The following is a 63,391-nucleotide window of genomic DNA, read 5'->3' as shown; positions in this document are numbered from 1 at the left end:
CTATAATTCTAAGTTATTTCCCTCCCTTTGTGTGTTTTGTAGGCCAATAGAGCAAGAGAGCATAATCCATGCAATTCAAGCATGTTAAGGCCTAATTTGGATGAATGGATGAAGAGCTTAAAGACAAACTCATTTTGGCTACAGCCCCCTCCCAGTCCAGTTCCGTAGGTCACATTGCAATATTTGTTTCAGCAACCTACACAGCTCGGATGAGGCCTCATTCTTCATGAAAGTTGTTCCAATAGGTGTGTACTATAACATATCCAAAATTCAGCCCCATTGGATAAATATGGAGTCTGTTACCTAGCAAACACAGAGCCATGCTCAGGATGGATTTTTTCAGCGCGCAAAATGAGTTAGCAATTTGTTTTGGCCTTAACTTCCTCCTCCGACCTTGGATTGGCCCAAATGATATAAGGCTGGAAAGAAGACATTCTGAACTTCAATTTTGAGTGCTTAAAGTCCTAATTGGATTAATAGAAGCCCAAGTTGTAAGCCCTTGAAGTTGCTGGTCATGCTGACCTCAGCATGTGCTGGTTGGATGCTTGGTCATGGTGAGCTAGGTATGAGCTATCATTTCTGGTTGGAAGCTTGGTCATGGTGACATGAAGATGAGCTAGGGCTGCTGGTGGGATCTATTGGTGAAGTGCATCAACCAATTCAAGATTTTCTAACACAAGTGCATCACCCAATTTAGATTTTCTAATACAAGTGCATCAACCATTTCAGATTTTATAAAACAAGTGTTGTATGCATTAGCCATATTGAATTCAGATTTTCACTTCCCCTAGGCCTATAAATAGGGAAGTTCTCTAAGCTTGTAAACACACCCCAAGGGGGGGAGCTCTCAAACACTTCTCTAGAGCTCCCTTCCCTTCTCTCCCTCAAATTCTCTTAGTTTTGCTTTCTAGTTCTCAATTCTAGCTTTCTTTAATGTTTTCTTAGTTGTAATTTATTTTTCTTGTAATGTACATTCTTTCTTAAGTATTCAAGTTTAATTAGTTTCCAAGTTTCAATTATGGTTTTTGTTCTTATTCATTATGCTTATAAGTTAATATGCTAGTTTGAATGATTGATCACCATTTAGGCTTGCATGTTAGCTATCTTGGTTTGAATTAAGAGTATACACCATGCTTTAATTCGAATTGAACTATGAATAGGAAGAGTATGTATGGACATTCGACAACAGGGATTAGATACATGCTTGGTTGTTTAAATTGTTCTTCTATGCTTAATGGGTTCCTAATGCTTAATTTTAGGTTAGACAACAAATGATCAAATTAGAGAATTAGGAACACAAGGTTATGACCACACACCATGGCTTAATAATACTTTAGCTAGAATCAATCCATTAATCTAAATTGAACTTGGGAACTTATTTGCTTGAGTTACTTATTTCTTTCTTCCTTGTTTTATGTTCTTTGTTTTTGTTTCTATTTTGTGTAGGGAAACTAAATTGGATCATTCAATCACCAATCCTCGTGGGATCGACCTCGCACTTACATACGCTATACTACCGAACGGCTCGTGCACTTGCGAGTATCACAAGTTGAGGATGCAACTGAATCCATTTTGGTGCAGTTGTATCTACACAACAAATGGCGCCAAAAACTTGTTGTGAATTTTAGACAACCTGAAAAATGGAGATTATAAAGATTAGTCTAAACACAAATTATACTCGCAAGTGCACAAGGTCAATCGTAATATAGCATGGCAAATACGAGGTCATTCCCACGAGGATTGAGTTCAACTTCCAATTAGTCTAACCTAATTTCCTTTACAAAATACTTTAACTACTCTAATTATATAAACAAGAAATTAAACACGTAGCATACTCACGTAAACACAAAAGGGGTTTTTGAAAGAATGATTTAATTAACAACGAAATTAAAAGACAAAATAAGTAGAAAGTAACGAAACACAAGGATGAGAAATTCAAATTGATAAAAGCACTAGGACAATGAATTCACCACTAGTAATCCGATCTAGCCTCTTACTCACCTACCTATTTACTAACCATTTGATGTCGCCGCTTAGTTTTCCTTTTTCATGAATTACCTATGGTATTTAGGCTAACTCGTATATTCCTACATGCAATTCGCCTATGGTATTTAGGTCAAATATCAACACATAGAAACTCGTTAAGATCAATGAAAACCTCGCACAAGCATGTAAACCCTAGGAGTATGGTATTTACCCTAGACGAATTACAAATCCTAATCACATGAAGCAAGCCTCAAATTAAGTATGGTATTTACTCTAATTTGCATCCGATTACTCAATTAAAAGTCTAGATGGTGATCAAGCATCAAGATAATCAACCAAGTTATTAAGCATAGTGATTAAGAATCCAACATCAAACGGCAATCAATAGATAGGTAAAATAAGAAAACTAGATTATCATACTAGGGCTACATCATGCCCTAGCAAAAGAAAATTAGTTACACATAATCTTAGAATTCGACATAAACAAAAACATAAGGAAAAACAATCAAACTTAGCCAATTCCGGTACTCTTCCGACGTCTCCAATTTCTCCTAGTCTTCCCTTTCCTTAAGGAGTTGTTTCTCATGCTTAAATAGGACACCCCACGTCTATTCCTACCCTAGCTGGGCTTTTACAGTAGCCCAACAATAAAGAAAAACCTAATTAAAACATAAATCCAAAATGGGTAAGTACTTGACTCCTCTTCCTACTTGGACTGGGATAACATGTCAGTTACTTTGCTTGCACGTTTGGGGTTGTTCCTCCTCCAAGAAAAATCGGGAAAAATATGTAAATTGTAGACTTTTGTCTTATCTTTCCATCCATATATCGCACGCCTTGAGGAAAAATCAGGAAAGTCTTCAAATGGTCATTCTTCCACAGCAGCACAGTTTTGACGGGATTGCATCTTATGCTGACTTAACTTCAAAGACTGCTCTCATTGGCTGCTCCGAAAATTCTAGAAAAATTCCACAATCATCTTCAAGATCTTAGCTTTCATCTCCAATTGGTCTTGTGCTAAAACTTCACCAAAAAGTCGTATTTTCGTTGAAAACAAATTACTTGCTCTGGAAAGCTGAAAATTGAGAAAATAAAGTAATAAGTCCTTTTTAAACCAAATTCTCCTACAAAAACTAAGTATAAAGAGTACATAAATATGTAATTTTATGGACTTATCACCCACTTTCGAAGGCAAGTCCCTTCCTTTTCCACAGAAGAAAGCAAAGATTGTAGTCCCATATGAAAATTCTGAGAGCTGCAATTCATCTTTGTGGAGCCCAATTTAGAGAGACACAGTAGCAGAAGAAAAGAGTGTTTTGACCAACTGGTTTCGATTTGTGGTGACGCCATGGCTGACCGACTTTTCGTACCATTTTGGCATTGATTATTGGGAAATAGCGGTATATACCCCCAATTTTATAATCTTAACTAAAAATACCACTCCCCCCCCAATATTTGTACAACTATCACCTATAAATATAAAATTATTGTCCACTTATTGCTGAATTTTCACAACTTCAGAAATTTTGGTCTCTCTTAGGTCACTCAGCTCTCTCTCTCTTGGCTCTCTCTGTCTCTAGCGTAACTCTGTGTCTCTCTCTTTGCTCTCTTTCTCATAGCGCAGCTCTTTCTCTCTCTAGCTTCGTTATGTCTCTTTCTCCCCCTATTTGGTCTCTTGCTCTCTGTTTGGAATCGCGAACCCCTCCCTTTAGGTATGTCTTCTGAATAGCTGCTTGCAACCTTGAAGCTCTAGTGGATTGCCGACCTTGAAAAGGTAGTGTTGATGGTTATTTTTTTAATATCAGTGGGATTATGTGAAATGGGTTATATTTTGATTGTTTGGGTTTGTGTTAAATTCGTTTTGGTTTTAATTGCTTTGGGTTAGGTTTTGTTGAATATTCATGCTCATTCATCTGGGTTTGTACCAATTGCATTTAGATTGGTCTGGATATGTGAATCTTGAAACTTGGGATTTTCCATTTGATGTAGTAGATCTGTATAGTGTGATTCTGATGAATTCTGGTTCACTGCTGTGTTAGTGGTACTGCTGTTGTGTTCGTGTTATTTTGCTATCGTATTGCTGTTACGTTGCTGTTATATTGCCATTATATTGCTGTTATATTGCTGTGATATTGCCATTGTATTCACTGGCGGATCCACAGAGGCGCAAGGAGGTGCAGCTGCACCTCCCCTCGCCGGAAACTTCCTTGGGGATGCTGGAATTTGCCCCTTCGCTAGTGCCCACCAATTGTTCGACTAAATGCCTCAAAGACGTTGTATTGTTTGCTGCTGTGTGAGACCCTGAATATTTACCTTATATTGTTGGGCTCGATCTCACGAGCATGTAGGAGAAAACGGTTCATCAATCGGAGCTACACAACCAAAGTTATGAATTTTCGAAGTTTTTCTTGAATATTTGAAGTTAAGTTGCAGAGGCACAGTTTAAGGAAGAAGAAGACTCTGCGTCAGCGCTTCTGATTTTGATTCTTTTTTAAATGGCCCAATAGCAAGCCAGCACATGTCTATTTCTAATTGGCCTAGCTTAAAAATTCATTAAATACTCATATGTGTGCCAAAAAATTCACCGAAAATTACCCCAAACTTCTAATCATGTGTACCTTTATTTCATGACCTCCAATTTACATGTGCTTTTGGTTAGATTAATTGGTAAATTTTGGTTAGATTAATTGGTATTAACTTTTGTTAGATTAATTATGTAATTGACATGGATTTGTTCATATTTGATATGAATTTTGGTAAACTCACTGTGTCAATGACAAGGATTTTGTTCATATTAATTGATATCCATATAGACTATAATCAATTAGTTGTAGACGTAAAACTTTTATTTGTTTTAATTATGAGTGACATTTTGCACCCCCCCTGAAAAATTCCTGGATCCGCCACTGATTGTATTGCCTGGTTATTGTGGGCAATTATCTGACCGAAGTCTTGAGAAGGTTGGCTTGAACATGAGGCACATGATCTGAAAGTTAAGTCATGATTGTTGATTACGTGTGCCCTCATGTGATCAAAGAGACAAAAGCCACCCCATTTGATCTGAGGGATAAAAATCTTACCCCCCCCCCCCCCCCCCCAACCAAAAAATAAATAAAAATCTGTCTTAGTTATGAATAAGTTTGTAATGGTGTTAGGCGGACTTGACTAGTTATGAGTAGTCAGTAATGGTTACATGCATCTCAGACTCTCTATTTCTTTACTAAGCCAATGTCCCAAAAGCATATTGATCACCGTATTAATTTCTTATGACCACATTCTCCAAAGGATCTTATGAGTGCTTTCAATTTGTCAACAATGGCAAAAAATGGCCTACGTTGCACCAAGTCCTTGTTGGCTGTACTTATGACAAATATTTTTGATTCATGGTTTTTGAGGGGACGATTATCTTATGGTTGGTTACAATGGGATTCCATTCAAAATTATAAAGTTTTTTAATATTTCATTTTTTACTTATTCTTTGGTTTTCCTTTTGTATGTTTGTCTCTTGAATGATATCAAGAGGTTGCATGTTGATTGATGGCGGTTAGTTGGGAACAGTGGGTTCTAAAATTAACCTCATTGTTTGTATTTTTCTTCTTCTTCTTATTAGATCATGGAGAAATATCTATTTTGATTTGAAATTCTGCATTTTTGAAATATATTGCGTTGGTGTTACTTGTGTACCTTATCTGTTAATATTAGCGTGATAACAAATTGTCTTATGCCACAGAAATCAGCTGGAGGAGTTTTGCTGCCCAAATCAGCCGTTAAATTTGAGCGGTATCTTATGGGAGTAGTATGCCTACTGTTTCTGTCTCGTTATGATTAATTGTTTTTTGAAGTAACAAGTTGAATATCATGATATTCTAACGAGCGTTGTTATTCTCAGATTCTTTCTGTTGGTGCTGAGGTTGGGGAAGTCAAGGCTGGAAAGAAGGTGAGCAATTAAAACATTCTCAAATAATGGCAACTGTCTTCTGGTCTGAAATAATGTTGATTTGTGACATATATTGTTGCTTAGATGATAAGTTTCTGAGCTAGTGAAGTTTTTTGTTGTTTAATGGTTTATTTCCAAGTAGTGATTTAGGTGCTTACCATGTCATCTGAATTTTGAATCCTTATCCTTTTGCTGGTTCTTTTCTCGGACATAAATGCATATGAGGTAAGTAGAATTGATTCAGTTGAAAATATTATGCAGCTCTGATGTTAAGAGTCTTTAATAAACATTGATGAAGGACTTCCACTGTTTTATATGAGTATATTCCATCACATTGTTAACCTGTGCGTTGTAACTTCTGGACACTTAAATGGCATAGAACGAACTTATTTACTTAACAATTGTCTTGTTTCATTTGCTATGACATCAAAATTATCAACTATCTAATCTCGGTTGGCTAGCATGATTGTCTGATACAATCACAGCTTATCTTGTGCCTGTTCCAGAGCATGCACAATTATTGTGTTGAGCATTTCTGACACAAAATTGGCACACGTTCTGTCTTGACTCCCAAGAATGGCCGACTGTAAAACAAGGAGCTGACATTTTTATCTTCTTTATAAACTGAAGTCTATGTTGTGCAAATGGTCTATGAATTGTTGCATGCAATGGGTGCATATGGATGCTTGCACTATGGATTGCCATTTTCTTTTACTGATAATGCATTTTTGACGTCTCAGGTGGATTTGGGAACAGATGGCAGGCACTGCTTCTGCAAAGAGAGTGAATTACTGGCCGTAGTTGAATAAAGTTTCAGCTACGGGTACATTGTTTTACAGGATTATTTTGTGAAACTTTTCATTGTCAAGATGGTTTTCCATGCAGTGTCTCCAACTCCCAAAACTATATATTAAGTTCAAATTTGTTAAGTACATGCTATTTCTGCATATGCATTGATTGCATGGGTTTTTGTATTATTTAATCTCCAATGTTGACACTTTAGAAATATTGGTAGGAAATTGGAAGGAGTGGGGAGAGGAAGGCATGATTTTACAGGAGGTCTTCCATCTGGATTTTTAAAAACCTTCTGAGAGAAAAGGTCTTGATCGTTGGATCAAATCCACAGTTGGGATTAGGTTAAAAAGTTATAGTAAAACTTAAACCAAAAACTGAAGCAGATTTGTTTGCTGTTTAGTTGGTTCAATCTGATATAGAAAGCATCCGAAATGGAATTGGGAATCCGATTAGAGGTTTTAAAGATGTTTAACTCATTTTCTGGTTGAATTTGTTTTAATCTGTACCATACGTACAATTTCTCCACAGCATTTTGAATGGATCAAACATCATATGAATCCGTCCAAAAGAAAAACAAATAGAAACACAGCTAATATTGTTATGGTTCGATGGCGATTTATTTTGCATGTGTAAAATGTAGTCTGTAATGGATGTGTGTTTATTGTATGTAGATTCACTTAATATTGCTGTTCTATTGTATGTCTATTGTCTTAATATTGCCTTTGTATTGTATAGATAGTGTATGCATATTGCCACCCTATTGGATGTATATTGTAATACTATTGCTATCGTATTGTGGTTATATTGCTCTAATATTGCCTCTATAGTGTACGTATATTGGCCTAATATTTCTATTATATCGTATGTCAATGGCCATTTGGTCTAATAACAGAGTCTCCACTTCGTTGAAAGTAATCCTGAATTCAAATGTCACGGACACGACAATTGTTATCCATCCTTATATTAGCATGAATTGATGTTGACCTTTCAAATGATAGTTGGAGTTGCACATCGATTCATATTCAAAAGGAAAGTAATTCTCTCCCTCAATGAATCTTCGTTCAAAAGAAGGCAGCTATCAAATATTGGGTACAAAAATGCAAGATCCACGGTAAATTAATTGGGCACAAACCACATATTACAAAACCAGGATGATTTTTGGCATGCTTGAAAAGAGAAGGGCCAAATACAACAAAAAAGAAAATCCATTCAAGCTTTCTCACTAAACATGGCTCAAGCACTTGACCATGGTTTCAATCCAAACCTACCCAACAAGGGCATACCGCGTGTCCATAGTAACAGAAGAGTGGCATTTACAAAGCATGAACTGCAATATGTTTCTTTTTCTCCTAAACAAAATTGTTACTAAAATGGAACAAAAGATCCCTAACATAGAGCAATACAAGCAAAGATAGTCAATTGTCATACACACAAAATTAGTCCTCATCCATCCCTGCAGGCTGATCTCTCTTACTAGGGCCACCTGCTGGTTTTCCCATTATAATCTGCAAGATAGTCAAAGCACTGTCAACAACCTTTTTTTTAATGAAGGTATTAAACATTAAATAGGCTGCAATCAGATAGATTCATCATTTCTCACACATTTTTAGCTAGCTAGAAAACCCCCAGCATATAGATTTTCTATTTACTATCAAGCCTTCTGCACTGAAGCCATATTCATTATAAAAGTTCAACATTTCCCAAACGTAACTTTCAATTTTATTTTATTTTTCCAAGTTAAAAACTAACATTTGCGACCGTGCATACATGCATCTGTGCCAAGTTAGGGGAACTTTAAAAAAAAAAAAGAGAAAAAGACTTCACAAAAAGTCTAAAAGTATAAAATTAAATAAATAAATAAAAAGAATAGTCAACTAATTCATAAAGCCTCGATTTTTTTTTATAAAAAAAACTGTATGTATAGCATTTTTTCTGCTTTGGCCTCAAAGATGCAATCAGGGATTCAAAGATGTAGTTCATACCAAATTTGGGTACTTCAAAATTAGGAAAACCATTGACAAATACGTAGTTACTAGTTACTTGATCTACCCGTAGAACAGTGCAGGCAGCATCTGCAGCATACTTGAGAGTAAAGAACCTGCAACAAACAGCCCAAGAAAGAAGATTGATACCTATATCTCATACGAAACAACTTCCTGGCCAACTTAAACATGTTGATTTCAATAAATTAATGAAACAGAACTATCTAAAGTTCATAAAATACCCAAAATGTTTGAAGTCGAGATGTTTCCAAGTTACTATTTATCAGTTATCCAAAGAAATCCTCACTTATTCCCGAATGCTATAATTCGTAAAAATCCTAAATGCAAACCATCAATACTATTTGTAAAACAAATAAAAAATAAAAAGGTTGGCATTGTCACTCTGTTATCCTCTAGAAACCAACCATTTACTGAAAAAGAAAGATAAGAAACCTTTCGTAGTGGATATGTGGCTTAACTATTTACACAAATGAAATATAATAAAGAAAATAACAGAATGACTGGGTCCCCTGGTGAATAAAGGCTTTCAGCACAAAGATGTAGTTGTTAGACCACCAAATCATGAACTAAATTTTATACATCATATATGCATAACCTCCTAGCCCTATTAGCCGGCCAATGGACTTCAAAATGCACCACAATCCTCAAAACACCCATGCCAGTTAGTCACACTTTGATACAGAAAATCAACAGAAAGGATACCAATAAGATGAACCATTAATGTACGCAATAGGAACTAATTGGCTATCAAAACCACCAAAAATGGGATTACTAATAAAAGCTTCCTCTACAAACAAATTCTAGATCCAAAATTAATGAAAATTCAAAACCAAAATTGCATCAAACATCACAGCTGTAACAACATTCAATGTATTGAGAACTTTCACATAAAAGCATGAACTGTTACAAGACAAAGAGCAGCTTACTTAGTTATGTGGAGGTCCCAAATATTAAGAGTTGACACATCTTTGCAACGGCCTTCCTCCAAGTTGAGGCCCACTTTGGTATTTCCTGATGCATGTTCAGCATATAGAGAAGATATGATCTCCATTGCATTAAGCCCAGCATTTTCAGCTAGCGTTTTAGGCACCATCTCAAAGCTTTCGGCAAATTTTGCTATAGCATACTGATCCAATCTGCAAAACCATTGTTTCTTTAGTAGGTTATTGCACTACTGGCCAATCAGAAATCTATGACTGGGAAAATGGTTACAAAATCAAGTTCCAATAGTTGGTCTAGACATCAATATTTTATTTTATGTTTCAGGGACAACATCTTGAGAAAATAATAATTCACGCCATTTACCATGTTTCTGTAAAAGAGAATTCCTTTACTCTCTTAGCTAACTCAATTTCAGTAGTTGCCGCTCCAGGAACAATGCGGCTATCCTTGCATATTGCCTGAAAATGAAATGCATTACGACAGTAAGATATTAATTCCAACGGTTTGGACATCTGATTAAACAATTTATTCAAAAGTTCCAGAGAACCATATGCTAACAATGATTGAAGAGGTAAAACAAAACCAGCCTAACAAGAACATACAAAATTCTCAGTCTCAAATGTGGACTGTGGACCATTGACAATCTGCAAAATTTGATTATAAGCATGTAGATTCCAGAAGTCGTTTTTGACAATTACCCATCCATAAACAACGTCCCTTCCTTTGCTTTGATTTGAACAAGTAAAATCAGAATATTGTGGAATTAATTCTTGTAGAAATCACAGAGCCCAGAGCTTAAAATCTCATCAAACAATATAGATAGTTGGGACTTACCCAGACAAAGCTGAACGAAGCCCAAACGTTCTGTGACAAAATGAAGAGTTTGATTTCTGTGAACAGTGCCTGCGAGCGAGTGAGAGTGGGTGTGAGTTATTACCCAGTTCATAGAAACCCATAAACCCAAACCCAATTTCTGAGTAACCCCTAAACACTAAAACCCTAAACCAATTTCTTACAAATCCGTACACCATAAACCAAATTTCAAAGAAAAGGTATATGAAGAGTACCTCATGGATGTCAACGGTGGAGAGGATGAACAGCCACTGCTGAGGGAGAAAGACAATTGCGTCGGAGAGAGAGAGGTACACGAGGGATGCCTAGAGGTTTAAAGGCTTCTTGCATACGCTCAATGCAATCGAGTTACCTACGAAAGTGGTCTAGTTAACTTCTTGTTTTGTTTTTTATTTTTGTTTTTTTTTAATTTTTATTTTTATTTTTATTTTCTTTTGTTTTGCTCGAGGACTAGCAAAATCTAAGTTTGGGGGTATGTTAAGCTCATAATTTCATACATATACATGCCCTATTTACTTACTTCTTTTGCTTAGTTTCTTAGATTTCTAAGTTATTTGCCTCCCTTTGTGTGTTTTGTAGGCAAATAGAGCAAGAGAGCATAATTCATGCAATTCAAGCATGTTAAGGCCTAATTTGGATGAATGGATGAAGAGCTTAAAAGACAAACTCATTTTGGCTACAGCCCCCTGCCAGTCCAGTTCCGTAGGTCATATTGAAAGCTTTGTTTCAGCAACCTACACAGCTCGGATGAGGCATAATTCTTCATGAAAGTTGTTCCAATGGGTGTGTACTATAACATATCCAAAATTCAGCCCCATTGGATAAATATGGAGTCTGTTACCTAGCAAACACAGAGCCATGCTCAGGATGGATTTTATCAGCGCGCAAAATGAGTTAGCAATTTGTTTTGGCCTTAACTTCCTCCTCCGACCTTGGATTGGCCCAAATGATATATGGCTGGAAAGAAGACATTCTGAACTTCAATTTTGAGTGCTTAAAGTCCTAATTTGATTAAGAGAAGCCCAAGTTGTAAGCCCTTGAAGTTGCTGGTCATGCTGACCTCAACATGTGCTGGTTGGATGCTTGGTCATGGTGAGCTAGGTATGGGCTATCATTTCTGGTTGGAAGCTTGGTCATGGTGACATGAAGATGAGCTAGGGCTGCTGGTGGGATCTATTGGTGAAGTGCATCAACCAATTCAAGATTTTCTAATACAAGTGCATCACCCAATTTAGATTTTCTAATACAAGTGCATCAACAATTTCAGATTTTATAAAACAAATGTTGTATGCATTAGCCATATTGAATTCAGATTTTCACTTCCCCTAGGCCTATAAATAGGGAAGTTCTCTAAGCTTGTAAACACACCCCAAGGGGGGGAGCTCTCAAACACTTCTCTAGAGCTCCCTTCCCTTCTCTCCCTCAAATTCTCTTAATTTTGCTTTCTAGTTCTCAATTCTAGCTTTCCTTTTGCTTCTTAGTTGTAATTTATTTTTCTCTGTAATGTAAATTCTTTTCTTAAGTTTTCAAGTTGAATTAGTTTCCAAGTTTCAATTATGGTTTTTGTTCTTATTCATTATGCTTATAAGTTAATATGCTAGTTTGAATGATTGATCACCATTTAGGCTTGCATGTTAGCTATCTTGGTTTGAATTAAGAGTATACACCATGCTTTAATTCGAATTGAACTATGAATAGGAAGAGTATGTATGGACATTCGACAACAGGGATTAGATACATACTTGGTTGTTTAAAATGTTCTTCTATGCTTAATGGGTTCCTAATGCTTAATTTTAGGTTAGACAACAAATGATCAAATTAGGGAATTAGGAACACAAGGTTATGACCACACACCATGGCTTAATCATACTTTAGCTAGAATCAATCCATTAATCTAAATTGAACTTGGGAACTTATTTGCTTGAGTTACTTATTTCTTTCTTCCTTGTTTTATGTTCTTTGTTTTTGTTTCTATTTTGTGTAGGGAAACTAAATTGGATCATTCAATCACCAATCCTCGTGGGATCGACCTCGCACTTACATATGCTATACTACCAAACGGCTCGTGCACTTGCGAGTATCACAAGTTGAGGATGCAGCTTAATCCATTTTGGTGCAGCTGTATCAACGCAACAAGTTTTTGGCGCCGTTGCCGGGGATTGGCAACATAGTTTGGTTCTATTTCTTTTCCCTACTTTTTTTTTATTTTTATTTTTCATTTTCATGTTTTTCTAGACAATTTCAAGTTTTAAAGTTAATGATGTTAATGGACTAGTTGTGTTTGTAGTCCAACAGAAAAGGACAATTGCCCAACAAGCAAGAGAACTGGGTTTAAGTCCCAGCTTACACAACCCATTGGTGCTTGTTGCTTTGAAGCATGGAATTGGACTTGTGTTGATTTTTCCTTTTCATTTTTAGTTTTTTTTTATATTTCATAATCCTTTAATTCCGTTTCAAGTTTTTGTGTTTGTTTGTTTTAGCAATGTAAATAGCTCAATAAAAATGGAGAGAGATGACAACTTCAAAGATAGGAAGTGTGAAGTAGTGGGAGAAGTCGCGACCTCCAAATGCATCACGCTCGACCTAATTGCTTCAAGGGGGAGCATTTCAATCCTTTCTCTTTACTTGTTATTATTTTAAATTTCTTTTTCTTTTCTTTTTTTTTTAATTTAAAAAAATTTAAAAATTTAAAAATTTTAAAAAAAATTTCATATAAGCTGACTTATGGTAACTTCAATGAGCACTTCCGTCAATACAGTGCCTAGGAGTTCTTTAGGCGACACCTTCGGTGTCTAAGAAGTTTGGGTTTTAAGTGGGACCATTGTGACCCCTCCAATCTTCCCGGATCCCCTGGCTGTGTTTTCTGAGGCCCTTAACTGGTCATCCGTGAGTTGCTTATATATTCATTTTTTTTTTATTTCTAAACCTTCTTCTTAACTTTTCCCCTTATCATTTACATGTTCTCAATCATCTTTACTTTGCTTTAACATTGAGGACAATGCTTCATTTAAGTTTGGGGGTGCTGGAAAATTTTTAGCTTTTGTGTTTGTGTCTGAAAACGTAGGCTTCTTCATTGCTACAATTTTTTTTTCTGCTACTGTTTTGAAAGTTTGGTCCACGATGTGTTCTTCATTTTTTCATGCTGAATCCAACGACGTAAAGAACGTTAAATTTGACCAAGTGGTTTGAAAGTTACATGTCAAAACAGATTATATGTTGAAATTGAGCAGAATAGCAATTTGAAACCTCACGTTTTTCTTTTATGTTTCTTTTCTTTGAGTCATTTTCAGTTTTCCTTCCCACACCAATGATAAATCTTGAGTCTAACTTCTAATATGGCTCTTAGGAATTTGATAAGCATTGTGTTAGGTCTGAATCTTATTCTTTTGCTAGCTAAGTCTCACATAATTATGCTTGAGCTTTCTATGCACTTTAGCCATGATTATACAACTCTTGCATATCTTACCCAATTGTATGCATTTTTGCTTGTGTGATTCACTGGAATGTCAAGTTTATAACTAAGATATGATTTAGGCCATCTTTGTTAAGCCTCTTTCTTTTTCCTCCATCAACCCATACAATACATATTCCATTGTAAACCCCTTTGTGCTCAAACACTTAGCCATTTCTTTCTATCACCTTATCATCCATTAAATATCCTACCATCTACGGGACATATAGAGTATGATTGTATTTCAGATTGTATTCAAGGCAATAAATGAGCTAAAGAAAAAAAAAATCAAAAGAAAAAGAGAAAAGAAGTGTGGCCAATGTAGTCACGACCCTAGGGTGATATAAGGAGAAATCAAGGTGATCTAGGGTAAAGAGTCGCAAAATTGGGCCAAATATTATACAACGTGTGTAAATGTCAAATTCAAATTGTGAAGTGATTCAATTGCAAAATCTGGTGTTGTGAGCTTTTCAATTTATGTGCCTTACATTTCAAATGTCAATGATCTTGTTTATATGACATGCTCTACTTTGTTCCTTAGACTTTGTGTTTCAATATCCATTCCTTTTCTAACCATTACATTACATCCATGAGTAAAGTCCTATTGATTTTGGTTTAGCTTGGCAAACTTGTGTTCATTCTTGCAGGAATTCATATCGTTGTTTGAGAAGCATGAGTTGTATCTTCATGGCTATTTCACACACACACCTTGAGCATGATTTTTTGTGAGATTGTGGTAGCACTTGAATAATGTTTAGAACTTCCTTAGTGCTTGTTTTGTTCCTTGTTGAGCCATGTCTACGAAGTTAAAATTTCTGTCTGGTTGGAAGGTTAACGTTTTTGTATTTTGTTTTGTTTTGTTTTGCTTAAGGACTAACAAATCTATTAAGTTTTCTAACCATTTTGTTTTGTAGAGTTAGAAAAACGTTTGTGGGTATCGTATCTGTTAAACCCTCAGGAGACACAACTCCTCCTACTAGGGATGCCTAGAGGTTTAAAGGCTTCTTGCATACGCTCAATGCAATCGAGTTACCTACGAAAGTGGTCTAGTTAACTTCTTGTTTTGTTTTTTGTTTTTTGTTTTTTTTTAATTTTTATTTTTATTTTTATTTTCTTTTGTTTTGCTCGAGGACTAGCAAAATCTAAGTTTGGGGGTATGTTAAGCTCATAATTTCATACATATACATGCCCTATTTACTTACTTCTTTTGCTTAGTTTCTTAGATTTCTAAGTTATTTGCCTCCCTTTGTGTGTTTTGTAGGCAAATAGAGCAAGAGAGCATAATTCATGCAATTCAAGCATGTTAAGGCCTAATTTGGATGAATGGATGAAGAGCTTAAAAGACAAACTCATTTTGGCTACAACCCCCTGCCAGTCCAGTTCCGTAGGTCATATTGCAAGCTTTCTTCATGAAAGTTGTTCCAATGGGTGTGTACTATAACATATCCAAAATTCAGCCCCATTGGATAAATATGGAGTCTGTTACCTAGCAAACACAGAGCCATGCTCAGGATGGATTTTATCAGCGCGCAAAATGAGTTAGCAATTTGTTTTGGCCTTAACTTCCTCCTCCGACCTTGGATTGGCCCAAATGATATATGGCTGGAAAGAAGACATTCTGAACTTCAAGTTTGAGTGCTTAAAGTCCTAATTTGATTAAGAGAAGCCCAAGTTGTAAGCCCTTGAAGTTGCTGGTCATGCTGACCTCAGCATGTGCTGGTTGGATGCTTGGTCATGGTGAGCTAGGTATGAGCTATCATTTCTGGTTGGAAGCTTGGTCATGGTGACATGAAGATGAGCTAGGGCTGCTGGTGGGATCTATTGGTGAAGTGCATCAACCAATTCAAGATTTTCTAATACAAGTGCATCACCCAATTTAGATTTTCTAATACAAGTGCATCAACCATTTCAGATTTTATAAAACAAGTGTTGTATGCATTAGCCATATTGAATTCAGATTTTCACTTCCCCTAGGCCTATAAATAGGGAAGTTCTCTAAGCTTGTAAACACGCCCCAAGGGGGGGAGCTCTCAAACACTTCTCTAGAGCTCCCTTCCCTTCTCTCCCTCAAATTCTCTTAATTTTGCTTTCTAGTTCTCAATTCTAGCTTTCCTTTTGCTTCTTAGTTGTAATTTATTTTTCTTTGTAATGTAAATTCTTTTCTTAAGTTTTCAAGTTGAATTAGTTTCCAAGTTTCAATTATGGTTTTTGTTCTTATTCATTATGCTTATAAGTTAATATGCTAGTTTGAATGATTGATCACCATTTAGGCTTGCATGTTAGCTATCTTGGTTTGAATTAAGAGTATACACCATGCTTTAATTCGAATTGAACTATGAATAGGAAGAGTATGTATGGACATTCGACAACAGGGATTAGATACATACTTGGTTGTTTAAAATGTTCTTCTATGCTTAATGGGTTCCTAATGCTTAATTTTAGGTTAGACAACAAATGATCAAATTAGGGAATTAGGAACACAAGGTTATGACCACACACCATGGTTTAATCATACTTTAGCTAGAATCAATCCATTAATCTAAATTGAACTTGGGAACTTATTTGCTTGAGTTACTTATTTCTTTCTTCCTTGTTTTATGTTCTTTGTTTTTGTTTCTATTTTGTGTAGGGAAACTAAATTGGATCATTCAATCACCAATCCTCGTGGGATCGACCTTGCACTTACATATGCTATACTACCAAACGGCTCGTGCACTTGCGAGTATCACAAGTTGAGGATGCAGCTTAATCCATTTTGGTGCAGCTGTATCAACGCAACAGAAGGGGTGGTATTTTTAGTTAAGATTATAAAATGGGTGGCATATACCGCTATTTCCCTTGATTATTTAGGGGAAAATCACTTTCTTTGAAAGTGATGTGCGTGTCAATGTGTTTGGAAAAAGAGGAGAACGCGATTACTTGAGAAATTCAGGTAAAACATGAGTGGAGGTGATTTTTGTTTCCACTTTCTTGAGAATCAGGTTGGAACAGTCGTGATATTAATGAATTTTTGCAAACTACCCAACATAGCCTAACTTCTTTTTACAATTTCCACAAAATGCCCTCTTTTCTATTTTCTATTCCACCTGTTGTGATTCTTTCATTTCTAATCGTCGCCCAATAGCTTGCAAATGCTAAATTCATTGCATAAAGTCCCAAAGTCCTATATTTGTTTGCAGACAAAAAAAAAAAAAAAAAAAAAGGGTCCAATACTTGAATAGAAAAGTCATTTCAACATAATATCATTTTTCGTCATTATACACAACTCACAGCACTTTTACACAAACATTTACTAAACACTGAGAAACTGATTATTGTACTAAAATCACTTTTAACAAAAAGATTACCAAATGCCTAATTGCTCTCTATAACAGTTGATTTCTATCACAGCAAATCTAACAGCGATTATTTTCACAGCACAGTAATGCCAAACTGGCCTCGTCTTCTTTAAATTTTTTAAGTTAACTGTAAAGTTGGGTTTTTTAGAATTTTATGGGTGCACTGAATATATCAATGGGTGCATGTATAATTTTCTGTTCTCCACCTCTACCAACATTCTCTGTCTCGTGGTGCCGTTCACTCTCCTAGTTCTTCTCATTTTCTAATTTCAATTCTGCTTCTTATAAGCCTCAGAGCTTCTTATAAGCCTCAAATCTTCTTTTAGTTGCAGATTTTTTAAATCAACATTTTATTTCTCAGGTTTAATTTTGGGGTATAATTTAAGGTGTTGTTTGATTATTATTATTATTATTATTATTATTTTGTCCATCAGCTCCTCAAGTTTTTCATTGCGGTTTATTGGTTTTGGGAAAGATTAGATTTGGTTCCTCTATTTTCTCAAATTCACATCTGAGTTGGATGTGGATTATGAAGAGGTTTGTTGGTTTTCTTATGGAATTTATGCTCACGTACATACAATTAAGATTTTAGTTTATGGGATAATTAGAGCTGCTTTACAAACACGAATTGGTGGTCAGTGAGAAAAAATTGATGTTCTAAAGCAGCTGTATCTCACCTAAAAATAACTGAATAAAAACACTAATTGGGTATAAACAACTTTTAGAAGATTGTAATTCACTGTTACATGTACTATGGCAACCTAATTTGAGAGCAAGAAGTGCATAGAAACAGGCAACAGATTGGCTTATTTTCAACAATTAATTGGATAAACGAAACGATCCAGAAATGCACAAGAGAGTCTTGAACTTTAATTTAAATTGAGATGATGTTGCTTTGGTATGTTTATTACTGAGTAGCTCAATCAGAGACTAAGATTTGCTTTACTTCTCTCCTTTTTTTTTCTTTTTTTTTTTGTTGCCTTTTTTTCATTTCATTTTGTGTCTTGCAAGTTATAAGGGCTTCCACTTGTTTAGAATCCTCTGAATTTGGTTCCTTTGTATGCTTTCAATATATTCTGTAAATATGGAAAATATCAACCCCCGCCCACAAAAACTAATGCAAATCTTTTCACTCAGGGTAAAAAAGAAAAGCTTGGAGATTCAGCCCATTGTATTTTCAAATCCTGGCTCCGTCCCAACAACTGGGTCTTGTTTTTCCTTGCAAATTAGTTCTAGATGACAATTTTTTAAAAGTACAATCTACATAACAAAAGATATTTCCCAGGAACTGTTTTTAGAAGAAAACAAAAATTTAACAGTTGTGGAAACTTAAATATTCTCAAAAAGACTGTGCTATGGAAGCTCAAATACTGTTTGGTGGTTTATGCTATAAATTTGACCTCTTTTAATTTGTTGAATATTATGCCAGTATTTAATTTCCCATACATTGGTTCTTCATCTTTGTTGGAAGTTGGAGTTAGTAATCAATTGTACAAGCTGTTGAAGAATACACGAGTTCCACATCGGAAACTTAACAAAATAGAAAGTCTCATATAATAAATGGTTCCACTCCTAATAATATCGAGACCTTTTGTATAAAACCCCACTCTTGCTAAACAGGTGGTTAAGTTTGGGACAATATCGATGTTGCTAGCGGTGGGTCAAGTTTTGGGAAGGAATTGTATGCATCTGATTGTTGGGAATGTGCTGGTAGCTCCATTGAGTTCACTCAGATCATTGCTGATTTCTCTTATCTAGCCTTAATGATATGAATGTCCATGCTTCATCTGAGTTACTTGATAAAATTCTATCCAACATGTTAATAGACTTGCTATTTTTTATTATCCAGCCTTGGTTTACTTTATTGGGCTGCTGAGTCACTAATGTTGCAGTAACCATATATGAGTTTGATGCAGTTGCTATTTCCTTTGGGTCAATGGTATTAAACCTTTCACTCGTTAACTTAATTTGTTGTCATGAATCTTTAAACATGCATGCTTCTTTATTTTTATTATTTTTGAAAAAGTTGTGTTCTTTGATGCAATACAGCAACATATGAATGAATAATCTCTGGCCTTTTTTTTTACTTTCATATTGGGGTCTGCCAATAGCTCAATCAACTCTTATGCAAACTCCAGAATGCCAATATGAGGAATGGAAAATATGAAGAAATGATATACAAAGGTGCCACAATGTTTAAAGCTTGAAACTTTTGGTGTGTAACAACAAACTAGAACCACAAAGTTGGTCCACTTTTTTCAACCCAAGAAAAAACACAAAAAACCTAAAGTAATGCACCAAAAGTCAAGACGTTTGATCACAGGACAAGAGTAAAGTTGAGTTTAGTTTCTAAATGAGCTTATGCTGTCACAGTCCATTGCGACTCCACAAGAATAAAAGATAATGAAAATACAATTTCCAGTGCTAAGCATATAAGCGTTGAATTATTCAATGGGCAACTAAAATCTCAAAAACCCATTTCCAATATGTAATGAATGTGATAGAAGTTGAAGCATAAGTGTAAGAAACAATAACAAAATCAATGGGCTAGGAAACCCAAAAGGAAAAAAGCAGAGAGAGAGAGAAACTGACGAGAAGATTCTGACATAATTGATTGAACAGTTGATTATGAAATAATTGACTAATTAAAATGTTGATTATTCTATCTTGTATTTGGTAGGTGAACGTGAACACTCTTCCTTCAAATTTTATTTCATTATTTTATGTTTACCATTTTGCCCTCGTATATTAAAGAATCATCTGTTTAATTATATTTATTTCTCGAGGGCATTAAGGAACTTTCAAAAATTTAACCCTTCTTTTGTCTGATCGGTAAGAAGATAATAAAAGTGACTTATGAAAAAACATTTATGATTAAATACCTAAAACCCACAAATTATGGATCCTATTTTAGCTTAGTCTCAATCTTTTAAATGTTTTCAAGTTTTGAACTCTTTTGGAAATATTAAATTTGTTACGTTCCATGTCAATTGCTTCGTTACATGCCACTATGTGACAAATGTAGTTCTTATCTCTGACAATATTTACACAAATTTGATGTTTTAATTAGGAAATCTACTCTTCTTTTTGTAATTATGAAAATTTTGAGTTTTTGTTTTAAAGGTGATGTGTCAACTTTAAATCCTTTAGATTGAAATTTAAATGACGTGGCTTGTGGGGAGTGAAAGTCAATCAGATCCAAGCAGAGAAAATCGAAGCAGAGGATTCGAATCGTGTTTTTCTTCTGATTTCTTCGGTGGGTACCTGATTCTCATCCCCATCGGAGCATCCATCCATTCAGAGACATAATATAATAATGAATTAAAAGTGATTAATAGATTCAATTAATAATAGGAAACTTTCATTTTAAGACACTATAATTTGGAAGATGGAAATACAATTTGACCTATTTAGCATAAGGTCAAACACCAAAAAATAGTACGTAATTTTACAATAATGTAATTAAAAAATATTAAAATTACACACAATGCCATTACTTCGAAGTAATGTCACATGTCCACCAGCCTTCAAGCGCGCCACTACTCGTGGCCATTGCTGCTGCTCTTGCTCCTCCTACCACAACCGCTCCAAGTCTTGCCATAGCTATTCCCGCTTCCGCTCCTGCATGTCCACCATGCCACTACTTCGAAGTCATGCCACATGTCCACCACATGTCCACCACATGTCCACCAACCTTCAAGCGCGCCACTGCCCATGGCCGCAGCTGCTTCTCCTACCGCAGCCGCTCCTGCTCCTGTTCCTCCTTCCACAACCGCTCTTGCTCCTGCCACAGCCGTTCCCGCTCCTGTCGTAGTCGGAGCCGCAATCGCTCCCGCCGCAGCCGCTCCTGCTCCGACTCTTGGCATAGCCGCAATCGCTCCCGCTCCCACCATAGCCGCTCCCGCTCCAGCTCTAGCTCCCTCTCCCGCTCCCGCTCCCGTTCCCGCTCCCACTCCCACTCCCGCTCCTGCCACAGCCGCTCCCGCTCCAACTCCCGCTCCTGTTCCCACTCCCACTCTCGCTCCTGCTCCCGCTCCCACTCCTGCTCCCACTCATGCCATTGCAGCACCCGCCTAACCATCGCCTGATCCCATCCACCACCGACGTACCCATCGTCGGCCAACAACTCCCGGCCAGCCACCGTCGCCCCTCGCTGGTGATCAACTATGTTGCCCTTGACCTAAAGAAAAAGAAAAAAGAAAGAAATTTAGTGCGCATGAAGAGACTCAAACCTTGTTTTTGTGGTATTTTGTCAGTTACACAATATTTGTTAGGATCGGTTAGTGCTAGAATGAAATTGCAGAAAAATAAAGAACACCATAAATTAACGTGGTTCGGCAATGCCTACGTCCACGGGGCAGCAATATAAATTTCTTCCACTATAACAAAATAATGGGTACAACAAGACAGATCTTACCAAGCCAATGCCCAGGGCTTGATGATACACACAGAGAAAGTACAATGACACCACACTATACTCTCCTGTTTTTACCTCACTCACACACTTAGAGTGGAACACAATGAACTCTCTCACTCTCACAGAATTGGAGTGGAATACTAATGGTTTTTGCAGATGGTGTTCTCTCCTTCTCTCTCGGCTTCTTCCCTCTGGTGCAGCACACAAGACTCACACAACTCTCTCTGACTCTTCCACACAACACACACCAACACCATCTGCCGCATGCTCCTTTTATATTTGAGAAAGGAAAAACCTGGAAGCCTTTAGATCTTTCTTCCAACGGGGCAGCACCATTTGCTAGAGACACCATCATTGGCTAAAGACATCATCATTTAATGTTGGTTTCATCATTTTGTTGGTTATTCACTTTTGACCACCGAAAGAATATTTTTCCATCATGGGCTGGACCCATGGTAATATGCCAACAATCTCCCCCTCCAGTCCATGAGGGAGGAATACCGTGCGTGACTCCAAATTTAATTGAAGTCCATTCCAGTAGCTTTGATGCAAAAATTCAGCTTCTGTTTAGCGACAATCTTTGTCAGCATGTCTGATAGATTCTTGTCAGTATGAATCTTCTTTAACTGCAGCAACTTGTCTTCAATGGCTTCTCTTATCCAATGATATCGTACATCAATGTGTTTGGTGCGGGAATGATATGTTGAATTCTTGCTCAAATCAATAGCACTCTGACTGTCACAGTAGACTATATAGTCTTCTTGCTTCAAACCCAATTCTTGAAGAAACCGCTTCATCCATAACAACTCCTTGCATGCTTCTGTAGCTGCTATGTACTCAGCTTCTGTTGTGGATAAAGCAACACACTTTTGCAGCTTGGATTGCCAAGATACAGCTCCCCCTGCAAAAGTAAACAAGTACCCAGAAGTAGATTTTCTGTTGTCAAGGTCTCCTGCCATGTCAGCATCAGTAAATCCTTCTAGAATCGATTTGGAACCACCAAAACACAAGCACATTTTTGATGTACCCTTCAAATATCTTAAAATCCACTTGACTGCTTCCCAGTGGTCCTTTCCTGGATTGGAGAGATATCTGCTCACCACTCCTACTGCATGAGCAATGTCTGGTCGGGTGCACACCATGGCATACATAAGACTCCCTACAGCAGAAGAATAAGGAATAGAAGCCATTTTCTCCTTTTCTGCATCTGTACTCGGGCATGACTTCTTGCTTAGCTTGAAATGATTTGCTAGAGGTGAACTCACTGGTTTGGCTCCTTTCATGTTGAACCTTTCAAGCACCCGTTCAACATACCTCTCTTGTGACAGCCACAGCTTCTTGGATTTCCTGTCACGAACAATACGCATGCCCAAAATCTGTTTTGCTGGTCCTAAATCTTTCATGTCAAAGTACTTGGACAGCTCTTCCTTTAGCTTCCTAATCATATAAGCATCTTGACCAACAATTAACATGTCATCAACATATAACAGAAGTATTATGAATTTACCTCCCGCGAATTGTCGGATGTAGACACATGGATCTGCAACTGTCCTGTTGTATCCATGACTCATCATGAATGAGTCGAACTTCTTGTTCCACTGCCTTGGAGCTTGTTTAAGTCCATATAGACTTTTCTTCAGCTTGCAGACCATGTCTTCCTTCCCTTTAACTTTAAACCCTTCAGGTTGCTCCATATATATCTCCTCTTCTAAATCTCCATGAAGGAATGCAGTCTTCACATCTAGTTGTTCAAGTTCAAGATCCATGCTAGCTGCCATACCCAAGATAACGCGGACAGAGGTCATCTTCACCACTGGGGAGAAAATTTCGTCATAGTCAATGCCTTTCTTCTGACCAAAACCCTTCACTACCAAGCGAGCCTTGTACTTCGTCATCTGCTCATCCTTTTTCAGTTTGAATACCCATTTATTTTTGAGTGCCTTTCTCCCTTCCGGTAGCTTCACCAGCTCATAAGTATCATTCTTCAATAAGGAATCCATCTCAGACTCCATTGCCTTCAACCATTTGTTACTGTCTTTGTGATCTATGGCCTCTTTATACGTCTCGGGCTCTCCATCATCTGTCAGCAGGATATAATCCGATGAAGGATACTTGGTAGTTGGACGTCTGTTTCTGGTGGATCTTCTGGGCTGGGCTTCAGTCTCTTGTAAGGCTGAATGCTCCCCCTGATCAAGCTCCTCATCATTTCGCTCTTCCTGATCAGGCTCCCCCTGATCAGTAATCTCTGATGTCCCTTCAGCAGCTTCTTCTGGCATGTCACCATATGCTTCTCTATCTGAAATTAATGAGTCAACAGCCTCTTTAATCACAGCTTCAGGTTGAGCCTTCTTATCAGGGTCTGCTAGTGTTTGATCTTCATAAAAGATCACATCTCTGCTTCTTATGAATTTCTTTGCCTTTGGGTCCCACAATCTGTAGCCAAATTCTTCACCACCATAACCAAGGAAGACGCACGGTGTGGCCTTGTAGTCTAGCTTTGATCTTTGCTCCTTGGGCACATGCACAAACGCCTTGCAGCCAAACACCTTCAGATGAGAGTAAGACACATCTTTTCCAGTCCACACTCTTTCTGGAACATCAAGGCCCAAGGGAACTGATGGGGATCTGTTGATCAGATAACAGGCTGTCATCACGGCTTCACCCCAAAACTGCTTGGATAACTTTGCAGTCCTCAACATACACCTGACCTTTTCCATGATGGTCCGGTTCATTCTTTCAGCTACACCGTTGTGTTGTGGAGTACCAGGAACTGTCTTCTCATGCCTTATGCCATGCTTTGCACAATATTCTCTGAATTGTTGAGATGTATATTCTCCACCATTATCGCTGCGGAGACACTTGAGAGATCTCCCGGTTTCTCTCTCTACCATGGCATGGAATTCCTGGAATGTCTGGAACACCTGGTCTTTGGTTTTCAACAAATACACCCAAACCTTTCGTGAAGCATCATCAATATAAGTAACAAAATATTTATTTCTTCCTAGTGACTCCACTTCCATGGGACCACATACATCAGAGTAAACAAGTTCCAACAAATTTTCTTTCTTTGTAGATGGTGTAGAAAAACTAACTCTATGTTGTTTTCCAAATAAACAAAACTCACAAGAATTTTTATGCGTACCTTTGGCAAAGGGAATAAGAGACTTCTTTGCCAGAACTTGTAGGCCTTTCTCACTCATGTGGCCTAACCTCTTGTGCCACAATTCTGGTGAAGAGTCCTCCACTGAGTTCAACTCATTTTTGCAGACCTTGGCATATGACCTGTATAAGGTGCTACAAAGATTTGCTCTAGCAATCACCATGGAGCCCTTGGTAAGCTTTAATTTTCCTTGGCCAATATAATGCTCAAAACCTTGTCGGTCAAGAACACCAACAGATATCAGATTGAGACGCAGCTCTGAAACGTGTCTCACATCTTTCAGCAGCAACTGGCATCCAAGATTAGTCTCGAGACAGATATCACCAATTCCAAGAATTTTGGAGTAGCTATTATTTCCCATCTTTACTATGCCAAAATCTCCTTCCTTGTATGTACTGAAGAACTCTCTTTCGGAAGTGGCATGAAACGAAGCGCCATTGTCAAAAATCCATTCGGTGCCTTGATCATGATGACCCATGTTTAGGCATTCTTCAACAGAGAGAATCTCAGTTTCATTGCCGCTTAAGACTGCTGCGGTGTTGTTGCTTTCTTCTCTCTTTTGGTTGTCGCCTTCATTTCTCCTTTGGTTGTGACCTTCGTTTTGCAGTTTCTTCCATGCACGGCAATGCTTCTTCATATGGCCCTCTTTGCCGCAATGATGGCAGCTTCCTCTAAATCTTGATCTGGAGTGACTTGGGTTCTTTCCACGACCTCTTAGTCCTCTACTCTTGCTCCTTCCTCTGTTTTCTGTCACATGTACTTGGCTGCTTTCGATGCCTGAAACTTTTCTCCTTGTTTCTTCATTAAACATGCTATCTTTAACACTATCTATAGTAAGAACACCATTGGGAGCAGAGTTACTTACAGTCACCACAAAGGTTTCCCAACTATCTGGCAAGGAACCCAGCAGCAAAAAAGCTTGCCACTCAGTGTCAATCGTCATTTTCATAGTTGCCAATTGGTTGACCAGATTCTGGAAGTTGTTCAGGTGCTCCGTCACACTCAAACCGTCCTTGTACTTCATATTGATGAGCTCCTTGATCAAGAAGGCTTTCTTGGCTGCGGTCTTCTTCTCGAACAAGGATTCAAGCTTCTCCCAAAGAGAGTGCGCATCTGTTTCATTAGACACATGGTGAAACACGCTGTCATCCACCCATTGTCTAATGTTGCCGATAGCTTTACGGTTCAGCTTTGTCCATTCGGCATCAGACATTGTTGCTGGCTTGGCCTTTGCACCTTCAATTGGTTCATGTAGGTCTTTGCAGTAAAGAATATCCTCCATCCTTGGTTTCCAGGTCACCCAATTGGAGTTGTTGAGTTTGATCATAGAGCTTCCTTCCATTCTGCACTATTCACGAGCACTGTTCACGAGCACTATTCACGATGGAATTGCTTCCGGCTCTGATACCACTTGTTAGGATCGGTTAGTGCTAGAATGAAATTGCAGAAAAATAAAGAACACCATAAATTAACGTGGTTCGGCAATGCCTACGTCCACGGGGCAGCAATATAAATTTCTTCCACTATAACAAAATAATGGGTACAACAAGACAGATCTTACCAAGCCAATGCCCAGGGCTTGATGATACACACAGAGAAAGTACAATGACACCACACTATACTCTCCTGTTTTTACCTCACTCACACACTTAGAGTGGAACACAATGAACTCTCTCACTCTCACAGAATTGGAGTGGAATACTAATGGTTTTTGCAGATGGTGTTCTCTCCTTCTCTCTCGGCTTCTTCCCTCTGGTGCAGCACACAAGACTCACACAACTCTCTCTGACTCTTCCACACAACACACACCAACACCATCTGCCGCATGCTCCTTTTATATTTGAGAAAGGAAAAACCTGGAAGCCTTTAGATCTTTCTTCCAACGGGGCAGCACCATTTGCTAGAGACACCATCATTGGCTAAAGACATCATCATTTAATGTTGGTTTCATCATTTTGTTGGTTATTCACTTTTGACCACCGAAAGAATATTTTTCCATCATGGGCTGGACCCATGGTAATATGCCAACAATATTTATATTAATAGTCAATGGTTATTTCACACATAGGCCTCCTCTTTGGCCTAATTCAAAACAAAATTTTATTCCTAGATATTAAAGCTCAAACAGAAATATTCTATATCTCAAATCCTAATTAGTAAGGATTGTTATGTCTAATGCCTAATTTTTAATTTTTCTTTATCGTATTCAATCCCAATGTGGTCTTCCCAAAGTGAGCTCCAAATTGACATTCCGTGATACATATGGGACTTTATCATCTTCATAACGTAGGCCTTCATATGGGACTTCATAACTTAAGCCTTTTGGATACATCATGTCCTCTCGAAAGAAAAGATATATATATATGATATGCATACAAATATGATGAATAAATAAAAGTGTAAATTTTACTTTACTATCCAGAGAGATGGAAACATGATTTCTATTTTATTTAGTTATTGCCATGATATATATATGAATGACAACTTTTACATTAATATTTTAAGGTTATATATGTACGTGTACATGTATGTATGTATGTTTTCGAAATAATTTTAAATCATAATTAAATTGGTACCTCTACCTCCTGATCATCAAGAGATGGTATATTCGCCGCGATTGCATGCAACGAAGTTTCTTCCGTGCTACAAACCAACAGAGAATATTTTCTATCAGTGTAGTGGAAGCCATGCATACAGATGAAAAAGCAAACAGAGAAAAGAAAGCAATCTTTTACGACTGTCTTGTTTATTCGAGATAGAGAGCTAGCTTATAGCCACTCTCTCTACATCCGCTCGCACTTTAGTCTTTACATTTTGTGTTGATTGAAATAAAGTAGAATTTCCATGTGATATCCATTAAAATCCCCCTTAATTATTTCATAAAATTTGCATCTCGTCTCCTTCCAAAACTAAATAAATAAAGAAGAAGAAGCCTTCCTTTTGTATTATCTCAGACTAAAAAGCTGCAAAAATATATAATATGCAAATTAATTAAGCAGCAGATGAGCAGTTTAATTCGTGTTTACCTTGAAGAATTTTCCCTGGAGTCCTTGTTATCAGTGGTATTGGCGTTCATTCGGTTATTACTTAGTTTTGAACCACCTAAACACAGAAGAAATATGGCAGGCAAAAGGGATGCTTTGAAAGGATTATCAACATGCCGAAGGTAGTAAACATACTGAGCTATAGAGCAAATGCACTGTGAGATGCCAGCAACTAGTCCATAAATGTCAGGAAGAGTACCATAAAGCGTATTACGAGGAGGTGGATGATAAAACCACCAGAGCATTCCCCATCTCCTCAACACAACTCTTTCCTTTTTACCTTTGTAAATTAGCTCCCAGATGGAAATGAGCACAGCTGCAATAGCCAACAGCATCCCAAATAGTGCGTAGTGGGGTTTTCTTGGGGAGGAAGCCTGATCAAAAGCAGCTGACAACATCTCTAGGCCAAGGTTAATGGCTAAAAATATCCACTCTGCTGATTCTGAAATAGCCTATAGAAGAAAAGAAACTAGCTAATTATAAATTCAATTAAAAATTAAAGATACCAATCAAGAAATATATGCAACAACAAAAACTGTTGGGCTTAGGCTAGCTTGGCTGGCTAGCTATGGTTATGATCAAGTTTTGAGTGACCACTACCTTTATGGGCTCGTCATAGACATTATAGTTCATCCCTGAAACTCAAGCAGGGCCTGTAAAGATTACTACTAGGTGTTAAAGATGGCTCAGAAGAAGACTGATCTCCACGACGAGTATTTGCAAACCAGGAAACCAGTTGTTGCTCTCTCAATTTCCACAGCTAATAAGCAAGTGCTTTTCTTTGAGACATAAATACCTCTGTTTGGTTATAGAAAAAGAAAGCAACTTTCCAAGGATCCTCTGCTTTCTTTCTTTAATTATCTGATTTCCATCCCTCCCAAACTGAAAACAATGAGAAGAAGATGCCATAGTTAGGCATGTTATTCAGCCGGATCAGATCGGAAATAGCCATTCCAATTTCCGTCTAAAATCTTTTGGAATTCAATAAACACTTTCGACTCCGAAAAATTCCATAAAAAATCGGAACTTTCCGATTCCGAAGTTCTGAAGTGAAGTGAACCACCACTGTCAAACCCAATTGAACCTTTCGAAAAATCATCCACCGTTGACCATGGCTCAGTGCAACCAGATGGAAATGTGTGACTTTGAAGGGATGAAGATCTGTGACTTCAAAGGGGAATAAAATAGAGAAAATGACAGGGAAGCTTTTTTAGCGGAGAAAGGTTGGGATTCTTTCCCGGAAAGCAGCAAACAAATAAAAACAAAAGACCAAAGGCAGAATTGAAAATAGGAAATGTATATTCTTCTCTGCTTCACTAATGTGAAGCCAGGCTTCTTTTAATGCATCAAGGATGGAAAAGCTGATAAGGATGAAAATGTATGACACGTGGTAGTTATCTAACGGTTACTCTAGCCTGCCCACAAGGTGGGGAAAAGTAAGAAGAGCCTAACAAAAAGAGAAATACACATATTGGGCCAAAGCCATGAAAGACATTGTATTGGGCTGTACAAGTGTACGGTGGTTTCATCATGAACGATATAAAACAAGTAGAGAAGAAAGCGATAGAAGGAAAGAAAAAAATGAGAGAGGATTAGGGTTAGTTTTATATATAAAAAAATATCTGGAATGGCTAGTATTAAATAGGATAATTATTTCAACTTAGCACAAGGAATCTTGGCAATATAGTGGTAAGTTGTGGGCTTTTAAAGGATAAGGTCAGGATTTCCAAACCTGATGTCCTAATTATTTAAATTGTTTTTAAAAATATATATAAATTAAAAAAGAAAGCGTTGGGCTTGGGTATAAAGATTATAATTTAAAATGGCTTAGACATGAAAGTTTCCAACTCGTGGAAATTTCAAAGGGAAATTCATTATTGTGCGCATAAGTAGAGGAAGAATTTGAAAGAAAAAAAAAAGAAAAAAGAAAAAAAGGGGATTTGAAAAAAAAAAAAAGAAAAAAGAAAAAAAGGGGATGGTCAACTAGTGGCTTGGTCAAGATATAAATACGAAGTTCAAAGAAAATAGTGTTGAGAAGAAAGAGTGATAAAGTCTATACAAATAGATCTGAATCTATAACAAAAGTTCATACAAAATGATGCAGGAGCAAGATCTGCTTTCGGTGCTCGTGTATGTGGTCAGTGACCTGTGTTCGAACCCCGATCCCCATTAATTGGTATCAGAGCTCTGGCTCAAGATCTGCTTTCTCGGGGAGGTTTTTGGATGGAGGGTCGTGTTGACAACTACAACGACATGGAGGAAATTAGGAGGAAGCTACGGCAACTTACGGAACGCATTGCTCGCATCGAAGCTCAAACCCAGATAGGTAAGAGTTCTGACGGGGAGGGATGCGTGAACCCTTATCTGAACCGAGTAACTCGCATCGACACTCTAAGCCGTGGGAGTCTCGACGGGGAGTACGAGGGAGATAACCCTTTTCATTATTGCGCTCCGCTGTGTGAGTCAAGTGAAGAGGGGCACGATTATTCTCATTGTGTCTTTGAAGGTATAAATGGATTTGTTAATGTTGGTGCATCTTCTTATTCATCAAAGTTATTAAATTTGGATTTACCTCCAATATTTGATCCTTGCAACTGTGAAAATTGCAATGAAAATTGTTTGGGTGTTCAAAGCAATTTTGATAAGCAATTTATTGATCAGAACAGTGAAGAGATGGGAATTGAGAAAACTCTCGAAGATCTTATTGATTTTATGGGCGTTAATATTTTCACTTGGAAGGTTGCCAAAAATCTGGTTGATTTTGTCAATCAGTTGAAGATTCTAGAGAGAAACATTTGCATTCCTAGAAGGAGTAAGAAGAAGCCAAGAATAACGAAATATTCCAAATATCTTTTTATTTGGAAAGGAAGGTTTCAATTGGATGCTAAAAGATCCAAAATTAATATGAAGCAATTGAAGATTCTATTCGGATTTTCCTCAATCAAAGGCTTAAATTCGAGGACGAATTCTTTCCAACCAAGGGAGTCTGATGCAGGAGCATATGGGTGGATCAAGATAGATATTTACCATTTAATTAGTTATTTCATGATATATTGTTATTTCTTATTTAGGTAGTTTTAGGATATCTTTTATTATTTATGTGTGATTTTATAATTAATTAGTTTACTTTTGGACCAAGTAGCCTTGGTGCCCAAGTCTTGTAAAGCCTATAAATAAGGCTAATGTAATAGTTGTAGGGGAGTTTATGTTGATGATTAATGAAATAGTTTATTTGTGACATGGATTTGCTACGATATATGTGAGTTTACACTAGCCCTAGATTTCGGTGCTCGTGTGTGTGGTTAGTGACCTATGTCCGGATTCCGATCCCCATCACAAAAGTATGGAAGTCTATAATAAAAGTCTATACAAGTTTCTTAAAAATCCGGGTAAAACCTATAGGAGTTATACAATTCCAGGAAATCTGTCACTTAAAAAGAATCTTTTAAAATCATATACAATCCTAGTTGAATACACCCCCCTAGAGTTGGAATTCTGCCTAGAATTTGTATTAAAGCTAGACTTCGATTTGTCTAATTTCAAAATATATCAATAAAATAAAAAAATGTGTGTTTTGTTGTAACCTACCAATGTGATTGAATGGAACCTACCACTTATGGCAGTAAACTATATACTTCTATGCCTATAAATAGGCATCAAAGATGAATGACAAATATACAAGAGAAGAGAAGAAGCTATGGTTGAGCTAGTTTGTGCTACTTGCATTTAATGTGTTAGTCTTGCTCTACACAAATGGAATCAAGGGCGGAACTAGTAAGGGGCTCACATGGGCTGTAGCCTGGGGCAAAATTTTTTGTTTAAGCTTCAATATATGAACAAACTACTATAATTCAATGTTAGCCCATTAGCACAAAACAATACTTTCATTTTTCTCAGCCCACACAAAAGAGTAAAGTAAGACAAAAACACCTTTACAACAATATTTTTTTTAAAAAGGAAAGGAATATAATATTATATCTTTAAAATAAGGCCCACATGTTGTTCGGTGGATTATTCACTTAGGGCAACAACAACAATAACATAATAGCATATCATTCAACCCTTAAAAACACAAGAGATTCGAAACAGTAAAAAAAATCACCACAGGCACAGCAACAGATTGTAAACCCCAAAAAGAAGAGGGCTTTGAAACAAAGTGAAAGAGAAAAGTACACTGAAACATCTGCTATCTTCCTTTTCAAAATCATTTAGTGGGTTCTTCAATATTTTGGTAGGTTTATCTCTTTCTTCTTATTTAATTCTAAATTTGAATTGTTATTGTTAAATTTTAAGGTTTGAGCATTAAATTTTGGGGATTCTTAGAGCAACAAGAAAAGACACAACAATAATTATATATGCAAGATTTCAATTGATAAATGTTCTATTTCATAGAGTAAACTGTTATTGTTTATATTTATTGATTATATATGTATTTTTGGTTCTCACTGTAAGAATATATATATGATTGTTGGTGTATGATATTTTTTTGTTATGATATAATGTCACATGATGATAATAGACCAGCGAAGAGAGGAAAGACTATTCATTCATTCTTTAGAAAAAGTGGTAATGATAATGAGAATACGCCTTCTACATCTAACATTGATACTGAGAACACACCTTCTGCATCTAATGTTGATACTTCAATTCCGTTTGACACTAGTTAGTGCGTGGGGGTAATGGATAAGTGGACACATCACTAGAAATTACCTCATTATTATCAAAAGTTGATTGGGGCAGTGGCAGGGCAGAGGGGGGTCTTGTATCAATCTCATCTGCACGAGAGTCGCTATTATCACCGTCACGTCTTTCTGAGGAAGAGCCAAAAAATTCCAAAATGTCACCTGGAGACCGGTCGTTGGACTCGTTTCGTCATCGCTCATCGAGGCAAGAGACCGGTCGTTTCCAGGTAGGTTGCATCGCCACCGGTCGTTTCCAGGCAGGTTGCATCGCCACCGGTCGCTTCCTTTGGCGACCGGTCGTTTCCAGGCAGTTTCGTTGGCGACCGGTCGCATCTTCCTAGCAACGGGTCGCTTCTTGTACGCTAGAATTTCCTACTTCATGTTCAAGATCTTCCACATCTTCCACTCTGAAACTCTTCAATTCACTCCCCCTCTCCCCCTGAATTGAAGAGGAGGAGGAAACATAATATGGTACCTCTTCATGAAAGGTGACATTCAAAGTAACATGTACTTTCTAAGTAGGAGGGTGATATCACTTATAACCCTTCTGAGTAGTAGAGTAGCCAATGAAGACGCAGCGGAGAGCACACGGATCAAGTTTACTCCGTTGATGGGAGTATACATGAACATAAGCAACATACCCAAACACCTTCGGAGGTAACTTAGAGACCGAAACCAGAGAAGTATGGACACACAACACATCAAGGGGAGTCTTGAAATCAAGAACCTGACTAGGAGTATGGTTAATCAAATAGGCCGCGGCCAAGACACCATGTCCCCAAAGATGATGAGGAACAGACATATCCAACATAAGAGAGCGGGCAACTTCAAGCAACTGACGATTCTTCCGTTCAGGCATGCCATTTTGTTGAGGAGTGAATGAAGTGGTAGTTTGGTGAATGATACCTTGATCACGAAAGAACTGGGTCAAGGTATGATTCACATATTCACTGCCATTATCAGTCCGAAACACTTTAACATGGGCATAAAACTGAGTAGACACCATAGCACAAAAATCAGGGAGAATAGAGGTAACATCATGTTTATTCTTCATCAAATATACTCATGTTAAGCGAGTGCAATCATCAATAAACGTAACAAACCAACGGAAACCATGAGAAGTCACACGAGCAGGACCCCAGACATCAGAATGTACTAACTCAAAAGGCAAAGCAGCTTTATTATTACTTAAGGGAAAAACAGTACGGTGGCTCTTGGCCATTACACAAGTCTCACATTTGAAGCTAGACTCATCACACGAACTAAATAACGAAAGAAACAAATGTTTAAGATAACCAAATGACGGATGTCCTAAACGACGATGTCATAGCCAAAGTTGTTGCTTGTCTTTGACACTGCCACTCGGTACTTTATTAGCGACACAACCACGAAATGCTGCAGCCGGTAACTGTAAGTAATATAATCCCCCCCATCCGTTTACCATGCCCAATCTTCTTGTGAGTCTTGAGATCCTAAAATACACAATGGGTAGAATAGAAAGTAGCAAATGCGTTAAGTGTATCAAGTAAACGCTCAACAGATAACAAATTGCAACGAATATTTGGAACCAAGAGGGCATGAGACAGAGGTAAAGAAGGAGTGAGATGGATGGTACCTTCATTGGTAACTGGGAAAGGTAAACCATTAGCACTAGTAATATAGGGGTCACGAGGGGTATGAGACAACTCATCAAACAAATTATTATCATAAGTCATATGATCAGAAGCACCAGTGTCAATTATCCAAGTATTAGAACCCATACCTGGCATGGTATCGGAAGCACACAGATTTGCAGATGGGGCCGGAGGACGGGCCTCATCTTGAGTCATAGTGCAGGCAGCCTTGGGACCGTACGTACGAGCTTTGAAGTCAGCAAACCAATCAGGATAACCATGTTTCTTAAAGCACTTCTCAGAGTAATGATTATCGTTACAATGACGACACTTACAAGGACCTTCAAATGTACGAGAACCATTGGCAGAGATGGGTGTGGAAGACGGTGGGCGACCGGTCGTGTCCTGTTGAGCGACCGGTAGATTACGAGAAGGATCCACTTTTAGAGCCAATGCACCTCCCCCAAGCATAGCAGACTGACGAGTGTCTTCTTCCATGACCATGCATAGGCTTCTAGAGGAGGCGGAACAGGATTGAGGGAAAGGATCCGGCTATGAACAGTATCATATGGTGGATCAAGTCCACCAAGAAAGTCATAAACTCGATCGACTTCAATTTCTTTCAAACAACGAGCGCCATCAGCATAACAGCTAAACTCATTGGGATCGTTCATGACGTAAATGTGTATACACCACGTCGGTTATTCAGACTAAGAACCGACGTGGTTTAAAAATTACAATGTTAAACACAAAAGACAACTGTCATCTTACTGAGATGTGATACAGGAAAAACGACAGTTCTTTCTCCCACAAGACGACAGTTTTATCTTGTTTCCGACGTATTAATTGTCACACCATGACGGTTATTAACCACCGTCGTGCAGTTTTCATTAGGTCGGATTTAACGACCGTCGTGGTGTGTCGATTCTATCGTCTCAAACAAGATAGAATTGTCGTCTTTTGACGTCGTGAGAGTGATGAACTAATGAATTTAATCAAACCAGTGAAAGATTTCCTCATTTTGACGGAATCTTGTTTCCAGACTCGTTCTTTCAAATGAAATGTAAAAAAAAGGGAAGAGATTGAGAAAAAAAAACCTTTGGCGTGCAAAGAAAGTTTCCTTCCGATGTAAGAAAATGGTGATTTGGAGACGAAGACGATGACGAGATTCAGACGATGATGCTTACGAAGCTGCTTTTCGGAAATGAGAGGGAAACTGAGAGATTTTATCGGTGAGAGAGAGCGTAGAACATTAGGTCAGGTGACGAAATGTTATATATTTTCCTAGAGTTCAATACAACGATGGTTTTATTAAAAACCGCCCTAGTATTTAGTTATAACAACGGAAAATAAGTAGGAACCGACGTGGTTATCACTAAAGCCAAACGACTTTTGGAATTTCGACGTGGTTATGACGGCGCTTGTTTATCTAAACTGACATTGTCCTTCGAAATTCAACGACTATTTATTTTAAGAAACTGACGTGGTTACTTTGGGGTTATGAAAACAACGTCGTTCTCTTGTTAATACACGACAAAAGGTTTACTTTGCATAAGTGGAATTACATGTTACCCCTTATGCATAACCGACATTGTTGATTTTAAAAATCATTGGCCTTAGTTTACGGGATGACGTGGTTAATTATATTTATACGTCTCCAATTGTTAAAAAACGACGTCGATTAGTTAAATATGACGTCGATTAGTTAAATATGACGTCGCTATTTGTAATAGAACCGACGTGGATATTTACGATAATTTGTTTAAATATGATTTTTTTCACGAGTTTTTAAACTCTTAGTTTTCAATTAGGGTTTCAACTTCTTCTTTCCCAAAGCAGGAAAAAGAACATTTCAAATTTCAATTAGGGTATCAGAAAGACAAATGTGGACACTTTAGTTTATTGATTCAATAGGTGATTTGAAAGGTTATTGTTTTTGGAAATTATCTGATTCCTGTACACAAGAACTGTTTGTTGGGCAAGCTTTCATCTGATTCCTGTACTTACAAATAGTCACTAATGAATTTATCTATGGTTGTGCAGGAGCTTGAGAACAAGAGGAAGGAGAGGGCCTAGCTTGCATATGAGAGGAAGAAACAGTTGAACAAGCTGAGGGTGAAGGTAGAAAAGGTTGCTGAGGAGAAACTAGGTCCTCAACTGGTATTTGCCTTTTAAATATTGCTCCTGTTGAGGCCTTAAAAAGTCACGGTTCGGCCCGAATAAATTCTCGGCCCAATGCAATACCTTACCGAGAAGAAACCCGATTTGGGCACGCGAAAGTTCTTCATATGCGCTTGCACACATGCCACGCCAAGCAAATAAGCAACACGCCACGCTACAAGCTTAAATGGGCGCAAGCCACGCAAGATGCCCGGGGCTTGCTTGAGTGGGTTGTGGTATGGATGGTAATAAGTTGACATAAGGCCCATTGATGGGCCAAGAAATGGAAGTCCCGGGGTTGCTTGGGAACCTCGGAACTCAGGCCCATTTCTTAGGCCCAAACATGTGGGTGAGCACTAAGAGAAAATATCCCAACCAAAATATCCTAACCAAAATAGCCTATTGACTCAACCAAAAAAGCCCAATGCTTGATAGAGTTAGCCTACTTACTCAATAAACCAACTTGGCCCATACAATTACAATAGAAGAGCTGCAAAGCTCCAGCACCTGGCTGAAGAACAAAGCCACGAAGGGAAGTCTGGAGGTCCACTATGCAAAGCTGCTTGGAAGTTCCAGCGCATGGGAGGAACAAGTTTCAAGTAAAAACTTCCAAAGGACCAAGGGATATTGGAGCCAGATCACCATTTGAACCAGCATGCATACCCATTCTCTTTCCCTCATCAGACCTGGCCATAAAAAAAAGGAAGAAAGGAAAGGAAGGAGATGGCTGAAAATGGGAGTTCTGAGGCAGCCGCGGGAAAGGGCCTTGAGCTCCCAAAAATCCCTGATTTTGTGCAAATGGGCAGAGTGGATTTCACTAAAATAGGATGATTGAAAGGATGAGGGGAGAAAGGGAGGGAAAGACTTGGCCAAATTGGATAGAAGCCATTAGGGTTTCTTGGAAAATGGTAGCTTCCAGCGCCTATAAAAAGAGGCATTTCCTACCCATCATCACAACCCACATCTAGAAAGCAATAGCTTCATCTCTCATCTCTGAAACTCTGCAATTTCGTGCCCTATGCCTCCATTTTCTCCCATTTTCTCTTATGGCAAGCCATTCCAGAGTCTGACATAGCTTTTGTCAGGCTGCTGGAAAATTACCCAACACACCCAATACTTCACCACTAGCCACAACACACATCCAGAGAGCAAGCTTCCTCTCTTGCATGCAAAACCTAGCAATTTCGTGTTCCATTCTCCCTTCTCTCCCATTTTCCCTCTTCTGGCAGACTGTTCTCACATTTGACAGAACCTCTGTCAAGCTGCCGGAAGAACACTTAAAACACCCATTTCTTTCTCCCCCCCCTTTTCTCAGCCAAATCTGCTTGCAAACCTTCCCTTTCTTACCTTAACACTCCCTTTTTCCCCCAAGTACGCATAATTTTCTCTTCGGTGCTAAACTCATGTTGATTTTGCTCCCATGCCACAAGTTTCTCATGCCAAGCCAAGAATTTATCTGTAAGCTGTTGTTAATTTCGTTGGTGAAGGTAACCAAGAAGTTTCCTAAGGCTTCACTACCCTTTCGAGACGTTCTTGGGGCTTGATTTTCGAACTCAGACACAGGGGGATAATTTCATATTTCGCTCCTTAAGGCGGCCCAGCCCATCTATAGCTGCCGGAAGAAAATAGCCCCTACAGCTCCTATTAAATATTGATCAGTAGAGATTTGCCTTTTAAGACGAAAATGTTGTTGAGGATTGACTTGAGAATTAAATTTTGTTTTGTGTTAAGATACTTGGTTGTTCCTTATGATGGTTTTAAGTATTTTGGCAGTAGTTCTTTATGATAGATATTAAGAAAGATATTACCAAAATAAATAAATAACATTAATTTTAAAAAGCAATAAAAATAATACGGCGGTTTACAGAGAAGACAGACGTATAAATAGAAAAAATACGACGGTAATTTGAACTTAGGACGTGGTAAATAAATACAACAGTAGTGTTGTAGGTATCGTCGTAGTACACTCCAAAATAATAAGTCGATAAATTAATCTCTCGCGTCATGGTACATTGATTTAACACGTCGTTGTTTTGTAATATACTGATGTGGATTCCATTATATTATAAGACGCGAACTAAGAACAGTTGGTCGTGTTTAGTTAGGAGTTAACACGGTAGGTTTTTTGGTGAACTGTCGTCTTTATTTTCTACGTCGGTGGATTCATACCTGCTGTCGTTGTTTTTTGTCAGATTTTAACTCTGAAGAAAATCTTTTTAATAAGACGATGCTTTTTCATTTGTGTGCGTCGTTTTAAAAAATATTCAACTGTACCTCCATTTTTTAGTTGTTTAAGTCACTTATCCACGACGATTTTTTGTTACCGTCGTCTTTTTAAACACGACGACGGTTTTTTGTTTTACCATCATCTTTTTCACTTTTTGTAGTAGTGTGAATCAAAGTAGTTTGTGCTACTTGCATTCAACATGTTAGTCTTGATCTACACAAATGGAATACTACAATTGTCAAGCTCCAATGAATGTACTTATCTTATATGTGGTGTTTCATGTATAAAAGGATTTTATAATAAAAAGTTTAAATAAAGATAGTTTAAAAAATTTAAAAATACATAGATACATAGAATATTTGTATGTGGGTACTATTGAGGCCTAAAAAATCCAAGGCTGGGCCCAAATATATTTCTAGCCCAGTACAACACTCAATTGAGAAAGAAGCCCGACCGAGGTGTGCAAGAATTTGTCATATGTGCTTACACAAGTTATGGTTCGCATGCCACGCCAAGCCAACACGTAACCCACCACACAGAGGGGTCACAACGAGCCTTTAAAATGTATTGGTTCCATGAACCCGCGCTCATTGTCCCGTCAAGCGCCTCTTGGCCTGAGCATAGCCCGTTACAAATACGGCAGAGCCCGGGACATGACAGGCAACGTTGATCCAAAAAAACCTTTATTTTATTACCGAGCCACGTTACAAGCTTGAGTGGGCCTAAGCCATGCAAATGCCTGACGCTTGCTGAGTATGTTGTGTATGGATGGTTACGATTGTTCGTGAGGCCTATTGATGGTCCAAGAAATGGAAGTTTTGGGTTGCTTGGGAGCACCAAACTCAAGCCCATTTATTGAGCCCAAATATATGGGTAAGCATAAGAGAGAAAAAATAGCCCAACACCTTAGAGAAATGGCCCAGCACCTTAGAAAATATCCCAGCACCCTATTAAAACCAAATCAAAACCAAGCCATCGTTATAATCAAGTGAAACCCATGTGCATGGGTTGCTGGAAGTACGATACCTTTTAGACTAGCATCCTTACCATTCTTTCCTCTGCAAGCTTTGGTAGGAAAAGCAAGAGGCGCCTCACTTAGGATGGAAGAAGTCAGCTGCAAGAAAGCCTTGGAGCCCCAAAAGGCTCTGCCTTAGTGTGCTTGGGTTAAGGAATTTTCACCAAAATGAATTGAATCGAAGGAAGTGAAAGGAAATGGAAAAGAAGACTTGGCAAAATTTAGGGAAAGTCAGTTAGGGTCCCTGAACCAGAAGGGGCTTCCAGCGCCTATAAAAGGAGGTACCTCCTACCTAGCGAAACTACCATCCAGAGCACGACCAAGCAATCGTCAACCTGCTGGAAAATCTACTCAAGCCCCCCATCTTTTTATCCCCATCTCTCCCTCTCTTCCCTCATCAAATCTTCCCAAATTTCCCTATCTCCTTACTCTGAACCTCTTATTCCCATAAGAAATCCAAGCTTTCTCTCTCTATTGCTAAACTTATGGAGGCTTAGCTCCCATGCCACAAGCTCCTCAAGCCATCCATAATATTGATCTATAACAGTTGTCTGTCTTGTTGGTAAAAGGAACAAAAGTGCTTCCTAAGGCTCCATGAACATTTTGAAGCAATCTTGGGGCCTGATTCTTGAACTCAGGCACAGGGGCAACTTCATTCATATGCTTTTTACCGCAGCCCAAACCCATTTAAAGCTACTGGAAAGAAAAAGCCCTACAGGTACTAAATGTATATGAATATAAATGTATGCAGGTACAAAAATTTGTACATATGAATACTTGTATGTGGATACTAAAATATAACAAATAAGAAATGAAACGTATATAAGACCTATATACTAAAAATAATGTAATTATAATAAAAAACTTGACAATTTCCCCAAAACAATTGGAAAAATTGGATCGAAATGGGTTCAAAGATCTTTGAAACTTAATCAGATCGAAATTGTGGAATTTTGGAATATCGCATGCGGCATTTTTTAATATCTGATTTATCAAAGTCAAATTTTTTTGAAATATTCAAACTGAAATTGGTCGGAATCGGATTTTCCAATCCAACATACACCCCTAGCTATATTGTTATGGGATTAGTGGAGAATCGGTTTTAGTAAGGGCAATAATCTCTTGGAAAATTGCAGTGTGGTGGAAAAGCTCTTCCCAGGTGGCCCGCATGGTTTGTGTTTCACTTTCAGGTCCCTAGTTAATGATATCCAAAGGAATTTTTATTTTCATTCACAAATAGTAATTGCCCAAACAAGGACAAATATACGTCTTTACTCCAGTCTCTTTGTCGCTCGCTTGGTCTCTCTTTCTCTCGGTCCGACGCGCCTCTGCGGTCCACGAGCTCCAGCTCTCTTCGCCAACCCATTCGCAAAATCGCAAAGCACAAATCGAGACCACCTCTCTCTCATCATTCTCATTCTCCGATTCCTAACATCCTCAACCATCGATCACTCCAAACGGAAAAAGTAAATAAATGTATTTTGTTTCTGTGTTTATTCCATCATATGGTCTTTGTTTTGGTATTGAATAGATGCTCTTACATTGCAATGATTTGGTTGCATTTTATGTACTGGGTCTTTTGATTTGATTTGTTTCTTCCATTTTCTGATTCTCCCCATCAATTTTCAAGTACCCAAATTTATCATCTTAATATTTGTTGGCTTATGGATCATTGGTGTAGAAACCAGTCTCAGGCTCTCTCCTGTCTGCATTGTTCACTTGTGTGCTTGTTTAAGTTTCTATTTTGCATTTACTTTTGGAAATATTAAATTTGTTACGTTCCACGTTAATTTCTTCGTTACATGCCACTATGTGAAAAATGTAGTTCTTATCTCTGACAATATTTACACAAATTTGATGTTTTAATTAGGAAATATATTTTGCTTTTTAATTATGGAAAATCTGAGTTTTTATTTTAAAAGTGATGTGTCAATTTTAAATTCTTTAGATTGAAATTTAAATGACGTGGCATGAGGAGTGAAAGTCAAGTAGATCCTCTATTTTGAAGCATATGCCACTACTTCGATGTCATAACACACGTCCACCTCCGTCAATCTGCCTTCACTACTCGCCGCTGCCGCAAGGGCTTCTTCCACTGCTGCAGCTGATCCTGCCCGAACAGCTGCTCCTTCTGTTGCTCCTCCTGTTGCTCCTCCAGCTCATTCTGCCGCTTCAGATTCTCCAGATCCTCCTGCAGGAGGAACAAATGGGCTTCCACTTCCCACTCCGCGTTCTGCTGCTTCAGCTCCTCCAACCGCGCTTGCAGCCGCTCCTGCATGTCTTGCATCTCATGCATCCCTTGCATCCGCTGTTGCCGCCGCTGCATCCGCTGTTGCCACCGCTGCACCCGCTGTTGCCGCCGCTGCATCCGCTGTTGCCGCCACTGCTCCCGCTGGTCCTGTAGCAGTTGCTTCTGCTGCTGCAGGCGCTGCCACTCCTGCTGCTGTGGCTGCTGCTGCTGTTGCTCCTGCTGCTGCTGCTGCTGCTGCTCCTGCTCCTGCAACCACAGCTGCTCTTGCTCCTGCAACCGTAGCTGCTCTATGTTTCCCTCGACCTAAAAAGGTAAGAAATTTAGTGTGCATGAAGAGACTTAAACCTTGACCCTCAAAGGAGGAAAGCCTCGTTTACAAACAACTTCACCAACCTTTTTTCGTTGTGGTATTTTGTTAGTTACGCAATATTTATATTAACAGTCAATGGTTTATATATATATCGCATATGGGCCTCTTCTTTAGCCTAATTCAAAAGAAATTCATTCCTAAATATTAAAACCCAACATAAATACTCTATCTCAATTCCTAATTATTTATTATGTGTAATACCTAATTTTTCTTTATTATATTCAATCCCAATGTGGCCTTCCAAATTGACATTCTGTGATACATATGGGACTTCATCATCTTCATCACGTAGGCCTTCATATGGGACTTCATAACTTAAGCCTTTTGGATAAATCATATCCTCCCAAAACAAAAGATATGCATACAAATACGATGAATAAATAAAAGGGTAAATTTCACTTTATTATTCAGAGAAATATGATGATTTCCTTTATTTTGTTTAGTTATTCCCATGATATATATATACGAATGATGACTTTTAAATTAATATTTCAAAGTTATATATATATATATATATATATATATATATATATATATATGCATATGTATATGTATGTTTTGGAAATAATTTACTTTCAATCGTAATTAAATTGGTACGTACCTCCTGGTAATCAAGAGATGATATATTGATTGCATGCGACAACGTTTCTTCCATGCTACAAACCAACAGATTGAGAGAATATTTTTAATCAGTGGAATGGAAGCTATGCATACAGATGAAAAAGCAAACAGTGAAAAGAAAGCAATCTTTTACGACTGTCTTGTTTATTAGAGACAGAGAGATCGCTTAATTAGCACTTTAATCTTTACATTTTGTGCTCACTGAAATAAAGTAGAATTCCCATGTCATATGACATCCATTAAAATCCCCCTTAATTATTTCTTAAAATTTCCATCTCGTCTCCTTCCAAAACTAAATATATAAACAAAGAAGAAGAAGCCTTCCTTTTGTATTATCTAAGACTAAAAAGCTGCAAAAAGATTTAATATGCAAATTAATTAAGCAGCAGATGAGCAGTGTAATTCATGTTTACCTTGAAGAAATTTCCCAGGAGTCCTCGTTATCAGTGGTATTGGCATTCATTCGGTTATTACTTAGTTTTGAACAACCTAAACAAACAAGAAATACGGCAGGCAAAAGGGATACTTTGAAAGGATTATCAGCATGCCTAAGGCAGTAAACATACTGAACTATAGAGCAAATGCACTGTGAGATGCCAGCAACTAGTCCATAAATGTCAGGAAGAGTACCAAAAGGCGTATGTCGAAGAGGAGGTGGATGATAAAACCACCAGAGCATTCCCCATCTCCTCAACACAACTCTTTCCTTTTTACCTCTGTAAATTAGCTCCCCAATGGAAATGAGCACAGCTGCAATAGCCAACAGCATACCAAATAGTCCAAAGTGGGGTCTTCTTGGGGAGGAAGCCTGATCACAAGCAGCTGACAACATCTCTAGGCCAAGGTTAATGGCTAAAAATATCCACTCTGCTGACTCTGAAGTAGCCCTCATCCCTGAAACAAAAGAAGACTGATCTCCACGACGAGTATTTGCAAACCAGGAAAGCAGTTGTTGCTCTCTCAATTTCCACAGCTAATAAGCAAGTGCTTTTCTTTGAGACATAAATACCTCTGTTTGGTTACTGAGAAAACGGAGGAATTTACATAGAAAAAGAAAGGAACTTTCCAAGACCGATCCTCTGCTTTCTTTCTTTATTATAATCTGATTTCCATCCCGCCCAAACTGAAAACAGTGAGAAGAAGATGTTTTAATAAAGGCAATAATAGAAATGAGAGAACTTCTTGGAATCGCAGTGTGGTGGAAAAGCTCTTCCCAGGTGGCCCACACAGTTTGTCTTTCACTTTTCAGGTTCCTAGCTAACGATATCTAAAGGAATTGTAATTTTCATTAACTTTATAATGATATCTTCCACACGGTTTGTACAAGCTTTGTATTAAAATACAAGGATGAGCTGCCAAATCCAGCTGTATCTACTTGACTAAGACTAACTAACAAACAATTTAGTGCGACAAACTAATTATTTACTGCTTTTAATATCATCTTTTTCTATGACTACCATTTTCAAAAAGGATCTGTGACCCATCAAGGAAGTTTCCTCACATGGAACATAAAGTTTACACACGGTTTGGTTGCACCTGAGACTATGAATGAAAGAAACAAGGGTCATATCATCTATTCAGCACCCATTTTCAGGGAATCATACCAAAAATCATGTGGCCATGCTTAGTTTCCTATCGGAGTCAAATTTTTGTGTAATTGAGGAAAATCCAGGGGAAGCATAACCCCTAAACCATCATGAGGGTGCCGGACTACATCCAACAAGACACAAATGACAAGGAAAAGGCACTTCTAGAAACCATACCCTATAGGAAAACCCCCTTTGCACTGATCATGCTCAAGAATGGCGAATTGAAGATCATAACAGTTTCAATCAGAAAATTTAACTGACATTTCTAGTAATCCTTATAGGCTTTCAACCAGGGTGGTGACATCTAAATAATCAGCACAAACACTGGTCAACAAACTCCATTAGAAATCTAATTAGTAGAGAGGGGAAAAGGTTTACTTGGAAGGCTAAGTTTCTAATTGAGACCATGGCGAGGATGACCAAATTAATATTATGATCATTATTTTTTTAATCACGCACGCTACGTGCGACTTATAAAGTGTTGTAAATATTTTTTCGCAATTGTATTTATATAGATGTCTATTTCAACAGTTTCATATTTTAAGCACGTGCGTGTGATAAATCGTTGTCTTAAAAATTTTCCTTTATCGCCCGTATTTTTCTAGACGTCTATTTTAACAGTTTACACGCTATAAAAGAAGCCAAACATATACTTGCGTATTTGACATGCAAGAAAACTTTTGCAATATTCTTCACTCATTTCAAATTTTAAAGCGATGCCCATGATTTTCACCACATAAAACCATTATAACATTGTCTCTTTTAATAAGGGAAAAATAAGAAAAGGAACAAAGCAAAGTCAAGAGGCAAGACTGATGGATGGACCATTATTTCAATTTTAGTATTTATATTAATTATCAATTTTGTTTTCTTGCGTAGCATTTTATTCTTGGATATGGTATCTATATAATAAAAAACACAATATTGGGTACATTCCAGTTAGGCCTCATCATTTGGCCCGCGGGCTCATGGGCCTACGGGGGCCCGCCCGGCCCATTGAAAAAAAGCCCGGCCCGGCCCGTTATGGGCTTTGAGAGGGCCCGGCCCGCTTGGGCTTGGGCCGGGCTTGGGCTTGGATGTTTGAAGCCCGGCCCGGCCCATAGGCCCGGCCCGATTAAGCCCATGAAAGCCCGGCCCGGCCCGCCCACAAAAGCCCGGCCCGTTAGGCCCGCATACATATATAATTATGTATAAATAAGGGTTTAGGATTAGGATTACATCACTTGAATGACAAATCTCCCTCTTTAATTTTTTTTTGTGTGTTACTTGTTATAAAAATTGTGTTTGTTTCCATTGAATTCTACTCATTCCTAGTTTATAATTGGATGATTAGCACATTAATTTGTGTCATTTATTAATACAACAATTATATATATATAATAAGACAAACAACATATCATATCACCAAACATAATCATACCACCAAATATAATCATACTTTTCTTTAACACATCACCAAACATTTGCATATTTATTCATACCATCCTTATAAATTTTTTTTTTTTTTTTTTTTTTTTACACTTATTATTTTTTAGGCCCATTTCGGCCCGGCCCGATGGGCTTTTTCAAGCCCGGCTCATGAGATGGGCTTGGACTTTGAATTTTTTAAAAAAGCCCGGCCCGGCCCGATACTTTCTCTCTCCTCTTTAAAGCCCGGCCCGGCCCGGCCCAAGCCCATTAAATTTGGGCCGGGCTAGCCCGGCCCGGCCCATTGACGAGCCCTAATTCCAGTCGACGGGGTCAACCAGTCAGCCCCGGTCCGAATAGAACCATACGGTGGTACGTGTCCTAAGACCAAGTGGGCCCCTCCAAGCAGCCAGTCGGCAAGCCCCATATGGGACCCGCCCCAGGTTCATATAAGAACTGTTTGGCTCAAACTACGCTTTCCACGAGCCAAAGATGCCGGGCCGAACGGGAGCCGCGAACGCGTCCATCTATCTCGACATCGGATCCAGATCGAACGACTGACCTTGCGTTGGACCCACATGATGTGGGGCCCAACTAACTCCTCCTCCCCTATAAATCTGCGATCACTACTATATTGCGAGTCTATGATTAAGTAATGGAAAATGCTAGGGAGACCAATTTGGGAGACCAACTTGGGATACCAACTCTCTAATAAAGCGTGGGACCCATTGTATTGGTGGGCTCCACCTCTATTAGAGAGTTGGTACCCAAGTTGGTCTCCCAAGTTGGTCTCCCTAGCATGACCCTTAAGTAATACTATCACCATTGTGATTAAGGAAAGCTTTAGGGGTATGAAGACGATGGACACATCTAAATCACTGATTTATTTTTGAGGTTATTCGAAATTTTCCATTCCAAAATAAAACAAACTAGCATTTCTGCACATGCTTCCGTTTCTGCAAAAGGCTTTTTTTAAAAAATTTAAATTTATTTTAGAATTAAAAAAGATGTGGTTAGTTCTGTTCTATAAAAATAGGATTCATTATTTGATTTTTCTTTTAATTTAATTTTTTTTAATATGAAAAAGTATGAACCATATTATCCTCATTTAATTAATAATTTCAATTCTTAATGTTTGCATTAACCAAGGGTATTATTGGGATTTTTGAATGTTTCACAATTCTCTGTTTTTTGCTTTCTATATACTAGCCTCTCGCGCTTCCGTGCTTGCGAGAGGCTTTTTTTAAAAAAATTTATATTTATTTTAGAATTAAAAAAGAGAATGGGTAGTTGTATTCCATAAAAATAGGATCCATTATTTGAATTTTCTTTTAATTTTAATTTTTTTTAATATGAAAAGTGTGAATTTACAATATTAGCCTCATTTAATTAATAATTTCAATTCTTAATATTTGCATTAACCAAAGGCATTTTCTGGTATTTTGAATGTTTCACCATTCTCTGCCTTTTGCTTTATATATATAGATATATAGATACAACAATGAGCTGTCAAATACAGCTATATAAAATTAGTTATAGAGAGTTAAGTAAGATTAAGTAACAAACGATTTAGTGTAACAAACTAATTATTTACTGCTTTTAATATCATCTTCTTTGTCTATCACTACCATTTTCAAAACAAAACAAAAAGGATCTGTGACCCATCAAGGAAGTTTCCTAAAATGGAACATAAAGTTTACATGATGCATGGTTTGGTTGCATTGAGAAATTTTTGAAATTTGAACACAAGAGCAAGTTTCCTAGGTAAGGGAGAAAAAAGCCTTGACCCATCAAGGAAAGCTTGAGCACATTGCAAACAATGCTGTTATAAATTGGTAAATTAAATAAAATCACAATGCTAAATTAAATTTACACAAGAATAAATTCATTACTAGAACAAGACTGACATACCTAAAAAAGAATCAAAGAATGTATGGCCAAGGTAAAGGTGGAGACTTGAAGAAAAACTGCAAGGGTTAAAATTATAATAGTATTAAAGAATCTATTAAAAATTTAAAATATGAAAATTTTCTTACACTGTTAAAATTATAATAGTATAGAATTTTAGTGCAGTCAAAATAGTTTTCCACATATTATTTATTTTATGATTAAAATAATTTTTAGGGTGTGATGGTGAAAAAACAGATTTAACACAAGAATTACAGAAGTGAAAGTAAAATTATTATTTTTTATATATTACCAAATACTTGAATAGAAAAGTCATTTCAACATAGTGTCATTTTTCCTCATCATACACAACTCACAACACTTTTACACAAACATTTACCAAACTGAGAAACTGATTATTGTACTATAATCACTTTTAACAAAAAGATTACCAAATACCAAACTGCTTTCTATAACAGCTGATTTCTATCTCAGGAAATCTGACAGTGATCATTACCAAATGCCATCTTTAAATTTTATAAGTTCACTGTAAAGTTGGGTTTTTTAGAATTTTATGGGTGCAATGAATATATCAATGGGTGCGACCGTGCGTGTATAATTTTCTTGGGTACAAATGGAGGCCCATTGGCATGAATTTTCAACAAGGACAAATACGTCTTGCCCAGAGTCTCTCAATCCTTCGCTCAGTCTCTCTTTCTCTCGGTCCGACGCCTCCACAGTCCACGACCTCCAGCTCTCTTCGCCAACCCATTCGCAGAATCGCAGAGCACAAATCGAGGCCACCTCTCTCTCATCATTCCCATTCTCCGATTCCCCGATCCCCAACATCCTCCACCATCGATCACTCCAAACGGAAAAGGTAAATAAATGTATTTTGTTTCTGTGTTTATTCCAGCATATGGTCTTTGTTTTGGTATTGAATAGATGCTCTTACATTGCAATGATTTGGTTGCATTTTATGTACTGGGTCTATCGATTTGATTTGATTCTTCCATTTTCTGATTCTCCCCATCAATTTTAAGTACCCAAATTTATCATCTTAATATTTGTTGGGTTATGGATCATTGGTGTAGAAACCAGTCTCAGGCTCTCTCATGTCTACATTGTTCACTTGTATGCTTGTTTAAGTTTCTATTTTGCATTTACTTTTGATATGCAAACATAGGAGGTGTTCACTGACTTGTCTGTCTTGGACGGAAATCACAAGACTGGGTGGGCTATAGCCTATAGGCTAACGTCTTTAAAAACAAAATCTAGGTGTTTATGTACTCTAAGCTTAAATCTTCTCAGCTCACTCCAGCCACTACCCAGGCTTTCAGAACGTTAGCCTTTCCCTCCTATTCTCCACCTCTGCCAACCTTCTCTGTCCCGTGTGCCGTTCACTTTCCTAGTTCTTCTCATTTTCTAATTTCAATTCTGCTTCTTATAAGCCTCAGAGCTTCACTGACCCCAGGTAATCGTCTAATCTTCTTTTAGTTGCAGAGTTTTTAAATCAACATTTTATTTCTCAGGTTTAATTTTGGGGTATAATTTAAGGTGTTGATTGATTAGTATTATTATTAATATTATTATTTTGTCCATAAGCTCCTCAAGTTTTTCATTGCGGTTTATTGGTTTTTGGAATGATTAGATTTGGTTCCTCTATTTTCTCAAATTCACATCTGATTAGGATGTGGATTATGAAGGGGTTTGTTGGTTTTCTTATGGAATTTATGCTCATGGACATACCATTAAGATTTTAGCTTATGGGATAATTAGAGCTGCTTTACAAACACGAATTGGTGGTCAGTGAGAAAAAAATGATGTTCTAAAGCAGCTGTATCTCACCTAAAAATAACTGAATAAAAACACTAATTGGGTAGAAACAACTATCAGAAGATTGTGATTCACTGTTACATGTAGTATGGCAACCTAATTTGAAAGCAAGAAGTGCATAGAAACAGACAACAGATTGGCTTATTTTCAACAATTAAAAGGATAAACAAAACGATCCAGAAATGCACAAGAGAGGCTTGAATTTGAATTTAAATTGAGATGATGTTCCTTTGGTATGCTTATTACTGAGTAGCTCAATCAGAGACTAAGATTTGCTTTACTTCTCTCCTTTTTTTTCTTTCTTTTTTTCATTTCATTTTGTGTCTTGCAAGTTATAAGTGCTTCCACTTGTTTAGAATCCTCTGAATTTGGTTCATTTGTATGCTTTCAATATGTTCTGTAAATCTGGAAAATATCAACCCCCCGCCTACAAAAACAAATGCGAATCTTTTCACTCAGGGTAAAAAAGAAAAGCTTAGAGATTCAGCCCATTGTATTTTCAAATCCTGGTTCCATCCCTACAACTGGGTATTTATTATGTTTCTTGGTTATATTGTAGTTGGTTCAACCTCACTAGAGTCTTGTTTTTCTTGCAAATTAGTTCTAGATGACAATTTTTTTGAAGTACAATCTACATAACAGAAGATATTTCCCAGGAACTGTTTTTAGAAGAAAACAAAAATTTAACAGTTGTGGAAACTTAAATATTCTCAAAAAGACTGCTGTGGAAGCTCAAATACTGTTTGGTGGTTTATGCTATAAATTTGACCTCTTTTTAATTTGTTCAATATTTTGCCAGTATTTAATTTCCCATACATTGGTTCTTCATCTTTGTTGGAAGTTGGAGTCAGTAATCAATTGTACAAGTATATTTGATAGGATTTACTTTTTTTATTTTTAAGCTATGATCCGCATCCACCATTACTTGCTTATAACTTATTGATTTTTCCTTGTTTTAAAACTCTTTCAATTCTTTTTATAATTGTATGCTTTTGTTTTGTACTTCTTCCTATTAATTTTACAGTTTATTACATCTGATTACAAATGCAAAAGCAAACAATGGAACTAATTCCATTCCATCCTAATTCCCAACCAAACTATGACTAGATTCTTTTCTTTGTTTAATTCCATTTCATTGCCTTTCCTACTCCCATTCTCAATCCCTTAAGGCCTGTTTGGTGGGCTTTTCTCTCCCTCAGCCTCCTTTGCTTTCGTCTCTAGTTTGAGCGAGCTTCTCTTTTCTGAATCTCTTTCTCTTATTTGCTTTCTCCACCATGGTTTCAACGCCCCTCTGTGTCTGCTGTGATTTTAGCCATTGTTGCAAGGTAGCTTCTTTTTCTCCATTTTCTTATCCATTCAAGTTTGATTTTTCTTGATTTCCATGTTTAATTCTAACATTTGAACTCCGTTGATTTGGCTGCTTCTCAGTTTACTTTCCAAAACTTTTTTCTGAATCTAACTCGTTGGTTGATGTGGGCCTGTTTGATTTAAGTTTTGAGAATTCCATGTTTGATTCTACTAAGTTTTCACAATTCAAAAACCGCACAAGACAGCTGTGTTTTCTTATTATCGCCTTCTTCAGTTCTCTATTGGGTATGCATTGGAAGGTTGAATGGTTTTGGGGAAATTTCATGGTTTTAGGCAATTGGGTCTTCTGGGAGAGTTTGATTGTATAGGCTGAGGCTGAGTCTTAGTCTTGTGCATTTGAGGCAATGTTTTCAAAGGCGATGCGTATAGGCAAGGCGTTTTTAGTAGCGCTACGTGAGGCGTAAGCCTTGAAGCATTGAGGCGTAAGCCACATTAATTTATTTTAGTAAGAAAAATTTATGAATAATACAATACAATTAAATTTTATAACTAATTCTTATTGAACCATAATAATCTTTTAAATATAATTAAATATAAGTACTAATTGTCATTCAAAGCATAATAATCAATCCCAAAACATAAAATATTTATTCAATATTAGAACAAAAACATAATTCACTCATCCCACTCCTCAACACTAATATCATAGCTATAAAACAACACCATTAATATTTCTAAGATACAAGTATGATGCATATACATCAAATTTCTACTATATCACATAAACGAATAAGATAACTAATATATTTTAAAAAAAATTGAAAAAAAATTATACGGAACTTCAAATTACAGTTGCGAAGAATTAAAGAGAAAAACAAAATGACTTACTTGAAATTGAAAAATGAAGAGAATTCTTGAAATTGATGGAGTTTATCTAGTAAGGATAGAAATTAGGGTTGTAATATATATATATATATATATATATAATTCCATGTGTTAATATTAATTTAGCAACAAAAAAAAAAAAAGGTAAGTAGAAAAGCTACAGTCGGCTGGAGATAAGAACCTATTAATTCTTCTTGCTTTTAGTTTATTACAATAAAGGAATGGAAAAAAAAAACAGAAACTTGCGTGTTTTCTCTTTTCCAAAACACTCCAAGTGAAACGACGTCGTTTCACTTTAAGTTTTTTTTCAAACACTTCAATCAAAGCGACGTCGTTTCATTACAATTAACCTAAAAAAAAACCCACGCGAGTCGTCTTCGTCGCAGAGCCGCAGCCAATTTGCAGACTTGCAAAATTTTTTCCAGTTCAGAGTGCCCTGCCTTGCTGCGCCTTGCCCCGCCTCGCTGCGCCTTGAAACGCCTCTTCACGCCTTCCCCGCGCTAAACGTGCAAGTCGCGAAACAAACGACGCCTTGAGGCGATTTGCTGCCGCCTCGCTCCGACGCGCGCGAAGGCATGCCTTTGAAAACACTGATTTGAGGCTCTTTCCAGGTCTTGTGCAATTGGGTCTTTTGCTCATATAATGTGCATCAAGTGTGTTTGTATATCACCTTCTGTGTGCCAATTAAACTGTTTTTAATGGCTTATAGTAAACCAGTGCAGTATAGATTTAATTTTGGGAAGGAATGCATGTGATTGTTGGGAATGTGCTAGTAGCTCCATTGAGTTCAGTCAGATAATTGCTAATTTCTATTATCTAGTCTTAATGATTTGAATGTCCATGCTTCATCTGAGTTACCTGATAAAATTTTACCCAATATGTTAGTAGACTTGCTAATTTTTGTTATCCAGGCTTGGTTTACTTTATTGGGCTGAGTCACTGATTCTGCAGTAACCATATATGAGTTTCAATGGTATTGAACCTTTCATTCTTTAAGTTAATTTTTTGTCATGAATCATGATCACCATTTTAAACATTCATGTTTCTTTATTTGTATTACTTTTGAAAAATTTGTGTTCTTGGATGCAATACAGCAACATATGAATGAATAATCTCTGGCTTTTTTTGTTACGTTCCATTGATGTACGTATCTTTGTTTATGGCAGCCTAAGCTTCCTGGTGTGAGACCTGTCATTTCGAAGGCAAGCAAATCAATAGCTGATCTTCTCATTGAGTCATTGAAGCTGGTGATAAAATATACTAAACATTAATAAAAAGATAAAGGATTTAAGTCCAGTCCAGCTCAGTGCTGTACTAAACAACTGACAAGACTCAAACCCAAGCCAGCCCAAGCCAGCCCAGTCCAATACTCGAAGCCAAATCCATGCCAGTCTAGGCCAGCCCACCAAACATGCCCTAAGGGCTATCACCAAATTACAAGGATCATAAAATATGACTCTCACGGTAACTCATTGTGTCGCCTCAATCCCAACATACCCAATCTGCAAGCATCAACATAAACCTCCTCGATCTCTCTCCCGGCGGATCTTATCAAGATCAAATAGAGTCTCAAATGTTAACATTCCGCAGTCAACCTCTTTAACCTTCGAGCCAAGAAACGAGTAAGTTTCCTAGTCAAGTATTTTTACATGCACATATTGCCCCGTGCAACTTACAGGATCAACTTAGAATTGTGCAGGTGTGAGTGCTTCAATCTGTACGAGCAGCAGGTTCCATATGGTCAGGCGTGGGCTTGGCAGAAGAGCATAGTTAACGAGAAAAAAACTTTGATTCAGAGGAATGAGGATTGCTCGGACTCGCTGTTTGTTCTTCAGCATCATCCTGTGTATACCTTGGGGACTGCTAGTTCAGAGCAGTTCCTTAATTTTGACATCAAGGACTCACCTTTCGACATTTATCGAACCGAACGTGGCGGCGAGGTTACATATCATGGTCCTGGTCAGGTACTAAGTCAATGGATGAATTCATCATTTAAACATTTTATGTTTGCCCTTGGTGGTGAAGAATGAATCAAAATTTGAATATATTACTTAATTGTTTAGAGGCTCAATTTCTCTAACTTGTGTGTGTTGCACTGTAGATAGTTATGTACCCCATTATGAATCTCCGAAATCACAAGATGGATCTTCATTGGTACCTCAGGTCACTTGAGGAGGTGATCATCCGTGCTCTTTCAAAGATATTTTGTATCAAGGCATCTCGGCTTGAGGGCCTCACTGGTGTTTGATCGGTTCATAATTGTATATCATTTTGTACCCTTCTAGCTTATGATTTGGTTATGTTTTTGAGTTAAACTTGTGCTTTTAATCCTTTTTGTGTTTATCTTTCAGTTCATTGAGCTTTAGGTAATAATGATGGCTTTAGAGAGCATAATTCATGCAATTCAAGCATGTTAAGGCCTAATTTGGATGAATGGATGAAGAGCTTAAAGACAAACTCATTTTGGCTACAGCCCCCTGCCAGTCCAGTTCCGTAGGTCATATTGCAAGCTTTGTTTCAACAACCTACATAGCTCGAATGAGGTCACATTCTTCATGAAAGTTGTTTCAATGGGTGTGTCCTATAACATATCCAAAATTCAGCCCCATTGGATAAATATGGAGGCTGTTACCTAGCAAACACAGAACCATGCTCAGGATGGATCTTATCAGCGCGGAAAATGAGTTAGCAATTTGTTTTGGCCTTAACTTCCTCCTCCGACCTTTGATTGGCCCAAATAACATATGGCTGGAAAGAAGACATTCTGAACTTCAATTTCGAGTGCTTAAAGTCCTAATTTGATTAAGAGAAGCCCAAGTTGTAAGCCCTTGAAGTTGCTGGTCATGCTGACCTCAGCATGTGCTGGTTGGATGCTTGGTCATGGTGAGCTAGGTATGAGCTATCATTTCTGGTTGGAAGCTTGGTCATGGTGACATGAAGATGAGCTAGGGCTGCTGGTGGGATCTATTGGTGAAGTGCATCAACCAATTCAAGATTTTCTAATACAAGTGCATCACCCAATTTAGATTTTCTAATACAAGTGCATCAACCATTTCAGATTTTATAAAACAAGTGTTGTATGCATTAGCCATATTGAATTCAGATTTTCACTTCCCTTAGGCCTATAAATAGGGAGGTTCTCTAAGCTTGTAAACACACCCCAAGGGGGGGAGCTCTCAAACACTTCTCTAGAGCTCCCTTCCCTTCTCTCCCTCAAATTCTCTTAGTTTTCCTTTCTAGTTCTCAATTCTAGCTTTCTTTAATGTTTTCTTAGTTGTAATTTATTTTTCTTGTAATGTACATTCTTTCTTAAGTATTCAAGTTTAATTAGTTTCCAAGTTTCAATTATGGTTTTTGTTCTTATTCATTATGCTTATAAGTTAATATGGTAGTTTGAATGATTGATCACCATTTAGGCTTGCATGTTAGCTATCTTGGTTTGAATTAAGAGTAGACACCATGCTTTAATTCGAATTGAACTATGAATAGGAAGAGTATGTATGGACATTCGACAACAGGGATTAGATACATGCTTGGTTGTTTAAAATGTTCTTCTATGCTTAATGGGTTCCTAATGCTTAATTTTAGGTTAGACAACAAATGATCAAATTAGGGAATTAGGAACACAAGGTTATGACCACACACCATGGCTTAATCATACTTTAGCTAGAATCAATCCATTAATCTAAATTGAACTTGGGAACTTATTTGCTTGAGTTACTTATTTCTTTCTTCCTTGTTTTATGTTCTTTGTTTTTGTTTCTATTTTGTGTAGGGAAACTAAATTGGATCATTCAATCACCAATCCCTGTGGAATCGACCTCGCACTTACATATGCTATACTACCAAACGGCTCGTGCACTTGCGAGTATCACAAGTTGAGGATGCAACTGAATCCATTTTGGTGCAGCTGTATCTACGCAACAGTGTTTGGCATGGTATGCTTCCTATACGAAAGACATGATCTTTCGCCTTTCAAAATAATAGCTTAGCATATTTTCATAGCCATGCCATTTGGTTGCTCTCGTACCTTCCATTAAAAGCAATGATTTCTTATTTCCCTAATTCTGTTGTCTTATAAAGAGAAAAGAATATTGGTAGAGGAAATAAAACTGGGATGTTCCTTTGATGTTTGTATCTAACTTTTCTTCAGGAAACCAGAAACTGGCAGCCATCGGAATACGAGTATCACAGTGGATAACGTATCATGGCTTATCGTTGAATGTCACCACTGACTTAACCCCTTTTCGTTCGATAGTGCCCTGTGGGTTACTAGACTATCAGGTTGGAAGTGTTAGAGGCTTGCTGAAGGAATTTCAGTCATCCGCCAACTGCAAAAGAGCACGTCTACCTGATCCCGATGATGGCCAGCTACTTGATATTACTTGTAAATCTTTGATCAAAGAGTTTTCAGAAGTTTTCCAGGTTAGAATCAATTATGAAACCATCTCAAGGTTGGAGTTATTAGAAAGGAAACCTGTAAACCATTTGGAAGAGGAAACTAATTAATTGAGGGCTTGAGCCCTGCATCTCTGAATAATTGTTGATGTGAAACGCATATTAGCCCTTGGATTATAAAAATATATTGGGCTTATTAAATAAGCCAAAGTCTACGAGGTCCAAAAACGCACTAATAATAACCAACGTATTATAAAGGGAGCTTGAGATTCAGGCCCCTAAAACCAATATCGAAGCTCGGGATCATCCTTTGTTTTGGGGCTATTTACAACTATCCAATTAAGAATTCTCATATGTATTAGCAAGTGCACCAAGGATGCAGCCATCGATTCCCATTTTCAAAAACAAAAGAATACTCTAAACACTTATACATTACAACACTGCCTCTGAATTCATAGAGACCCAAACCCAATTTTCACAAAGAAAAGCCCAAACAAAGACTCCAAAAAGCCCAGCCCACTTTTACAAAAAAACAAACCCAAAATAAATAAAAACAAAACAACACACGCTACCCAAGGCACCCTGCCAGACTCTTGTCTCTCACCTCTGTAACCATCGATATCGTCCATAACCACCAGAAAACCTACATACATAACCACCAAAAAATCGAAAGGAAACTGCAAAAGCATTACAAAAACAAACAAAATTTCTTGAAAAAAGATTACAATCTTGTTCGACAACAAAGGTAAAAGCAGAACTCAAACCATTTACTTGTTTTCTGAAGTTTCTTTACCATTCAAGTTATTGTTGAAGTGAGTCTCCTAATTGATCAAGGAGATTTATTTCCTTGATTAATTAAGGGATTTACTTTCCTATTTTATATAGTTGTCAAATCATTGTATAATTAGGAGATACTTTCCTAATCCTTTACTGTGTCTAATTCCTTGTAAAGCACTCATATAAACTCTTATATATACCTCCTTATGGAGAAGAATAAAATAAGAACCTAACATATTCAAACCTAAATATTCATATTTTAGCATGGTATCAGAGCAATCGATCATCGGTTGTCTCTAAATTATCATATCAAAATTTCTCCTTCCCCCCCTTGAAGAGGAGGGGAGGGGGAGTGAAAAAGGATCTGTTTCTCTTTCTCATGGAGATTTTGCCTATTTCTTGACCCCGACATACACTTATTTTCAGGGGGAGAAGAGGATTGAAGAGAAGTTTCTATGTTCTTAAGCCGTGTTCACAGGGTTTCTGTGTCCTTAGCCGTGTTCACAGGGTTTCTGTGTTCTTAGCCGTGTTCACAGGGTTTCTGTGTGTTCTTTAAATTCCTCATATCGTATTCCTCATTGTATCGAATTTTCTTGAAACACAAACCCAAAATCAAATTCCTCATATCGTATTCCTCGTATTTCCAGTTTCAGATTCAGATCTTCATACCCGAATCCTCATATACTCTTATCCCGAAACCCTAAACACATATTTTTTCTCTTCGTCTTAAATCCTTCCGCTGCCATGGATATCGTTTCCAAAACCACCGAATCTACTTCCTCGTATCGAATTTTTCTTGAAACACAAACCCTAAATCAAATTCCTAAATCAAACGGTCGGTTGCCAGTGGAAAGCGACCGGCCCCCCCTTAGTTCTTTGAACACGGAGAAATTGTTTCAAAACTACCAGTCGCCAGTGGAAAGCGACTGGTAGTCAGAGAAGCTGTTTCAAACCGATCGGTCGCCAAAATCCAGCGACCGGTCACCAAAGAAAAACGATCAGTTTTCTCCACGCTGTCAAAATCAGGAGGAGGAAATTGAACCGTCTTATGAGATTTTGCCCGCTTCAGCTCCAGTACCACATCAATCACTTGCTGAGGAAGTCATTTAGTGTGCTGGCTGACACCCCCATTGAGATGAATCACAAGTTGTGTGAAGACATGGACCAAGAACCAACTAATAAGGAACATTATCAAACGCCTTGTAGGAAGGTTGATATACTTGGCACACACAAGACCAGATGGTGCATATGCTGTGAGTATGGTTAGTCAGTTTATGCATTCACCCAGTGTTTCTCATATGAATGTTGTTGATCGAATCTTAAGGTACTTAAAGTCAACCCTTGGAAAGGTTTTAATGTTCTCAAAACATGAAGATCTTGAAGTTTTCAGATATACATATGTTGATTGGGCTGGGTCCATTACAGATAGACGCTCTACTTTTGGTTACTTTACATTCGTGGGAGGTAACCTAGTCACTTGGCGGAGTAAAAAAAATAATATTTGGTTTCTCGGTCTAGTGCAGAAGCAGAGTATAGAGGAATGACTCAAAGAGGTTGTGAATTATTGTGAATCAGAAGACTCTTGACAAAATTGGGTTTCAAGCCAGAAAAACCAATGGAGTTACATTGTGATAACAAGTCAGCCATTGATATTGCCCATAATCCAGTTCAACATGATCGAACCAAACATGTTGAGGTGGATAGACATTTTATCAAAGAAAAAATTGAGAAGAAGATCATCCGCCTACCATTCATAAAATCAGAAGATCAACTGGCAGATATCTTAACCAAAGCTGTTTGTGGCAGAGTATTTCATGACTCACTTACCAAGTTGGGCATTTGTGACGTATATGCACCAACTTGAGGAGGAGTGTTGAAGTGAGTCTCCTAATTGATCAAAGAGATTTATTTCCTTGATTAATTAAGGGATTTACTTTCCTATTTTATATAGTTGTCAAATCATTGTATAATTAGGAGATACTTTCCTAATCCTTTACTGTGTCTAATTCCTTGTAAAGCACTCATATAAACTCTTATATATACCTCCTTATGGAGAAGAATAAAATAAGAACCTAACATATTCAAACCCAAATATTCATATTTTAGCAGTTATTAACATGCAATAACACTTGGGTTTTGTAAAAGAAACCCGAATTTGCAAGAAAGACTCACCACAGCCTCAAGATTCAAGGTACCCACTTTCTATATTTTTATATTTTTTATTTATTTATCGGTATGACTATATTATCTAAAGCTCAAAGGCCCAAAACCAGAGTGAGGAGGAAGCTCTCTTCTCTCTGGTTAGTTAGTTAGTTAGTTCCTTCCCTCCAAGGCCTCGAAGCCACTCTCAGACTGAGAGTTTGAGACTACGAGACTGCTCTGTTAGATTAGATGATGAGATGAGATGTGCCTATTTTGCTTATTAGGCTTTGGGATGAGATCGCACTTCTGTTGCACTGCAATAGCAGTAGAACTTTGTTTATTTAAAATAATGTGTGTCATTTTGGAACCTAATCAGTGCTTACAGAGAGGGCTACCTAACAAACACAAATTGCAAAAAGTCTAACTATGACATTCTTAGACTAATCAATACCTACAACCCTGAGACCAAAAAATTCAACTTTGGAGCTGGCAATGAGTATGCAATTACAAGCCAAGATTTGGCTGACATCTTTGGGTTGTCGAACCATGGCAAGCAGGCCAAACACAACAACATCAACTAGACCGAAACTGGATTTTGTGAACAAATACTTAATGGGAGTCGAAAAGATCACCAAGACTGAAATTGATAGGTTTCTGGACAAAGCACTGGAGGATGAGACACCTCAGGGGCCAATGGATGTCACAAGGTTCATAATTCTAGAGTTATTCATCAGCAACTTATTCTGCAACTCAGGTTGTACACTAGCTTGGACATATGTGACAACAATAAATGCCGTGAAAGATATGAAGCAATATAACTGGGCAAAAGGAGTGCTGGACTACATGCACTTTGGTTTGGACCAAGCAATCAAGAACAAGAAAGACAAAAAAAAGCAACCAAGTGTTAGTGGATGCCTTGTTCTAACACTGGTAAGAAACTACATCCCATCGGTTGTTAATACTATAATCGCTTTCTCTTCATATGTATTAACACATCACATTGAAAACCATGTTTGTAGTATTGGTTGTGTCAAAGAGGTAACTTGATAAGTCCTATCGTTGGAAGAGAAGACATGACTCCGGCAGTTGCAAGATGGAGCCTTCCAGAGCTGAACGTGAAGCTAGCTCATTTGAAAAATGAGCACATTAAGGTACTCATCATCCAATATATCAACGTATATATATATACTATGGCACTACTAATTCACAATCGTAGCTACTAACTCCATTACAAAATCAGATAACCATTGCTGAAAATAAAGACGACAATGAAGACAAAGAGAGTGATACCGAGCATAATGATGGTGGAGATGATGAAGATAACAAAGAGAATCAAGATGAGAATGAACAAGAGAATCAAGACCAATTGCTTAAACAACTTCATAAAAGGTATAAACAAGCGGCTCAAGATCAAGAATCCAAATTAACTTTGAATGATTGGGTACGCTAACCAAGACTCCACAAATATTTAGATTTGATATATAGATTTGAGTTTTATAGATGGATTACTACTAATCTGAATAAGGTATCTTATTGACTAACTTGATTCTATTGTTAATGCTTGTACAGTGCAAGGGTCAAAAGCAGAATACTTGCAAAGGGGAAAATGATATTGCTCAGCAACAACTGTTTACCAGTCACTACTACAAAAAATGAAATAGACGACGGGAATCCACCGTCATGTATCATGTTTTAAAACCGACGTGAAATCGACCGCCGTCTTTTAACACATAAAATAACGACGGCAAATAACCAACGTGGTTAATATATTACACGTCATAAAAAAAAACTAAAATCGACGTCTAATTCATACATAAAAGCATAAAAAGACAACATTTGACTATATTAGACGACAGTTGTAGTTAAACACAGACGTTTAAATAATGTTAAATGTCAAAAATAACTACAAACCCGACGTAAATATTCTTATCAACGTCTCTAATTAAAACAAAACCGATGTGTAAAACGTAGAAACCGTCGTGGTTAATAAATACTACGTTCACTAAATAAAAAAAACTGACGTCTAAAACATATAACATGGTAAATTAGACGTCACTTTTGTCAAAAACAGTGACGTCTTAAAGATTTAACATGACATATATTTACTTGGACTGACGTAAAAAAAACAAATAACCACGACCCTTTAGATCACCACAGACGTTGAAAATTATTTTGACGGCTTGAACAGAGAAATAAACGACGTGGATTTAATATTACACGTCGGTTAATTAAAATACCTGTCATGTTTAATCCATTTACTATGGCGTAGGAGTCACATTTTAGGACGTTGTTAGTAATTTACAACGTCGGTGTTTATAGACTTTGACGTGGTTGGCATTTTAAAAGTCTCTTTTGTGAGCCACTTAGATGTGTGTAATCTCTGAGACGTCATTGCTTTTAGCCTAACCGTCGTTAAGAAGTAACGAAACGTCTTGAATTATGGATTTGACGTCGGTTATTGTAAAATGAAGGTCGTGGTTAGACTTTACTATGTCCCAAAAATTCAATTCTTCGACGTTGTTATATCCTTACTACGTCGGTTATTTATTTGTTCCATGACGTGGCTAGTCTTTTTTAAGTCTCTTTTATAACCTTTTTTGACGTGTGTATTCTCCGAGACGTCAATTGTTTAATTATAACTGACGTGCAATAATATTTTTACGACGTTAATCATCAATTGATTATATCCGTAAATTCGTCGGTTTGAGCTCTGCCATCATGTTATACTTTATTGTTCGTCGTTGATTATTTTATTTACTGTCGTTGTTTTAAATATTTATTAACCGTTTTGAAATTAATTTTAATTAACCGACGTGTTTTCTTTTTCAAATGGCAGTTTTTTTTTCATTTTTGCGTTGTCATTCCACATCGGTTGTGAAACCCCGACGTTGGTTGTTTTGTAGATGTCTCTTTTTGCGATTTTTGTAACTTGACCGTCGTATTTTCAGCTTTAACCCATTATTTTTAATTTTTGATTTGTTGTGCCCAAAGCCTGCAGAATGAAAATGTGATCGGAATTAAAATGATATACAGAGCTATGAATTAATGTCATACAATTAACTGCATAACTAATGTCATACATTACAACAATCAATCAATCCATATATCTTCACACCCATCTCTAATATTCTCACTCCCAAACTCACCCACTAGGTCATCAAATGTGTCAACATTTGGTATCCCTCTAGTAAATGGCTCACACTCAATTCTAATATCACCTAGCACATCATCACCAATAACATCATTATATTCTCTATTAGGCATTGATAACATTACCGACCAACCACGATGCATTGGGTCGTCAACATAAAATACTTGTTTGACTTGAGAAGCCATAACAAATTGGTCATTCCTATGTCCAATTTTACTCAGATCTACAGGGTAAATCCAAGTTCGTTGACTACAAGGCCCGAAGTGTTATCTATCCAATCACACCTCAAGACTGGGATTCTAAACTTTTGGCAGTCAAGGTCCCAAATTTCTTGAATAACCCCATAAAAATTCATGTTGGAGACTATAGGGTTTTTATCCTTGGCATTAGCAACTTGCATAGTATGTGCAAGTAAATAAACTCCACTATTTTGGACAGTTCGCACATCATCTTGTGCCTTGGTGTTAAATTTGACACCATTAATAAGATAGCTCCTATATGATGGCACTGCCATGCTTGGACCAGCTGCTAACCACCTCAAATTTTCTGATACGCCATTATTGTCTTCCCCATTAAGTTCACTTTAAATTTGCAAATTAAACATATATCTTAATTCAATCTAACATATATATAGAAAGAAAGAAAATTAAAATAAGTTCAATATGTCATTCAATAACATATATACCTTAAAGCGTAGCCATTGAATGAAAGTGCTATTGTGCTTATCTTGTAGCCACTTTGTTCTCTTTCTAAATTTTGGATAAGTGGTCTTGATGTGGATCATATGTTCCCTACAATTGACACGAAAAAATCACGCATTACGGTCCCTTGTATATAAGATAAACATAAGGAGTAATAATATTTAAAATGGCTACATATGAAAAATTAAACTCATACATACTCGATATAAGGTAGGACTTCCTCCGCATTCTCCAAAACATATAGATGTGCCTGGTTCAACAAGTCCAGATCAACTAAGCTCACTGTGCAACCTGATAATGGCTTTGAAACTCCCATATTCTGGCTTGAAGGCACTCCAACTGTACTAACATCAGATAAATGCTCGGTACAAAACTCTACAGCTTCTTCAGCTATATACCGCTCAGCAATGCAACCTTCGGGACGAGTACGATTCTGAACATACCCC

At 37.5% G+C, this 63,391-nt stretch overlaps 3 protein-coding genes and 1 pseudogene across 4 annotated transcripts; 2 read left to right on the top strand and 2 right to left on the bottom strand.

Moving 5' to 3' along the window:
* Nucleotides 1–20,643: 20,643 nt before the first annotated feature.
* LOC110753584 (uncharacterized) lies at nt 20,644–29,253 on the bottom strand. 2 transcript variants are annotated; one of them, XM_088253264.1, is made up of 4 exons: nt 28,526–29,253; nt 27,908–28,377; nt 27,464–27,524; nt 20,644–21,484 (listed from the first exon to the last, which is right to left on the bottom strand). In XM_088253264.1, the coding sequence occupies exons 1-4, from the start codon at nt 28,556–28,558 to the stop codon at nt 21,038–21,040; spliced, it is 1,011 nt and encodes a 336-aa protein (XP_088109390.1). In that variant the 5' UTR covers nt 28,559–29,253; the 3' UTR covers nt 20,644–21,037. The 2 variants fall into 2 exon arrangements, with proteins under 2 accessions (XP_088109390.1, XP_088109389.1); XM_088253263.1 differs by having other exon boundaries at nt 27,458–27,524; nt 28,526–29,252.
* An 817-nt stretch (nt 29,254–30,070) lies between these two features.
* LOC148294348 (uncharacterized) lies at nt 30,071–31,156 on the top strand (annotated as a pseudogene).
* Nucleotides 31,157–40,886: 9,730 nt separating this feature from the next.
* On the bottom strand, nt 40,887–44,104 carry LOC148294347 (uncharacterized). Its single transcript, XM_088253024.1, has 3 exons — nt 43,278–44,104; nt 42,845–42,899; nt 40,887–42,176 (listed from the first exon to the last, which is right to left on the bottom strand). Exons 1-3 carry the CDS (start codon nt 43,754–43,756, stop codon nt 41,673–41,675), a joined length of 1,038 nt encoding a protein of 345 aa, XP_088109150.1. The 5' UTR covers nt 43,757–44,104; the 3' UTR covers nt 40,887–41,672.
* Nucleotides 44,105–48,394: 4,290 nt separating this feature from the next.
* Nucleotides 48,395–56,378, top strand: LOC110768050 (octanoyltransferase LIP2p, chloroplastic). Its single transcript, XM_088253514.1, has 5 exons — nt 48,395–48,627; nt 52,943–53,398; nt 53,476–53,740; nt 53,878–54,023; nt 55,907–56,378. Exons 2-5 carry the CDS (start codon nt 53,229–53,231, stop codon nt 56,283–56,285), a joined length of 960 nt encoding a protein of 319 aa, XP_088109640.1. The 5' UTR covers nt 48,395–48,627; nt 52,943–53,228; the 3' UTR covers nt 56,286–56,378.
* The last annotated feature ends 7,013 nt before the right edge of the window (nt 56,379–63,391 follow it).

Source organism: Prunus avium, chromosome 5, assembly GCF_965620075.1.
Source record: "Prunus avium chromosome 5, drPruAviu1.hap1.1, whole genome shotgun sequence".
Taxonomy (NCBI): Eukaryota; Viridiplantae; Streptophyta; class Magnoliopsida; order Rosales; family Rosaceae; genus Prunus; species Prunus avium.
The sequence above is the reverse complement of the archived record's forward strand: the minus strand, read 5'-3'. Positions and strand labels throughout refer to the sequence as shown.

What these genes read in the sequence shown, in the direction of transcription:
- LOC110753584 (XM_088253263.1), bottom strand. Translation starts at nt 28,558, where the DNA reads ATGAACTATAATGTCTATGACGAGCCCATAAAG. An exon ending in TCTATGACGAGCCCATAAAG is followed by an intron (nt 28,378 to 28,525) that starts GTAGTGGTCACT and finishes TTTCTTCTATAG; the next exon opens with GCTATTTCAGAATCAGCAGA. An exon ending in TCCAGGGAAAATTCTTCAAG is followed by an intron (nt 27,525 to 27,907) that starts GTAAACACGAAT and finishes GTTGGTTTGTAG; the next exon opens with CACGGAAGAAACTTCGTTGC.
- LOC148294347 (XM_088253024.1), bottom strand. Translation starts at nt 43,756, where the DNA reads ATGAGGGCTACTTCAGAGTCAGCAGAGTGGATATTTTTAGCCATTAAC. An exon ending in TCCTGGGAAATTTCTTCAAG is followed by an intron (nt 42,900 to 43,277) that starts GTAAACATGAAT and finishes GTTGGTTTGTAG; the next exon opens with CATGGAAGAAACGTTGTCGC. An exon ending in CATCTCTTGATTACCAGGAG is followed by an intron (nt 42,177 to 42,844) that starts GTACGTACCAAT and finishes TTACCTTTTTAG; the next exon opens with GTCGAGGGAAACATAGAGCA.
- LOC110768050 (XM_088253514.1), top strand. Translation starts at nt 53,229, where the DNA reads ATGACTCTCACGGTAACTCATTGTGTCGCCTCAATCCCAACATACCCA. An exon ending in ACCTTCGAGCCAAGAAACGA is followed by an intron (nt 53,399 to 53,475) that starts GTAAGTTTCCTA and finishes AGAATTGTGCAG; the next exon opens with GTGTGAGTGCTTCAATCTGT. An exon ending in CATATCATGGTCCTGGTCAG is followed by an intron (nt 53,741 to 53,877) that starts GTACTAAGTCAA and finishes GTTGCACTGTAG; the next exon opens with ATAGTTATGTACCCCATTAT.